Below are 72,089 nucleotides of genomic sequence, written 5' to 3' on the forward strand. Positions count from 1 at the left end.
TGTGTACACACGCATTTCTATCCAAAGTTTCATGTTCGCGTCCAGAAATATATGCGTTTGCTATTGTATTGTAAAAAGGGGAAAAATCGTCGTTTCTCGGGCTAGAAATGCGTTTTTTCGTATATACATTAATAAAACCTGCAAATTGAAACCGATTGTGCTAATTCTTTCTGAATGGCTTTAACATTCGCAATGAAACCGCATTTTTCACCCGTTTCGACTTTCCACTCATAAATATTTCTCTAATAATTTGGTTTTTGAGAGATTTTAACCTATATAATAATGAATAAAATCTACAAATCACATCGGATCTCTCTGGTTTCCTAAAAAAGAATCAAATTCGTGTGTAGACACGTATTTCTATCCAAATATTCATGTTCGCGTCCAGAAATATATGCGTTTGCTAGTGTGTGATAATAAGTGGAAAATTCGACGTTTCTCTGGATAGAAATGCGTTTTTCCTATATACATTAATAAAACCTACAAATGGAAACCGATTGTGCTAATTCTTTCTGAATAGGTTTAACATTCACAATGAAACAGCATTTTATCACTCGTTTCGTTATTTCACCCACACAAAATGTCCCTAAATATTTGGTTTTTGCGAGATTTTAAGCAATACAATCGTAAATAAAACCTACAAATCAAATCGGATTTCTCTAGTTTCTTAAAAAAATGTCAAAGTCGTGTGTACACACGTGTTTCTATTCAAAGATTCTTGCTCGTGTCCAGAAATATATGCGTTCGATAGTGTATTGTAAGAAGTGGAAAAATCGTCGTTTCTCGGGTAGAAATGCGTTTTTTCGTATATACATTAATAAAAACCTACAAATTGAAACCGATTGTGCTAATTCTTTCTTAATGGCTTTAACATTCACAATGAAACCGCATTTAATCACTCGTTTCGATTTTCCACCCATACAAAATTTCTCTAATACTGTAATTTGGTTTTGAGAGATTTTAAGCTATATAATAATGAATAAAAACTACAAATCACATCGGATCTCTCTGGTTTCTTAAAAAAGTGTCAAATTCGTGTGAATACACCCATTTTAATCCAAAGATTCATGTTCGCGTGAAGAAAGATATGCGTTTCCTAATATATTGTAAAATTTGGGAAAATCGTCGTTCCTCGGGGTACAAATGTGATGTTTTTGGTTATATAGATTAATAAAACCTACAAATTTAAACCAGTTGTGCTAATTCTTTCTGAATGGGTTTAGCATTCACAATGAAACAGCATTGTATCACTAGTTTCGATTTTCCACTCAGATAAAATTTCTCTAAACATTTGGTTTTTGCGAGTTTTAAGCAATATAACCATGTATAAAATCTACAAATCCCATCGGATTCCTCTTTTTTCTTAATATTTGTCAAATTCGTGTCTACACACCTACTTCTATCCAAAGATTCTTGTTCGCGTCCAGAAATATATGCGTTTGGTATTGCATGGTAATAAGTGGAAAAATCGTCCTTTCTCTCGATGGATATGCGTTTTTTTGTATATATATTAATAAAACGTACAAATTCCTAGCGATTGTGCTAATTCTTTCTGAATGGCTTTAAAATTAACAATGAAACCGCATTATATCACTCGTTGCGATTTTCCACTCATACAAAATTTCTATAAAAATTTGGATTATGCGAGATTTTAAGCTATATAAACATGAAAAAAAACTACAAATCCCATCGGATCTCTCTGGTTTCTTAAAATGATGTCAAATTCGTGTGTACACACGTATTTCTATTCAAATTTTCATGTTCGCGTCCAGAAATATATGCGTTTTCTAATGTAAGGTAATAAGTGGAAAAATCTACGTTTCTGGAGCTAGAAATGTGTTTTTTCGTATATACATTAATAAAACCTACAAATTGAAACCGATTGTGCTAATTCCTTCTGATTGGGTTTAACATTCATAATGAAACCGCATTTTATCACTCGTTTCGATTTTTCACTCACACAAAATTTCCCTAAAAATTTGGTTTTTGAGAGATTTCAAGCTATATAATCACGAATAAAATTTACAAATCCCATCGGATTTCTCTAGTTTCTTTAAAAAATGTCAAATTCGTGTATACACACGTATTTCTATCCACAGATTCTTGTTCGCGTCCGGAAATGTACGCGTTTGCTAGTGTATGGTTATAAGGGGAAAAATCGTCTTTTATCTGTCTAGAAATTAGCTTTTTCGTATATACATTAATAAAACCTACAAACTCTAAGCGATTGTGCTAATTCTACCTTAATGGCTTAACATTCACAATCAAACCGCCTTTTATCACTCGTTTCGATTTTCCACTCGTAAAAAATATCTCTAAAAATTAGGTTTTTGAGAGGTTTTAAGCAATATAATCATGAATAAAATCTGCAAATCCCATCGGATCTCTCTGGTTTCCTTAAAAAATTGTCAAACTCATATGTACACTGGCAATTTCCGTCCAAAGATTCATGTTCGCGTCCGGAAATATATGCGTTTGCTAGTGTATTGTAAAAAGTGAAAAAATCGTCGTTTCTCGGGCCAGAAATGCGTTCTTTCGTATATACATTCATAAAACCTACAAACTCCAAACCATTTTGCTAATTCTTTCTGAATGACTTTAACATTCACAATGAAACCGCATTTTATCACTCGTTTCGATTTTCCTTTCTTACAAAATTTCTCTAAAAATTTTTTTTGCCAGATTTTAAGCTATATAATCATGAATATAACCTACAAATCCCATCGGATCTCTATGGTTTCTTAAAAAATGTCAAATTCATGTGAACACACGCATTTTTATCCAAGATTTATGTTCGCGTCCAGAAATTTAACCGTTTGCCAGTGTATTGTAAAAAGTGGAAAAATCGTCGTTTCTCGGGCTAGAAATGCGTTTTTTCGTATGTACATTAATAAAACCTACATAGTCCAAGCGATTGTGCTAATTCTTTCTGAATAGCTCTAACATTCACAATAAAACCGCATTTTATCCCTCGTTTCGATTTTCCTCTCTAACAAAATTTCTCTAAATTTTTTTTTTTTGCGAGATTTTATGCTACATAATCATGAATATAACCTACAAATCCCATCGGATCTCTCTGGTTTCTTAAAAAATGTCAAATTCATGTGAACACACGCATTTTTATCCAAGATTTATGTTCGCGTCCAGAAATTTAACCTTTTGCCAGTGTATTGTAAAAAGTGGAAAAATCGTCGTTTCTCGGGCTAGAAATGCGTTTTTTCGTATGGACATTAAAAAAACCTACAAATTGAAACCGATTGTGCTAATTCTTCCTCAATTGGTTTAACATTCACAATGAAACAGCATCTTATCACTCGAATCGATTTCCACTGAGACAAAATTTGAAAAAAAATTTGGTTTTGCGAGATTTTAAGCTATATAATCATGAATAAAATCTAGAAACCCCATCGGATTTTTCTGGTTTCTTTTTAATTTCAAATTCCTGTGTACGCACGTATTTCCATCCAAAGATTCTTGTTCGCGTCCAGAAATATATGCGTTTGCTGGTGTATGGTAATAAGTGGAAAAATCGTCGTTTCTCTGGAATGAAATGCGTTTTTTCCCATTTAGATTAATAAAACCTACAAATTCCAAGCGATTCTGCTAATTCTTTCTGAATGGCTTAACATTCACAATGAAACCGCATTTTATCACCCGTTTCGATTTTCCACTCATAAAAAATTTCTCTCAAAATTTGGTTTTTGCGAGGTTTTATGGTATATAATCACGATTAAAATCTACAAATCCCATCGGATCTATCTGGTTTCTTAAAGAACTGTCAAATTCATGTGTTCAAAAGCATTTCCATCCAAAGATTCATGTTCGCGTCCAGAAATATATGCGTTTGCTAGTGTATTGTAAAAAGTGGAAAAATCATCGTTTCTCGGGCTAGAAATGCGTTTTTACGTATATACATTAATAAAACCTACAAATTCCAAGCGATTGTGCTAATTCTTTCTGAAAGGCTTTAACATTCACAATGAAACCGCATTTTATCACTCGTTTCGATTTTCCACACATATAAAATTTCTCTAAAAATTTGGTTTTTGCGAGATTTTAAGCTATACAATCATGAATAAAATCTACAAATCCCATCGGATTTCTCTAGTTTCTTAAAAAATTGTCAAATTCGCGTGTACAAACGTATTTATATCCAAAGATTCTTGTTCGCGTCAAGAAATATATGCGTTTGCTAATGTATGGTAATAAGTGGAAAAATCGTCGTTTCTCGGGCTAGAAATGCGTTTTTTCGTATACACATTAATAAAACCAACAAATTGAAGCCGATTGTGCTAATTCTTTCTGAACGGGTTTAACATTCACAATGAAAAAGCATTTTATCACTCGTTTCGATTTTCCACTCTTACAAACTTTCTCTAAAATTTTTGTTTTTGGGAGATTTTAAGCAATATAATCATGAATAAAATCTACAAATCACATCGGGTTTCTCTAGTGTGCTTAAAAAAATGTCAAATTCGTGTGTACACACGTATTTCTATTCATATGTTCATGTTCGCTTCCAGAAATATATGCGTTTGCTAATGTAAGGTAATAAGTGGAAAAATCGCTGTTTCTCGGGCTAGAAATGCGTTTTTTCGTATATACATTAATAAAACGTACAAATTGAAACCGATTGTGCTAATTCTTACTGAGTGGGTTTAACATTCACAATGAAACAGCATTTCATCACTCGTTTCGATTTCCCACTCGGATAAAATTTCTCTAAAATTTTGTTCTTTTGCGACATATTAAGCTATATAATCATGCATAAAATCTACAAATACCATCGCATTTCTGTATTTCCTTTAAAAAATGTCAAATTCGTGTGTACGCACATATTTCTATCCAAAGAATCTTGTTCGCGTCCAGAAATATATGCGTATGCTAGGGTATGGTAGTAAGTGGAAAAATCGTCGTTACTCGGGCTAGAAATGCGTTTTTTCGTATATACATAAATAAAACCATCAAATTCCAAGCGATTCTGCTAATTCTTTCTGAATAGCTTAACATTCACAATGAAACAGCATTTTATCACTCGCTTCGATTTTCCGCTCTGATAAAATTTCTCTAAAAATTTGGTTTTGCGAGATTTTAAGCTATATAATCATGAATAAAATCTAAAAATTGCATGGGATCTATCTGGTTTCTTAAAAAATTGTCAAATTCATGTGTTCAAACGCACTTCCATCCAAAGATTCATGTTCGCGTCCAGAAATATATGCGTTTGCTAGTGTATTGTAAAAAGTGGAAAAATCGTCGTCTCTCGGGATAGAAATGCGATTTTTCGTATATACATTAATTAAAAACCTACAAATTGAAACACATTGTCCTAATCCTTTCTGAATGGGTTAAACATTCACAATGAAACAGCATCATTTCACTCGTTTCGATTTTCCAGTCTGATAAGATTTCTCTAAAAATTTGGATTTTGCGAGATTTTAAGCTATATAAAAATGAATAAAATCTACAAAGCCCATCGGATTTCTCTGGTTTCTTAAACAAATGTCAAATTTGTGTGTACACACGTATTTCTATCCAAAGATTCTTTTTCGCGTCCAGAAATATATTCTATGCGTTTGCTAGTGTGTGATAATAAGTGGAAAATTCGACGTTTCTCTGGATAGAAATGCGTTTTTTCGCATATACATTAATAAAACCTACAAATTACAAGCGATTGTGCTAATTCTTTCTGAATGGCTTTACCATTCACAATGGAACAGCATTTTAACAGTCGTTTCGATTTTCCTCTCTTACAAAATTTCTCTAAAAATTTCATTTTTGCGAGATATTAAGCTATATAATCATGAATAAAATTTACAAATCCCATCGGATCTCTCTGGTTTCTTAAAAAAATGTCAAATTCATGTGAACACACACATTTTTATCCAAAAATTCATGTTCGCGTCCAGAAATTTAACCGTTTGCCAGTGTATTGTAAAAAGTGGAAAAATCGTCGTTTCTCGGGCTAGAAATGCGTTTTTTTCGAATAGACGTTAATAAAACCTACAAATTCTAAGCGATTGTGCTAATTCTACCTTAATGGCTTTAACATTCACAATGAAAACGCATTTTATCGCTCTTTTCGATTTTCCACTCATACAAAAATTTTCTCTAAAAATTTGGTTTTTGCGAGATTTTAAGCTATATGATCATGAATAATATCTACGAATGCCATCTGATCTCTCTGGTTCTTAAAAAAATGTCAAATTCGAGTGTACACAAGCATTTCTATCCAAAGATTCATGTTCGCGTCCAGAAATATATGCGTTTGCTAGTGTATTGTAAAGAGTGGAAAAATCGTCGTTTCTCGGGCTATAAATGCTTTTTTTCGTATATACACTAATAAAACCTACAAATTTAAACCGATTGTGCTAATTCTTTGTGAATGGCTTTAATATTCACAAGGGAACTGCATTTTATCACTCGTTTCGATTTCCCCCTCATACAAAATTTCTCAAATAATTTGGTTTTTGAGATATTTTAAGCTATATAATCATGAATAAAATCTACAAATCCCATCTGATCTCTCTGGTTTCTTAAAAAAAATGTCAAATTCGTTTGTACACACGTATTTCTATCCAAATATTCTTGTTCTCGTCCAGAAAAATATGCGTTTGCTAGTGTATGGTAAAAAATGGAAAAATCGTGTTTCTCTGGCTAGAAATCCGTTTTTTCGTATATACAATAATAAAACCCACAATTTCGAAGCGATTGTGCTAATTCTTGCTGAATGGCTTTAACATTCACAATGAAACCGCATTTTATCACTCGTCTCGATTTTTCACCCATACAAAATTTTCTCTATAAATTTGGTTTTTGCGAGTGTTTAAGCTATATAATCATGAATAATATCGACAAATCCCATCTGATCTCTCTTGTTTCTTTAAAAAATATCAAATTCTTGTCTACACAAGCATTTCCATCCTAAGATTCATGTTCGCGTCCAGATATATATGCGTTTGCTAGTGTTTTGTAAAAAGTGGAAAAATCGTTCTTTCTCGGTACTAGAAATGCGTTTTTTCGTATATACATTAATAAAACCTACAAATTCCAAGCGATTGTGCTAATTCTTTCTGAATAGCTTAACATTCACAATGAAACCGCATTTTATCACTGGTTTCGAATTTCCACTCTTAAAAAAATTTTCTCTAAAAATTTTGTTCTTGCGGGGTTTTAAGGTATATAATCATGAATAAAATCTACAAATCCCATCGGATATATCTGGTGGCTTAAAAAATTGTCAAATTCATGTGTACACACGCATTTCCATCCAAAGTTTCATGTTCGCGTCCAGAAATATACGCGTTTGCTAGTGTATTGTAAAAAGTGGACAAATCGTCGTTTCTCGGGCTAGAAATGCGTTTTTACGCATGTACATTAATAAAACCTACAAATTCCAAGCGATTGTGCTAATTCTTTCTGAATGGCTTTAACATTCGCAATGAAACCGCATTTTATCACTCGTTTCGGTTTTCCACTCATATAAAATTTCTCTAAAAATTTGGTTTTTGCGAGATTTTAAGCTATACAATCATGAATAAAATCTACAAATCCCATCGGATTTCTCTAGTTTCTTAAAAAATTGTCAAATTCGCGTGTACACACGTATTTATATTCAAAGATTCTTGTTCGCGTCAAGAAATATATGCGTTTGCTAATGTATGGTAATAAGTGGAAAAATCGTCGTTTCTCGGGCTAGAAATGCGTTTTTTCGTATACACATTAATAAAACCAACAAATTGAAGCCGATTTTGCTAATTCTTTCTGAACGGGTTTAACATTCACAATGAAAAAGCATTTTATCACTCGTTTCGATTTTCCACTCATACAAAATTTCTCTAAAATTTTTGTTTTTGCGAGATTTTAAGCAATATAATCATGAATAAAATCTACAAATCACATCGGGTTTCTCTAGTGTGCTTAAAAAAATGTCAAATTCGTGTGTACACACGCATTTTTATCCAAAGATTCATGTTCGCGTCCAGAAATATATCCGTTTGCTTGTGTATTGTGAAAAGTCGAAAAATCGTCGTTTCTCGGGCTAAAAATACGTTGTCTCGTATATACATTAATAAAAACCTACAAATAGAAACCGATTGTGCTAATTCTTTCTTAATGGGTTAAACATTCACAATGAAACAGCATTTTATCACTCGTTTCGATTTTCCACTCGGATAAAATTTGTCAAAAATTTTGGTTTTTGCGAGATCTTATTACCCCCTTTGGTAAGAGTACGGTTAAAACAATTTAATTTACCATCAGTAGTAAAGAAATACGTAAATTAAATCATATGAATCCTTCAGGTCTTAAATTTAAATCCTTACCTATAATATATAAGCGAAATATCCCAATTAGACTCATAAACTTTCGTACAGCTCCCACATACCATATTGCAAAATTTTTACAACCTATTTAAAGAAAAGTTTTATATTTCACATTATAGGATAAAAAACACAAGTAACTGTATTGAAACATAGGTAACAAGAATTATTTATGAACGAAAACTGCAAAATTGCATCTTTCGATATTACTAATATGTACACCAACATCCCAGCAAATGACACGATACAAATCATAAAATCAAATCTAAGGACACATAATATAAACAGAACGGAAATTGAAGAAATAATAAAATTACTACGTATCTGTACCAGTCAAAATTATTTCTCTTTCAATAATAAATACTACAAACAAAACAAAGGTCTTCCAATGGGTTCACCACTATCTGACATCTTGACTGAGATTTTTGTAAACAATTTAAAAAAGAAATTCATATAGTTTAATCAACAAAAATAGTCAAGTGGGTTCGTTACATTGATGATACTATTATCAGAACACTACCTCACAACAATTATTAGAGAATATAAGCACCCTACATTCTGATATTCAATTCACGAAAGATGAAATAGATAATAAAATAATTTTTTTGAACGTAACAATAGAAAGAAAAGATAATAATTTACAGAATAGTATTTACAGAAAACCTACTCAAACAGACGCACTAACCATTACTCCACAGGTGTGAGCTTTAATGTAATCAGTTTTAATCATAATTAACAATTTATTATCATATCATTGCAGTTCCCACACAAGATGAGATAGCATACAACACCGAAACCTGTCTGTATTTAAAATTTTTAATGATTTTTATGAATGTGATCATACAACTGTTCCATTGATTTTTATTTATTATCATATTGTAAAAATAAACTGTACAAACTATGCTTTCGACAGTATTACTATACCTAATACAATTACTTTCTTCTATTTTGAAAATCCTATTTGACACAGTGAGACAAAATTGTACAACTAATATAGTTTGTTCTCAATACACAGTGTGGCTCTGACCACGGTAGAGTACGGTTGAATGGTGTACGCTCGAGTTGCTGACTTTGTACAGTGCCGAGTCGTTTGGTCGCGTAATAAACAACAGTGCACATCCAGTGTATTTGTTCTTACATATATAGTGTTTTTGCGTTCATATATTTATTTTGTAAGTTTTTTTTGTTGTGTTTCATTTTTCCGAGTGTTATAAAGACAGTGCAACGAACAATTTGAACAGAACATGGCTACTATACGTCGTGTTAACACAATAAAAGTTCAATATGAAGCAAGTGCCCCACGCCCTACGGCGATGGAGTTACACGTGTGGATACAACAAACTCTGAACATAAACACAGACCAAGTAGATATGTTGCAGATGAACATGCAAGAAAAATCGTTGTATATAAAAGTGATATCGCCAACTGTGTATGAGAAAATAGTGCAAAAACATGAAGGTGAAACAAAGTTTAAATACGGCAACGGTGAACAAACGCAAATTAAAATTAGTAAAGCTGATTCTCCTGCTATAGCAGTTAGAGTATTTAACCTTCCTCCCGAGGTGCCGAACTCAATGGTGACGACAGCTTTGACTAGGTATGGTGTTATCCATTCAGTGAGAAACGAACAATGGAGCACAGCATTCCCATTTCCCGTTAATAACGGTATCCGTGCTTTAAAGATGGAAGTGAAACAAAATATTCCAGGCTCAGTGCCGATAGCAGGCTATAACGCACATGTCACATACACTGGTCAACCGATTTTATGTGTTGTGTGCCATGAGCCTGATCACAAAAAAGAAGAGTGCCCACGAAGGAAAACAACTTTACCAGTGAGTGTTCAGTCACGGAAATTGTTATTGAGTGACATTGTTATGGGAAGATCTTCACAAGGACCATCGACATCAAAAGAAGAGCGAACGATGACACGGCCCGTGGAGCGAGACGCACCGGTGGAGGGCGATACAGATACATCTTCCGAGACAGCAGAGGTCACAAATGTAGTGACCGACAGGACAGAGCAGCCTACGTTGGAGACAACAGACCGGACAGAGGATACAACAGCAGAGGAGGTCAACACAGATGGACGAAATGCAGCTCCGGAGTTAATGGAAACAACAGTAATCCTGCCAGAATCGAAGTCACCCTCGCAGTTCGGAGAGGCATCACTCGAGGTAAGCCGTACTTTACAAGTAGAAGAACCAATGGAAACTCCATCGAAAAAACTAAAACCCACAACACAACAGGAAACTACAAGGGATACATGTTTGCGAAGTCGAGACGCGGGGCCCAGTAATGCAGCCACAGATAAAAACTCGCCACATGTAAATCCGAGTAGTAAAACAAAGAATAGTCCAACAAGACCACATCCATATGCTATATATGGACGTACCAAAGAGAGCAACAAGAAACAGGGTGCTGAAGGGAAATCGACTCAGAAGGGGAATATAAACAATACCACCACTGTCGAGGGTATTACTGACTTGGACATGTTAGATATGTAGGATGTATGTACGTCCGCGGACCTGTTTCTTTATGTTTACAGAATTATGTATTTTCCATTCGATGGTAATATTACGCAAATACGGTACCTTAAATGTCAATTATATTCAAGGGAAACATAAACAACTGTCAGTCAAAGAGAGCAACCAGAAAGAGGGTGTAGAAGCAAAATCGATTCAGAAAGGACATATAAACATTACTACCACTGTTGAGGTATACAGACTTGGACATGTTAAATATGTAGGGTGTATGAACGTCTGCGGTCTTGCGTGTTTGTTTATGTTGCCAGCTTGCTCGATTCCCATGCAATGGTAATAGTACGAAAATACGTTACTTTAAATATCGATTGTATGCAAGGGAAACACAAACAACAGCTATTCAAAGACAGCAACAAGAAAGACGGTGCTGAAGCAAAATCGACTCAGAAAGGGCTTTATAAACTTTACCACCACTGTTGAGGTTATTACAGACTTGGACATGTTAAATATGTAGGATGTATGTACGTCCATTGTCTAGTTTGTTTATTCTTACAGCCTTCTGGATTTTCAATTCGATGGTAATATTACGCAAATATGCGTAAAAAATGTCAATTGTATACAAGGGAAACACAAACAACAGTTACTTAACGCTTTCATTAGGCAAAATGATATCGATGTGCTTTTATTGCAAGAAGTGAACAATGATAATTTCGATTTTTTGGGTCCGCAATATGAATATGTTGTAAACACCGGCGAGAATAATCGTGGCACTGCAATTATTTATCGTGCGGGAATGAATATTGAGCAAGTGGAAACACATCCTAGTGGCAGAGTCATTTCCATGAATATTAACAATACACAATTTATAAATGTTTACCTGCCTTCGGGAACGAACTATCGTCAGGAGAGAGAGAATTTTATTAGTAAAGAAATTCCTTTCTACCTTCGCCACCGATACAATCGATTACTTATAGGTGGAGATTGGAATTGTGTATTACACGCAAAAGACCAGACAGGCAAATATAACCCATCGCCAGCATTAGAAAATTTAACAAGAGAACTGCAATGAATGGATACCTGGGAACTCTTTCATGGTAATGATGTAGAATATACTTTCCGTCGACAGAATGTTTCGTCCAGATTAGATCGATTTTATATCACGCGACCGCATTCAACAGACGTATATCGAATACAAGTGGTACCGACACCTTTTTCGGATCACGATTGTGTCTGTCTTTCCATGCAGACAGATACACAACTTCCCCTCTTTGGGAAAAGCTATTGGAAACTGAACGACTCTTTATTGTTTATACCGGAGTATAGAGACCAATTTGTTCAATATTTCGAAACATTAAACAGAAGGGTCAGAAATTCAAAATTCAATGTAATGGAAAAATGGATTAAAAGTAATAAAGCCAGGTTTCAAATCCTTTTATCAGGCCGCAGGGATTCAGCGAGCTCAGGAAACGAGAGCAACTTTGAATTTTTACTACCAGATGTTAGCGGAACTGTATGAGACACAAAAAAACGGAGGGAAATAAATGGAGAGACATCGTGGAAACTAAGTTGAAAATCTGTCAGATCCACAAAAAACTGATGCATGGCGTGATGGTTAGGGCCCGTGTTAAGTTTTAATGGTTGGAAACAATAAGGAGTGTAGCCTACATAATTTACCATTAGCATAACCAAATTGCTTAACTATGGACAAATGGGGAGGGAAACACAGGAACACACCGAGGGTGATCTATCTGAAAATGGCTCTTATTGTTAGACATAAAATTTATGACTTGCGCCTAAAAAGACGACGAAGTCTACGATATACATACCTGAAACACGTACAGCAGCCACGCTTCCTACTTCTGTCCTTACCTTGTTCTCCTTCTTCTGCTGATACGGCTAGCATGAGATCTGGCATGGCCGTTAGCACAGGACCTGGCAAGGCAGCTGGCACACGATCTGGCTCGGAATCTGGCACAGTATCTGTCACGGCAGCTGGCACAGGATCTGGCACAGCAGATGGTACAAAATCTGTCACGGCTGCTGGCTCTGCATCTGGCACGGCTGCTGGCACAGAATCTGTCACGGCAGCTGGCACAGAATCTGTCACGGCAGATGGCACAGATTCTGTCACGGCTGCTGATTCTGCATCTGGCACGGCTGCTGGCACAGTATCTGGCACGGCAGCTGGCACAGGATCTGGCACGGCAGCTGGCACAGAATCTGTCACGGCTGGTGGCTCTGCATCTGGCACGGCTGCTGGCACAGTATCTGTCACGGCAGATGTCACAGAATCTGTCACGGCTGCTGGCTCTGCATCTGGCACGGCTGCTGGCACAGTATCTGGCACGACAGCTGGCACAGGTTCTGGCACGGCAGATGGAACAGAATCTGTCACGGCTGCTGGCTCTGCATCTGGCACAGTATCTGTCACGACAGTTGACACAGGTTCTGGCATGGCAGCTGGCACAAGATCTGGTATGGCAGATGGCAAAGAATCTGTCACGGCTGCTGGCACAGAAGATGGCACGGCTTCTGGCACAGTATCTGGCACGGCAGTTGGCATAGGATCTAGCATGGCTGCCGGCACGGAAGCTGGCACAGGATCTAGTACAGGTGCTGGCACGGCAACTGGCACTGTATCTGGCTCGGCAGGTGGCACAGCACGTGGCACAGGATCTGGCACAGCAGCTGGCACAGGACCTGGCATGGGTGTTGAATCTCGCATTCCATTTTGCGTCTCTGTGATCATAAACTCTGCAAGAAACAAAATAAACTTGATCGTTAAGCATGTGTAATTCCATTCACTGGCTTTCAGTGAATTGCACAACTTATTAATAGGGCGAGGAGTCGTATGCAACTGCATATTTTTGCCCCCCCATTTTATACATGTTTTGAAAGACTGTAATGACGAATACTCAAAATTAATTGTATAGAGGAGAGTAGCGATCGATGAACCGCTGCTTTCAACGGACCGTTGCCATATTCTTGGTCATATTGCCTGCGTATGCGTTAAACGTCACCTCAAGGCTCCCCCTCGTGTATGTCACTCCTGAGTTGTCTTTGGTGGTGGCAGCAAACACGTGGGCTGAACATGAAGCTCAGATATGTTTTTGTCATTTCTACTGTAATTTTAAAGTAACTTTACGTGCAAAGTAGATTGGCTTAATGACATTTAGTTATAAAATTACATATATAGTGGAAGCAGTATTCTGTCTGCTTCCTTTTAGTTGTATATTCATACATTTTGTATAACCTCTTCAGCACTCTTGAAGTGTGATTAGAAAATGGCGAAGTCACTATGGATGGACCAGCTGGAGTTCCCATGAATGGACTGCATTTTAAAATGGATGGAAACCAATTCCCTTCAGGAAGTAATCAAAATCAAGACTCCTGGTTTTGTTTCATGTGTGAAGAAACCTTCGAGGAAAATGTAATTCAGTATATGTCTTGCAGGAAATGGTAAATGAAGCTTGTACAAATATTAGGCAGGGTCAAAAGAAATTTTTCGTGTGACATGTAATGTATGTCTTGAAAAGGAAGACTGTTTTATTTACAGTATATGAATAATCTAAGACTTCAGAAAATAATTTTATATGTACAATCACATCATTATGTTGTAACTTAAAGTTGTGTACTAACATTTTTAACTAATTTATTAGCTAATTTGAAATAGCCTAAAATTTTAAAATATTGAAATGACAAGGACTGTGTTTTTCATATTTTCAACTTCAAAATACGATTACAATTGGATTGAAATTAAGTTCAACATCCATTAATCGAATCTATGTTTCTTCATTATTATGACTTTTTCTTTGTTGACATTATTTTGATATATTTTTTAAATTTTTCTTTTGGTCCATTCATGGGAACATGGTGGTCCATTCATAGGACCCTGTCGCCTTCATTGAACCAATAGCTGAATATTAAATGAGCCAATCTTTAAACAGATATAAGTAGGATGTAGCCCTGAAACTTTATTTTATCATTCCTTATTAGTAATGTAATTGTTCAAGCCTATGAACAGAATTTTAAGGCACTGTCTTCGTTAGATAAAATAAGAAATCGGTAGGTGGTCCATTGATAGCTACTTTCCCCTATATTTTTGCATATTTCAGGTGTTCGTGTATGTAATACATTATTTATCATGCAATGTACCATATTTTCAGGATTTTGTGGCATAAAGCCCCAAATTAGCATATTTTGTAAAAACAATAATATTCTGAATTGTTTGTCAACTTACTTACTTGCTGGGTTTTAAGGAACCCAAAAGTTCATTACTGCCCTCACATAAGCCCGCTATAGGTCCCTATCCTGAGCAAGATCAATCCAGTCTCTGTCATCATATCCCACCTCCCTCAAATCCATTTTAACATTATCTTCCCATCTACGTCTTGGCCTCCCCAAAGGTCTTTTTCCCTCCGGCCTCCCAACTAACACTCTATATGCATTTCTGGATTCGCCCATACGTGCCACATGTCCTGCCCATCTCAAACGTCTGGATTTAATGTTCCTAATTATGTCAGGTGAAGAATACAATGCGTATAGTTCTTCATTGTGTAACTTTCTCCATTCTCCTGTAACTTAATCCCTTTTAGCCCCAATATTTTCCTAAGCACCTTATTCTCAAACACCTTTAACCTAGTTCCTCTCTCAAAGTGAGAATCCAAGTTTCACAACCATAAAGAACAACCGGTAATATAACTGTTTTATAAATTCTAACTTTCAGATTTTTTGACAGCAGACTGGATGATAAAAGCTTCTCAACCGAATAATAACAGGCATTTCCCATATTTATTCTGTGCTTAATTTCCTCCCAAGTATCATTTATATTTGTTACTGTTGCTCCCAGGTATTTGAATTTTTCCACCTCTTCAAAAGATAAATTTCCAATTTTTATATTTCCATTTGTTTGTCAACACGTAAAATATTTCTCTGAACTGCACTCGATGACGGGAAATTCCTTATATATGCAAGGAGTCTAAGGATAAAGAGAAAATTATCCTGCACGCTTTGGTACAGAAGATAATGATATCTTCAGTAGAATGTCAGTACTCTAAGTATCTAATTATTTTATTTTCCTATTTTATTATTTAATTGTATCACATATTCATTCCTTCGACCACCACTTCAGGATGTAAACAATTACTATACCTTCAGGAAGCATGTAACAACTCCACAACGTGATGAGGCTCGGTGATCTATATTCACTTGTGTGGGCGTCGTTCTCTCCTTGTCCATCTAAAATGCAATATAATTCTGAGTTCAAATCGTCATAATAAACTGTTAGAATAAATAAGTTGCATATTAAGTAAGTAGACAATATGTACATCATCAAACTATTAACAATAAGTAAATCATACAAGTGAAGTTTGAAATGAATCAAAAGCTGAACTGTGTACTTTTAACACACATATAGCCTTAAAGAAAAAAAAAAGAAAAAAAAAATAATAATAATAATATTTATTTATTCTGGCGAAGTTAAGGCCATCAGACTTTCTCTTCCACTTAGCCAGAAAAAAAAGAAGCTGATGCAATTTTACAGATTAACATTTATAGAACACTAATAAAAAATTTACATAGTCATACAAGCAAAAGTTGAGTAAAATAATGCGAACATATTAAATAATAAATACAAAATAATATAAGGCTAGAAGTTACATTCAATGAATATGCAAGCGGTAAGTGAACCATTACTACAAATTACAAAAATAACAAATTCAAATGTTGTTGTTGTTTTCTAATGCCAGGCGTTTGACAATGAAGTCATTTGACCTCATGCACTCCAATATTTTTCAAAGATATTATCATGGCCAGCCACTGAAGCACAGATTTTGAGGTGTTCCGAATCCATTTCTTGGTTTGAGTTCCACAATGGGCAGTTAGGGGACTGATATATTCCAATTCTATGCAGGTGCTTGGCCAAACAATCATGGCCTGTTGCCAATCTAAATGCAGCTACAGACGATTTTCGTGGTAAATCGGGAATTAACTGTGGATTTTGATGCAAAGAGTTCCATTTTTTCCCTTGGGATTGTGTTATCAAATTTTGTTTGTTGAAGTCTAAATATGTAGATTTAATAAATTTTTTCACAGAGTAATACGTAGATTTAGTAACAGGTCTGTAAGTAGCAGTGCTGCCCTTCTTTGCTAAAGCATCCGCATTCTCGTTTCCCAGGATTCCACAATGGGATGGTATCCATTGGAATACAATTCTTTTATTGAGTGATATTAATTGAGAGAGCATTTTAGTTATTTCTGCTGTTTGAGATGAAGGTGTGTGTTTAGAGACGATTGATAGAATAGCTGCTTTGGAGTCTGACAATATAACTGCATTCTTAAATTTATTGATGTGGCATAGAAGATTCCTAAGACTTTCACTTATTTCAATGATTTCTCCATCAAAACTTGTTGTTCCATACCCAAGACATCTATAAAGTGAGAAGAGACAGCACGTAATACCTGCACCGGTACCTTGTTCTCTGGAGATCAAGGATCCGTCAGTGTATAAATGAAGCCAGTTTTGTGGAGGGTACCTAATATTAATTGTCTCTAAAGACAATTGTTTTAGTATTTCAGTGTTTACTTCTTCTGTTAAATTTAGATTATATTCTATATTTAATAGAGTTAAAGGGTTTGGTTTAATTTGTAGGTTTTCTTTTAAATTCGGAATATTGATACAAATTCAAATGTAAATCGTTCGACAGTTCCTGAGAGAGCTGGGTAGGGAATTCCAAAAACGAATTGCTGATAAACTGTGAAAGAGGAAGAATAGTGAGCTGTTTTATGGCAAGGCATTGAATTTTATTTAAGAAATGAAATTAATTTATCCTTCTTCTTTTTATTTACAGCTTCTAAATGTAGAGTGCCTGTGTATAAACTGGCGTTCAAAGGCATCTGGCCTACAATTTTCTGATCATGTAAGAGTGAGCGAACTTCCTAACCGTGGGATAGATCAGAATCAAATATATAACAAACTGAGAAACTATGAAATAGTTCTACTAGTTTTCAATAGGTGAATCTATTACAGGGACGGATAAAAAAGTGTTTGGAAAAATATTGAGGTTATTATTCTGTATAGGTAAACTACATAAATCCACAGTACCTGAGCTATTACAGGACATCTGAAACAGAAAATGAGTCCCGCACAGTGGCACCGAGGTCTAAGGCATTCTGCCTAGGACTCACATTATGGATGCGCGCTAGTTCCAGTCCTCATGGGGGAACAAATTTTCTCATGAAATTTTGGACAGTGTATGGGACCAGTGCCCACCTAGCATTGCCATGCACTTGGGGAGCTACGAAAATGAGCGAAATCTGGTTGCGAAAGTGAGCTATAACAGCTGAGGGGATCATTGCGCTAACCACATGCAACCTCCATTCTAGTTGGATGATCGTCCACCTCTGCTTCGGCATCTGAACGTGAGGCCAACAGCTGACTGCTGGTCTGAAGCCTTCAAGGGCTATGGCACCACGGGTTATTATTATTATTATTATTATTGTTATTATTATTATTATTATTATTATTATTATTATTATTATTATTATTAGCAGTAATTGACTTTTGACATAAGGATGTGAAAGTAATTCCAGGAAGAACGTTAGCGATAACATCATCACATTGCAAAGAAACATCTGAAAATGTGAAATTTTCACTATCCTCGCAAGAATAAATACGCGACTTTCTGATTTAAAAAAAAAATGTAAAAGTGAGCTTTGCGGTTGCTTAGACCAGGACGAATAGAAGAAATAGTGTACGCACTCTGTGAGTTTACACTGCTGTTACTGCTAAGCGCGGACTCGGAAGGAATTCGCAATACTTGTTACGCTGATTGTAGTCCTTTTTAAAAGCAAGTTTCTTCCAGTTAACCCGGCTATTCGTAACTTAAGAAATACCTTTATAGTCTGTTATTCATAATTAATAGTCTTCTGTGAGGTATTACTATTTTATTGGGTTATTTTACGACGCTGTATCAACATATAGGTTATTTAGCGTCTGAATGAAATGAAGGTGATAATGCTGGTGAAATGAGTCCAGGGTCCAACACCGAAAGTTACCCAGCATTTGCTCATATTGGGTTGAGGGAAAACCCCGGAAAAAAACCGCAACCAGGTAACTTGCCCCGTCCGGGATTCGAACCCGGGCCACCTGGTTTCGCGGCCAGACGCGCTGACCATTACTCCAGGTGTGAACAGGTATTACTATTATGAACGTTCGTAACAGAAATTACAATGGGAAAATGTTGTGAAAGCAATTATAAGTTCAATATTTAAATAATCTTTTCGTAACAAGTTGCGAATTCAGGGACAGAAAAACCTACGAAATGCTAGTAAATAAAGAGTTGAATGATATTTTATGTGCCTATAAATGAATTAAATTAGTCACCATGATTAGTTGCCTGCTACCTTTGAGAGTTTGCGAGATGACTTGACGGATTTACGAGCTTGTAAAAATCTTCGGATTTACTTTGTCCTGAAGAAGAATCGGCACTTTAAATAGTGGTAGACTAATTTAAGAATAATATCGATGATGTGTTCTCTGCAACAACCTGCTCCCCAAGACTGGATCGAAAGAGCATCAAGATAGATGTCATCCCACATTGCACTTGTTGAGCTAATCTTTTCTTTTATTTTCAATTCTGTTTGAATAGGTACGTCATACACAGCTTGGGAGGGATGAGTTAAAAAACCGACGTTCCTACCTGATCCGTAGTCTTTGATTTGGGTGAGAGCTGCACAATATTTAGACCTATTACATTCCTGTCGAAGGGCACAGAGGGTACACGCAATAAACTTAAAGGAATGATTTACGACATAACCGGCCACATAATACACTAAACATCTGTCAATCAACACCAGCAGGAATGGTATTCACCAACTTGGGCACAGCACTTTCCCAGTATTGACCATGTATTTTTTCATGAATAACACTTTTTTTTATACAAGTTTCTACAGACTTCTTAATTGTCTTGTTGAGTAATTCCACATTTTGCGCTAATGTTTGAATTTGGTTCACAAACGATGTGAGTAGTAGTTCATCATCACTTTTTGTTTCAGAGTTTCCAGCAATGTTAAGAAGGATCTGCTTTGTAGTAAATGCATATGGAGGAAATCTATCATCAAAGGATGGTCATCTGAATTGAGTGAAGACAAAATTCCGAAGTGATGTTCCAAGGGGTCTTGGGCGAGTTCCCTGTTAGGATATATTTGTATCATTTGCTCCAGAGCCATTCGCTCATTTCTAAGGTACTCTGCAAGGTTACTACTAAACATTGTTGTAGCAGACGCAAATGTGTTGGTTGTAATTGTGAGACACTGAAGAAAATCAGTAAGGAATTAGTGATCAGAAAAGTCTTTATAAAGAACCTTAGCAGAAATATGTGAATTTAATGCGGCGGCAATACAGTTTAAATGCCTTGTAAATTCTTCAGTGCCCTCACTGCCTTCGAAACCCGATGACCCTACTTCCCGATAAAATTTGAGGCCTTTGGCGACACTGTTGGTGAAGAGTTGGAACGCGAGTCTGGTGGCATCCTTTCTTTTAAAGGATGAGAGATCTAAATGAGCTGTTGTCAACTTGGGACAAACCCTACACATTCGCACATGCAAATAAGTTTTCCTTAAAAATTCTCCTATAAAAACTAAAATTGATATTTTTCTCCTTGCAAGAGAGTTCGATTTTAGCATGGAAATAATTTCTTATGCATTTCAGTATGTGCACAAAATCTGAGAATGCCCGTATCTTTCTTTTTATCGTCGAACGGATTAGGAATATAGTATTATGCTAGACATTTTTTCCATTGATTTCTAAGACTTCCAGGCCTTTCTATTTGTTTGACTGCCATCGCAAGTGAAACCGACTACTCTTGTCCCAACTGCTTCTAATTGTAGTATAACTTGTATAAGAATTTTAGCGAGAATATCACCTGGAGTAGCGTTTCTGCTAGTGTAAATAGCAATTGGTTGAATCCAATCTTGCATAAATACTAATGCATGATTTGCTAATTGTTTCTCTTGGACATCAGATGTGAGATCTCGGAAATCAAAGAATACGTCCACTTTAAGGGAATAATTATTAAATCGAATTTCTTCTCTGAATTTCACCTCATCGAATATTATCACTCTGCAACGTTTATTTTCATATACTTATTTAATCATTTCGGTAAATTAGGAAAAATGTGAGGTACAACTCTTGGTTGTAATTTTCAACGCACTTGCGGTATTTCTGTCTTATGACTTTTTTTCTATTAAAACAGTCCTATTGGTTATTTACTGAAAGTCGCCTATCTTTCCTCTCTGGCCCACTTTCCAAACTCATCTTTTTCTTCGGGAGATGAAAAGAAATGTCTTGTTACACTATTTCTACTGTATTCCTATCTATAACCCAGAACAAAACAGTACGGAATTTTTGTAATTAATTTTTAAACCACCGACAATATTCTTTTGTCACTGGTTAATTCAAAGCACAACAAATTGAAGACATCTACACAACTCTCAACAACAAAGGATATTATCAACCTGTAGCAACTTTCATCATTAAACGCGCGAGAAATATATTTTCGAGGTGTCCGACTTCAGACAACAGATGGAGCCTAGTGATCAAAGCGCCACTCATTGTCAGGTCTGCCACCGACAAAGGGAAAGCATAGAAGTGTGTACACTATTTCTTCTATTCGTCCTGCTCAGATGATCAAAGAACCCAGAACGATAATGTGAAGTTTACATTAAAAATATGAACTATCAAATGCACAAAACGTTAAACGAATGTTTCACAATTATGTCATAACGCCAACAAACTGGTGAATATCACTCTTAAATTCAGTATAATAAAATCGACAGTGCACAATATTTAACATCTGCACTATAGAACTGTCAAAACAACCTTTTCAGTTTCATATTGTGTCAGCTTCAGTTTATTACAGGGTTGGTAGGGGGCAGTAGGTCCCCCTGTATAAAAAGATAGCATTGTTATAATTCGTATGTGTCGCAGCACCTAGCACAGGGATTATATTGAAGAAGGGGTAGGAAGACTGTGCCTAATACTGATGTAGATTTTGTTACTCAGACAGTGAAAAATTAGAAATAGAAAAAAACATTGTGGCTAAAAAAATATTCAAGTCTAAATACTGTAAGTCATTTTTTTTTTCAAAAAGTTCAGAGTGGGTTCAAACCCTTTTAGCCCCCCCTTTTCACAACATAAAGCTTAAAAATGCAGGTTTCTCAGAGCTTTAAATTTTGAGTTAAAACAACTCAAAATGGGCCTTCGATACTGTATTCCTGTTTTGACTGACTGCACACTGTGATAAGAAATGATTTAATACTATGATATGATTATGTTTACTGTCTTATTAAAAAGCTAAAGAATTTCGTGTTAAAATGTTAAATTAATGGCCGTCTTCCTTTCACTTTTAAATTTAATATTCTCTTTGGCAGTCTCTCCCTTTCCATTTTTTAAGGTGCCCAAACCTTTGCAATCTCTTATTTTCTAATTACCGAGGCATGCTTGCACCAGTAATCATTCAAATCTCTTGAACTTGTGCATACCCTGAAAGCACAGCTACCGTACTTAAGAATGTAAACAGTTACTGTACCTTCCTTAAGCTTCCTCACTTTCAGCCTCACTCTTTCCACGGATGGGGTGTCACTGCCGCTACTCGATGTGTCGCCTTCTATCATCATCGTCATTCTTCTTAGCTCATGTGTTTCATCTTCTGCTAAAAGGCAGTGTATTTCTGGGTTGAAATCTTTGTAACACAGTGATTGCTATCTATGAAAAGGATAAATACTCGTAGGTACTGTCTGGCTGAATGGTTATGTCGCATCCCGGTTTGTCCCACTCCTCTCTATAATGGCTAGTGGCTGTTAGGCTCTTCTCTGCAAATATTTGTTGTACGGAATTGAAAGTCTATGTAGTATTATATAACTGTTTAAAATACTTTGAGGAAAAGGGCTTCCTTAATTAAGTAACTTTCATGTGATTTCCCCCTTTTGACGACAGACATAACCACTTGGATGGACTGTAGTATGACAACATGTACATCACCAAACTGTTAACAATAACTGAATCATAAAAGTAAAAAGGAATCAAAAGATGAAGCACGCAGTGACGGTTACTTCTAATATAGGTATAACTTCAAGGAAAAATTAATTCAACAAACTGAAATAAAGGAAGTTTAGACTTTTATTTAAAAAATGAAATTAATTTATCCATATTCGTTTAGTTACAGAAGGCTCCCAAATGTTGTGTGCTTGTGTGTACCAACAATTATCAGAGTGCTGTAAGTGAGTGTTGTATGTTACAGTTCTCAAATTTTCAACTGAAAAGGATAAGTTATGTGGCTAGAAGCTACTCGTAGGTCTATGCTACAAAATGGCCTAAAAATTCTAAACAGAAGAGAAAAAGAGGTATATTAAATGGGATGATTTTTACAATGAAAAAACTTGAAGATGAAATAGAATATAAAAGAAAGCGGACAATTGCAAAATGGAGAAAAAAGGGAGCGACAAAGAGAGAAATGGAATGATTTTGTTTCAAGATTACAAAAGATGTATCATTACCAAAACTCAAAACTTTAAAAATTTTAAAGAAAATAAACTTGGAGATAAAAGAAAATCTTGTTACAAATCCTATCCCAAACGAATCTCTTCTTAATCACTTTAAAAATACAGGATGAATCAAAAGTCTGGAACGATACAAATATCTTCCATATGTTTGATTTTCCATTACTATAGGTGTTACCAGTATTTGTAAGACCAAATATTCTACCAGTGACACATTCAATTCTAGCCCTCAGCTATCTCAAAAACCGCCATTTTGGATGCAACTTTGAAATTTTAAAAGGAAAGGGGGTCATGTAGGTACTCAAAATCATGTGAAATTTTCTTAAAAAAATCAATGTCGCAATCCGTTTAGAGATATCTCAAATCATTTTCAAGTTATTTAAAGATCACTGTCATAATGACACAAACATTAGTTACTACATCTACAGATATTTTGTAACAATATGGTAAGTGCTAAGGGGGCTTTGGAAAAGGTATTTTTACGCAATTATTGTAAATAACTTTTTCTGTTTTACTGCTTGATTAACCTGTGACAGTTTCAATGCATTGTTGTGATTATTTGAAGCTTTCCTATAACAAATTTCTTGATTTTCATGATGGCATTATCAAAAGAGGGAAAAATTGATATCATTCTTCATTCTGGTGGGTTTAGCCACAGAAATGTTGCAGCAGACTGGACGAACAGTTCCCTGGACATTGGATTGGTCGGCGTGGACCAGTAGAATAGTCAGTCAGGTCTCCAGATGTAACACCCCTTGATTTTTTCTTTTAGGGTTACATAAAGAACTTGGTATATGATGAGAAAATTGAGACTGTGGAACATTTAAAGAACCGTATCATTGAACCTTGTGCTAAAGTGCTACAAAATGTTCTCTCCACTTTCTCAATTTTCTCTTCATATATCAAGTTCTTTATGTAACCCCAAATGAAAAAATCTAGCGGTGTTACATCTGGAGACCTGACTGACCATTCTACTGGTCCACGCCGACCAATCTAATGTCCAGGGAACTGTTCATCCAGTCTGCTGTAACATTTCTTTTGCTTATCTACCAGAATGGAGAATGATATCAATTCTTTCCTCTTTCGATAATTCTATCACGAAAATCAGGAAATTTGTTATAGGAAAGCTTCAAATAATCACAACAATGCATTGAAACTGTCACAGGTTAATCAAACAGTAAAACAGAAAAAGTTGATTACCAGAATTGCATAAAAATACCTTTTCCAAAGCACCCTTAGCACTTACCATATTGTTTCAAAATATCTGTAGATGCAGTAACTAATGTTTGTGTCATTATGACAGTGATCTTTAAATAACTTGAAAATGATTTGAGATATCTCAAAACAGATAGTGACATTGATTTTTTCAGAAACTTTCACATGATTTTGAGTACTTCCATGACCCCCTTTCCATTTAAAATTTCAAAGTTGCATCCAAAATGGCGGCTTTTGATATAACTGAGGGCTAGAATCGAATGTGTCACTGGTAGAGCGTTTTATTTTACAAATACTGGTAACATCTATAGTAATCGAAAATCAAGCATATGGAAGATATTTGTATGGTTTCAGACTTTTGATTCACTCTATATATGATTCCAGAAAAATATGCCTCTTACATTAACGAACTCCAACAACAACACAACGGATGTTATTATTTATGACGAACTCACTAAAGTATATAAACGCTCAAAAAATGGATAAGCTCCAGCTGGAGATGGTTTAAATATAGAGCTTTTCAAATGCGCTGGGGAAGGATTTACTTATAGATTTTTATACTTCTTAAACAATATTTGGGGAGGATCAAAACTCCCAGAAAGTAGGCAAAAGGCTGTTATAATACCCAGCTATAAGAAGGGGAAAAGAACAATGTGGAAGTTACAGAGGCATAGGCCTTCTCAATTCAGGTTATAAAATCTACACAACCATAATCAAAAATAAATTATTACACCTTTATGAAGACAAAATCACTGAGGAACAAAATGGATTCCGAAAAGGAAGATCATGTTGTGATAGCTATTTTACTATGAAGAATTTAATAGAAAAGCACAGAGAGTTTAATATCGAAACACACTTAGCATTTATTGATTTCGTGAAAGCATTCCATAATGCTAACAGAAATAAACTTTTACAGATTTTATGCCATGATAATGTACCAAATTCAATCAGTTTTTCCATTTATAATTTATATCAACAAAATGAAATTGCCATAAGAACTGAACGTGGAATTACTAGCTGGACTTCAATAAACCAAGCTGTGAGACAGGGATGAGATCTTTCCCCTCTCCTATTTATCATATAAATATGAACCATATTTTATACATTTGGAGGCAAAGTCATCATGCCGGAATTCAAATTAATCGAAACACGCTTCTCGATACATTACTGTTTGCTGACGATCAGGTACTCATCGCTAAAACAGATCTACAAAAATCCGTTTATAATCTAGAAATAATTGCTTCAGATTTCAATATGCAAATCTCTACAGAGAAAACAAAAATCATGGAATTTTGGGACAAGAGCTAATTCCAAGTAAAATCAAGATAAATAATAAACTAATTGAACATATCAATTCATTTAACTATTTAGGCTGCAATTTATCTTATATTACTGATGAAGGTATAGCAAGCAAAATATGTAAATTTATAAAAACCACTGGAGTAATCAACACCGTCTTCAAACCCTCCCAAGTTCACAAACATATGAGGCTAAAAGTCTACAAAACACTAGCTCTACCAGTTCTGACTTTTGACAGTGAAACAGGGATATTCACTGCATCTCAGAGTTGGTAAGTGAAACATGAAATTACAAGTGTGGTCCAAATTGGACAGCATTGTTCTGAAGTGTGTAAATTGTTCCATAATAATTATTACAACATAATGAAGTTATTGGTAACATTGAAATCATGTTGGCCACACATATATGTTTACTTAAGTATAATGATTTATAGGAGGAAGTATTCAAGAAGCGCTTTTTATGTTTATTGGAACAAATTTCAAACACATTAAGGGGTTAGGTACAGCTTACAGTAGTAAAATTTTGGAAATATTCAACATTTTTTTCCTCCATTACTGTATCTTGTACAATAATGAAAATCAGTGTGTGTAAAACATTGTCCTTCTGCTATATGAAAAAAATATTTTTATGATTAAAAAAATTATTTACAATTTTTCTTTTCAAAATTCAGTTCACTGAAGCGTTTCCGACATAACTCAAAATTATCCAACATTCTGTGATTAAATTTTTGTGTGTATTTATGCATGTCATATCTACAATATGATGCAAGATCACTTCCCTATCTTTGAAATATTGTCTGATAAAAAATAAATTCATTTAAAAAAATGGTTTTCTAACACAAAATGAAAAAAATATATTATTTATTAAGGAATGTAGTTCAAAGAGCATGATATCGTAAACATGAGTTTCAGCAATAAAATAAAAGAGCGAGAACATGAAAAAGTTTACAAATTTGAGTTATGAAGGAAACGCTTTATCACTGCACAGTGAACTGCCACCATTATGAATTCTGAAAAAAATATACAAGTAACTTTTTAAATCGTAAAATAGTAATATACGTTACAAGAGTGGTATGTTGACGTTTTCATGGTCGAGGAAAAGATTGAAAAAGCGAAACGTAGTTGAGCTTTTTTAATTTCCGAGAACATGAAAACAAACATACCGCTCGTGTATTGTACATTATTTTGTGCGAAGATCGTTTATTACATACCTGAAAGTCGAATTTCTAATTAGTTGCAATGAAATCTCCAACTTCGGAACACCAATATATCTCTCTTCAACATTGTTGCTGTAAAATGTTTTCTGTGTTTACTATACTCTAGCAGGCCGTGATAGAAGTCTGTCTTTTTTTTCCCCCAGTCTATAAATGCGAACTTAAAACAAACGGTAAGGTTATGTAATGATTTATTTTTCATTTTAATATTTTAACAATATTATTTATATAACATATTGCAGTAATAACATCGGCATCTGGAATCTCGTTGATTTTTTCACGGCTTCCTTAATGTTACTTGTATCAGAAATGCAATAAGTTTAGTGGAGTAGTAGACTTTACTTAATTTTTGCAAATATTTAAAAACAATAATTAACATTGAAATTTAGGTGAAATTGCAGTGGTAAGTTTCCAATTTATAATTATTACTATGTTAAACGTCTCTAAAAATAATATGTTAAAAGCCTAAAGCAGTAAAATGAATGTCGCTCTTAAGCGGTAAGAAGAGGGAAATCGTTATGTGTGTTACATAGGGAATACTGAATGTGGTATTTCACACTTACCGCGTATTGGTTCTGTGCGGAAAACAAGCAAATTCGCACGATCTCGCATCATATAGCAGAAAGACAGTGTTTTACACATACCAATTTTCATTATTCTACAAGATACAGTAATGGACGAAAAAAATGTTGAATATTTCCAAAAATTTTACTGCTGTAAGCTGTACCTAACCCTTTACTAAATTCCAATATACTTATGTGATGCACTGTACTGTAGTGCATTTTTGTTGTACGAACAGTCATCTTCCTCCTACAGTGTTATCAGAAACCGTCAATATTATACACTAGTAGAATATTGAAGTCTTCTGACAAATGCAGTAAATCAATAATAATGACCAATTTTTTCATTCTTGAACCCATGTGCTATGCTAGTAATCTTCTCTAATGGGTTATTTTACGATGCTTTATCAACTGCTATTATTGTCTAGTGTCTGAATGAAACGAAGGTGATGTCAGCTAAATGACCGCAGGAACAAGTGCCAAAGAGATCCAGCATTTCTTCTATATGGGTTGTATTTAGCTAATGCTTCCTACGTTCAAAATTTACTACACACTACTGATGTAAACAATTACTGTACCTTCAGAGGAAGTAGATGAGCTACCCTCTGTGATCTTGATTTCTCGTGACTCGATGCTTAGGCTTGGCGATTGCGGCTGAATCCCTGATGGTCCGGGTACAGCTAGAAAGCAATAATATTCTGAATTAAAATCGTCGTTATCACACTGATTACACTTAACAACAAGAATTTTGCTCTGACTTAAAACAATGGTTTGGTGTGCCCTGAATCCGAAAATGCATTTCTTCTATATGGGTTGTATTTAGCTACTGCTTCCTACTTTCAAAAATTACTACATGCTACTGATGTAAACAATTACTGTACCTTCTGAAGAAATCGAGGAGCTAGCCTCTGTGACTTTCATTATTATTTCGGATTTGCTGCTATGGCTCGACGTCCCTGATTTTCTGGATCGAGCTAAAAAACAATATTATTCTGAATTAAAATCGTTGTTATCACACTGATTACACTGAACAACAACTTCAAACAATGTGTCACTTATGGTTTGGTGCGCACTGAATCCGAAAATGAATTCCTTTTTTTTTTTTTCTTTTCGTATCACGTAAGGTTTTTAAGATTTACTATGATTTCACTTTTCGATAAGTGCTCCCCCAGGAAATATATGCCACGAGTTCGGGGTTGTAAACCAAAACAAAAGCTAATGCAATTTATGAGTGCATGACTTATTTCCGATTTGTTATGGTTGTTGGCGTGTTCTTTTGTACTTCTAATAAATAAACAGATATTGATCCGTTCTATTAAGTTAATTTCATAACAGTTCAAAGTGAGGTCTACGCAATGAACACACAAGGGTTTGGTTTTCAATATTTAAAAGAAATGTTTACCGGTTTGAATGAGGGCAAATTGAAAGAGGGCATTTTCATCGGTCCACAAATTCACAAAGTTATGGCTGAGGAAAAACTTTCTGTTACAGAAAAAATGGCATGGTGCACTTTCAAAGATGTTTGCTCAAATTTCTTTGGAAACTCTAGGGGAGACAACTACATAGAACTTGTTGTGGAAACCATGTCAAATACATATGTCGCTCAAAATACACTTTTTACATTTTCATTTGCATTTCTTTCCTCATAATCTTGGAACGGTAAGCGAGAAACATGGGGAAAGATTTCATCAAGAAATATCTGAAATGGAAAGGCAATATAAAGGAAGATCATTATCCAGCATGCTTGCAGACTATTTTTGGTTCCTTGTAAAAGACAGTTTCGGGTTTAATTATAAACAGAAGTCATCCAGAAAATTCTTTTAAATGTAAGTTCAAATTCCGAGATTTTTCTCATTATATGAATGAAATATTTTTAATATTGTTGTGTTTTAAACTATGTAATATCATTTTTGTATCCAGTACACATTTTTCAAGTATTATGAGACATTTTGAATCCTTAGTGTGTTGTAATTTTACCAGTAGCAGTAAAAAATAAAAAAAGAGATTTTTCATTAAAAATTCAAATCATTTTCTCTGGAAAATGGTACGTGATGAGGCAACTTGGATTCTAAATTCAGATTTAGGCCACATATATTAGTAATATTCACCTATTTGTATTTCGGAGCAAGGAAAAAAAGTAAAAATTTGTTGTTCAGTGTTACTAGCTAATTAACAGCATAAATAGTGCTTAAGCTCGTATTAAGTAAGAATGACAACATGTACGTCATCAAACAATCAACAGTAAGAAAAAATATTTTTTTAAGAAATTGTCATTATGTACTTACAACTTGCTTACAAATTGCTTTTAAGGAACCCGCAGGTTCATTGCCGCCCTCACATAAGCCCGCCATCAGTCCCTATCCTGTGCAACATTAATCCACTCTCTATTACAATATCCCACCTCCCTCAAACCCATTTTAATATTATCCTCCCATCTACGTCTCGGCCTCCCCAAAGGTCTATTTCCCTCCAATCTCCCAACTAACACTCTATATCCACTCATGACACTGTCAGAAAAAAGTAATGGGCCTTTGTATAGTCCAGATACAAGAAACTGCGCATGCTCAGAGATATTGAGCATAGATACACAAGCTATCGCTAAGGGAGTTATTGAATTTCGTTCAATTTCGAGTGCTGTCGTAAACTATTCTAAAACGCACTTGAGAAAATAGTAAGAAAATGGGTTTCTTGTATAATTGATATAAACAGCCCAGTTCAAAACGAAACAACTGACAATTTAAAGTTTTGAGAAAACAGCATTTTTAAAGCAATAGGCTATGTTGTTGTGAGAAATCAAGGGATCGTTCAAATTACTCCAGAATTCTGTTAATAATGTTCCATATAGCTGTGCTATAAGTTTCAAATAATTAAAATGTATCAATTGAATTTTTCACAGCAATATGAAGCTTTAAAATTCAGGTTTCTCATAACTATACATTTGGAGTTATTTCCCTTTTGATCTGGGTTGTCTATGTACATTTATACCTTGGTGAGGATTCTGACATGCTGCACAGAAGTGAAGTCTTCCGTCTCTGTCAGTAACTCAGACATATGTGAGTCATGCAGAGAAGAGCAGATTCGAGCCTGATAACAGTATTTTTATTTCCTAAATAACTAGAAAATGTAGTTTTACAGAGTCATGGGACCAATGTTTCAGTTTGTTCAACAGAAATCGGAATAATTATTGTCTAAATCCTATCACTTATTATTAGGCTTGACCTGGCCCAAAAAAGATAAAAAAAAAACGAACCATTACTTGGGAGATACTTTGTCTTCTTCAAACAAAATAAAAAAAAAAGTTATGAAAAAAAAATGTTCCCGAAATCATAATTTTAATATTATTCTGACCAACGTAAGTTAATTTGCGTCTTCTCGTACTTGCTATTAATGTTTCCACTTTTCGTCTCTTAAATTCCTCAAACTGTTTCCTGGAATGTTCCTCTGCTAGACCAGGTGTCACTTTTCTGAGCAAGATACTGGTGAGTCCCAAGGTATGAATGCATATAACACATTTTCCGGAAAAGTTACAGTAAAATTCGACCACTAATTCTTCTTAGCTAAAATTTCCCTAACACTGGGATTACTTTCAGTCCATTTTTAAAACACTCTGTACAAATTCCTTACAATTACATAATGGCGTCACCAATCCACTTCCTCATGGCCTAGAACTTTCTCTTTCCTTTCAGAAAAATCACGTTGTCCTCGTCAGATATGTAATAGCTTCATCTGCTTGAACTGCGGTCTTTTACCGAAACAAAAAGAAATACATGTATGTGTATATATATATATATGTATATATATTCGTTCATTCACTCATTCAGTCATTCTTTGCAAACCCAGCTTTCTCCAATCTTTTCTATATCTGCCTTCCTCTTTGTCTTCTCATATGATCCATATATCTAAATGTCGTCCATCATCTGATAACTTCTTCTGCCCCAAACTCTTCTCCTGTTCACCATTCCTACTACTGCATCCTTCAGTAGGCAATTTTCTTCTCAGCCAGTGATCTAACCAATTCCTTTTTCCTTTCCTGATCAGTTTCAGTATCATTCTTTCTTCGCCCACTCTTTCCAACACAACTTCATTTCTTATTCTGTCTGTCCACTTCACACGTTCCATTTTTCTCCATATCCACATTTTAAATGCTTTTACTCGCTTCTCTTCACTTCTTCGTAACGTCCATGTTTCTGTCCCACACAATGCCACACTCCATACAAAGCACTTCACTTGTCTCTTCCTTAGTTCTTTCTTCAGAGATCCATAGAAGATGCTCCTTATTCTATTCAAAGCTTCCTTGGCCATTACTATCCTCCTTTTGACTTCCATGGTCTTGGTCTTATTTGCATTTATCTTCATCCCGTACTGCTCACAGCTGTCATTTAGCTCCAGTAGCATATTTCTTAGCATAATCTCCTCTTCTGCTGACAACATCATATCATCAGCACATCTTATGCACTTTATTCATCTTCCATCTACTATCACTCCTTCCATATTCTGAAAACAGTTCTTCACTAAATCCTTCAAATAGATGTTGAACAGGGTAGGTGATAAAGGGCATTCTCGACGTACTCCTCTCCCAATTTCACTTCCTTCTGACATTTTATATACTGTATATGTATATACCCGACAGAGTCAAAAAGATGCAACTGAATTTTCTATCGCTAACCCTTGTAACTTTACTTCAAGGTTGAGCCTAATAATAACCCATACGAACTGAGCAGTAGGGAGGCTAAGGCTAAACTACAAGGGCCGTAATGCCAATGATGATGATGATGACGAACTGAGCAGTAATAAAATTCTATTATTCCACGTTGTTCAAGAAAAAGAAATACTCCAATAAGGCTCGAACTCTCTCCCATCCTCATGACAGGCTGATTTTCCCTTCTTTCCATGTACTTCATTTTCATTTGAATTTACTTAGAAAATGTGGGGGAGCATACCGGTATTTTGGTTTAATGAATTGCAAATTTGAAATCAAAATCTTAAAGTTTTGCCCTGATTGTACTACTATTAGCCGTAACACTGTATATACAGACGTGGACAAATTATTAGCAAAATTTAAGGTTTTTATTATATATTTTTACAAAATATGTTTCTTCAATTTAGACTACAGTTGACATTTTTGTGTATTTCCAAATTATTAGCAAAATTGAAGATTTGTATTGTATATTTTTTCAAAATTTAACTCCTCAATTTGGACTACAGTTGATATTTTTGCATATTTACAAATTATTAGCAAAACTGAAGGTTTTTGTTGTATATTTTTACAAAATTCGATTCTTCAATTTGTACTACAGTTGACATTTTGGATATTCCGAAATTATTAGCAAAACTGAAGATTTTTGTTTTATATTTTTACAAAATTTGACTCTTCAATGCAGTTGACAATTTTGCTAATTTACAAATTATTAGCAAAATTGAAGACTTTTATTATATATTTTTACAAAACTTGACTCTTCAATTTAAACTACAGTTGACATTTTTGCATATTTCTGTCTACTGTAATGATGGAAATATCCAAAATTGTCAAATGTAGTCTAAATTGAAAAGTCTAATTTTGTAAACAGAATTATCATAAAAATTGTCCATTTTGTTAATAATTTGTCCACGTCTGTAGTTGACTTACTATAGTCACTGTGAATAGAGCGTAACTCTTCACCATTATTCGAAATATTATCTGTATCACTTGCATCTAAGCTGGTTTTCTGCATCAGTAGAGCGGTACTGATGTCAATCTCGCTCGTTGTGTCCACCGAACTTGTCAAGCAGTTCAAACTCAATATAACAACATAACTAAATTGCTTTCCTAAAGGAAACTTGTGGAATACAAGGAGAACAAGGTGAATTGCAAATAGAAAAAGAGCAATACATGGAGAAAACGGGCTATACAAAGAGAACAAGGGAAATTCAAGAGACATTGGACATTCAAAGAGGAAAAGTGAAATGGAAGAAGGGAAATATAGGAGAACAACGGAATACGAAGGGAATAGGGGAATATAAGGAGAACAAAAGGAATGCAAGGAGAACAAGAGAAGTGCAATGAAAGAAAGGGGAAAACAAGAAGAACAAGGAAAACAGTAGAACAACAACAGAAATGCTGCAATGCGCACAAGGTAAATATAAGGAGAACAAATGGGAGGGAATCAAGATAACAAGGGTAATAACGAGGCGAAAATGAAGAGGAAAGTTAAAGACATGGAGGAAAAGAATACGAGGAGGAAAAGTTCAGGCAGTGAGAACATGAGATGCAAGGAGAATAAGATTAATAGAACGAGAACAAGGGGCATAAAAGGAGAACAAGGGGAACAAGAGGAATACAGAGAGAATAATTAGAATACAAGGACTACAAGAGGAATACAATATTAACAATTAAATTAAAACGACAGCACAGTGAATGCAAGCAGAAGTAGCTGAAGACGAGGAAATCAAGGCAAATACGTGGAGAAATAAGGTGAATATAATTGTTATTGTAAGTAGAATAGAGGAAATGCAAGGAGAACAAGTGGATTGAAACGAAAACGATGTAAGCTGAGGAAAAAAGAGGAAGACGTGAGAAAGGAGAAGACGAGAAGAATATTAGTAGGAAAGGAAATACGAGGAGAATAAGAAAAATTCAAGGAGAACAAGGAAGCAGAAAACAACAATAACAAAGTGCATACAAGCGTTACTTAGGGGATACAATGGCAACGAGAGAAATATAAGGAGAATAAAAGGCATTAAAGGACAGCATAGTGAATGTGAAGAGAATAAGAGGAATACTATGGGAACCAGGGCAATCCAATGAGATCAAGATTAAGACACAAGGACAACGGAAGGACAAGGAGAACAAGAAGAATACAGGAAGCATAAGGGAGAGCCCTTCCATTCGCTAAATTGGGGATCGATCGTTACATTTTTTTGGTGCCTTCTCTTACGCCCAGCCAGATTCTAATTCTAATTGAATACAATTGGTTACATAATTACTACATTAATATCTAGACCGTAAAACAACATGAAAGTGAATAAAAGGTAAAGGTAACATGCCATGAAGGCACTTGGGGGGCATGGAGGTAGAGCCCCATGCTTTCCATTACCTCGGCACTAGAATGAGGTGGTGTGGTCGGCACCACGCTCTGGCCGCCTTTTACCCCCGGGAAAGACCCGGTACTCAATTTTATAGGAGGCTGAGTGAACCTCGGGGCCGTTCTGAAAGTTTGGCAACGAGAAAAAATCCTGTCACCACCTGGGATCGAACCCCGGACCTTCCACTTTCACATGAAAGTGAATAATAAAAGTAAATGTAAATAATAAAAGTTAGATAAGTAATGTTAGTTAATAAACATTGCTATGAAATAGTAATGATAATAATAATAGTAATAATAATAATAATAATAATAATATAATAATAATGAGATAACTTAAATGTTTATTTATTATATATATATATATATATATATATATATAATAAATAAACATTTAAGTTATCTCATTATTATTATATTATTATTATTATTATTATTACTATTATATATATATATATATATATATATATATATAAAACCATTAAACATTGAAAAACTTGTCACAGTTATATTTGTTAACGAGAATTGTTTGAAAAATATTTCCTTAGTTTATTCTTAAATTGGTTTGATGTCTGACAGTCACTGACATTACTCGGTAGGGAATTCCAAAGTCGAGGAACAGACACAGTGAAAGAAGATGAATATGAGAATGTTAGGTCGGAAGGAATGGAAAATACTGCGGAGTATGGTGATCGTGTGTCTAGATTATGGTGGGTGGATAAATTTTGAAAACGAGACGCAAGTTAGACGGGAGTGGAGAAAAGCAATATGTGAAAGAGGAGGAGAAGACAGTGGATTTTCCTACAATCTTCTAGTCGGAGCCAAGACAACATTTCGAGGGATGGTGTTACGTGATCAGACCAGCAAATATTGCAGACGAAACGGACGCACATATTATGAACACGTTGCAGTCAGTAAACAGAATATCACAGTAATCAAAGTGGGGCATCACGAGTGTTTGCACTAATATCTTTTTCAGGGAAAAGGAAACAAAGTTCTTCAATTGACTAAACGAGTGGATCAGTGAGAAGTTTATTTACAAGTTTCTGCACACTGAATGTTCCAATTTAAACTCTTGTCCATTTAAACACCTGGGTTCTTTACTGATTCATTGAATGGAATTTCGGTGCCGTATATTTTAATCTGAGACTAATTTGGTAAGGTAATACTTTTTAACAAACGTGAATGACTCACAATAATTATTGACTGTGATTTTTCTGGATTTAGTTTAAGTCGGAATTTCCGTGTCGAGATAATCATTAATTTTAGTTATTAATTCATTTATTTTGTCAGTGTAGAATTTTATGTAATACTTGAAGGTCATCTGCATAGAGATGGTATCGGCAGTTCCTTAAAGATTCCTGACATGTTATTTATATAGATTGAAAGTAATAGAGGGTCGTGAACTGATCCCTGTGGGCTCCTGCCAGTCAAGAGGAAGAACGATTTCCAGGTATCACACTTTGCAGTTTACATTGGACTACAGTTATAGTATGTCATTTTTAACTCTATTTTCGCCTCTAATTTAATAAGTAGAGATGAAACAATTACTTCGTAAACAAGTATAACAGTATTATAGTGTCTACTTAGGTGAACAGTTTTGTAGTTAGTGAGTGAAGTTACGTTTCTGACGTGCCTTGCAGTATTATTAAGATGGAATAAGTAAGCACTAGCACATATTATTCAAATTTAATGACATGGTTGTCCTGCTAGCTTGTTTAGGAGGGAATTGTTCCAGCTCTATTCATCACTACATGCTTAAAAAAAACATGCTACATACATCACTATTACTTACCCCTCCAACAACAGCAAAAGAACTGGCAACAAAATTTCTTCCATCTCGCCATCGTTTTTCGTCCTTTTCTTGTTTTCTTCGGTGGTGGTGATGACGTATCTTCTACAGCAACAAAAAATATAACATTTTCTATAAAATGACTAGTGAGCAACAAAAGACCAAAAAATGCAAATAAACGCAAAATAAAAGTAGGCTACATTTATTGGTTCGTGTTGAAGTGAAACGAGTATATACTGTATCCCGCATTGTCTGTGATTCTAAGAAAAATATGATGTCATCAACTTCCGAGCCCTATTATCAATCATCAACTCACCACTATTTTCCCACCTCACTTCTGATATTCCCATCACATCCACTCTGTTTCATCTCATTGCTTCCTTCATGTTTTCTAACTTACCTGGTAACTCGTGATCCCGCGTTGCTCTCTTCAATCTTCTTTTCTTCTCTTCAGTTTCTTCTACCATTATGTGCTCGTCCCAGGTATCCCCCACCCGGACATCCGATTGGGGGGAGAGTTTACGTCCGGAATTTTTTACCCGGGCCGAACTCAACATGGTATACACAGGAAAATTAGTTTGGGATATATAAATGCGGTAGCCTCCCATTGCTATCCGCATACCACTCTCTCTTTCGCATCTCAAAAGATCCCAGGGGGCCCCAGCGTGGAGGTGAGGAGAGTGGATTTGGCTAACTAGGCCCTCCGGACTTCATCGAAATTCACCACAGGGGTTAAATATCAATTCCATCAGGGTTTTTGACCCGATCAGAATCGGGAAATCCCAATTAGCCTTTGCCCCCCTTATTGAGTCTAAAGATCATCAATGTTACAAGACCAACTAAGATACTTATCGAACATGACACCAGGAAAGTTAGTCTTCAAGATTTAAGATTTATTTTTTTTAGTAGGTCATTTTACGAAGCTTTTATCTAGGTTATTTAGGATATGAACGAGATAGTGATAATGCCAGTGAAATGAGTCCGGGGTCCAGCACCGAAAGTTACCCAGCATTTGCTCATATTGGGTTCTTTCACGTCACACAAACCTGTTGATGAAAATAGACCTCCGACAGGTAGGAAACGAAAGTGTAATAAGAGAAGACAGTTTTTTCAGGTAACTATTTCACAGTGAGTCACAACTAATCAGTCTGGTGGCTGCCATATTGATATTCATGTCATGTAAATGAACATCAATTTAACTCATAAAATTTAAGGTGATGACAGACTATTGGCCCATATTGCTTAGTGTATTATCATTATAGGAAACTGACATCTATACTAGGGTTACCATGAGAAAAAATTCTATAGGAGGACATGGAATCTAAAATAAGAGAACATTGCTGAAGAAAGGAGAACTTTTCAAAAATTGGTATGAACAATATTAAAGATAAAAACAATGGCTCACTTTAGTCAGTTTTCTCACTAGTTGCTGGATCAGTATTACATCTGTACCCTACGTATCGATGGAGCCCATTTTGTGCACAAGAGCCTGAAGAGACAAACTTATATTTTGTACCAAATAACTATGGAACTGTTCACAGGACATCTCCTTGAAATTATATTTCACCATGATGATACCTCTGACTGTCTCCGTTAGCATGTGATTTCGTTCTTTTGTCCATTGAGCAGGTATTAGGGAAAATACTCTCTCAACACTTCCATTGTGACTTGGGATAAATAAATAGAATTGACATATTTTTAAGAGTTTTGAGAAAGTTTCAGTGCTCGCAGAACTATTGGAATTGAAGAATTTGCACTATTGTTTATCTAAACTTAAATCTTTGTCCAAATTAACTTGATTGGCATATCTTTGTATACTGCAGAATAAAATTGATAAATTAGCTTAGAATCATGAATAGTGACATTTTTAAAGTGCAAGAATTCAATGCAATGTCAAATAGCTCATCATATTTTATGTTTTTTTTTATGTGCTCCAGCTTCAACTATTCAAAACAGTTAAATTCTTTCATAGATTTTCACCATTTGTGCATTATTCTATGCATAATATCCCACATTATTTAATATTCATATTAATTCTAGTTGAAATGGGAAATGCCAGACATTTCAAATATTTTTTAAAACACCTGCCGGACAGGATAAAATGATTAAAAAAGAGGACATGTCCTCCTTTTGCCGGACGAATGGTAACCCTACATCCATACATACATATATACATATACATATATGTATATGCATATGAAGACAATATAACAAGAACTGACAGGTTATACTTATTCAGAGAAGAAATGAGTCCTATTTTACATTTCTTTGTTTCAGGATGACGAATGCAGGATCGCAATTCAGCACATGGCTCAAAAGAGATCTGAAGAACTGCTGGTGCAGCAGGAGAAAGAACACTTGGAAAGAATAGCAAACATGAAAAAAGAAATGGAAATGAAGGAATTGGAACATAAAGAAAGAATGAGAAATATAATGGCAGAAATGGACATGAGGAGGAAAGAATATCAAGAGAGAATGAGAATTAGTCAATTGAAATATGAAGTAATAAATTTAAAAATGAAATTATTACAATGTAATATTCTCAATTAGGGTCAACTGTTCCATCTTCTTTTGCAGGGCCGCCTACGGAATTTATGGGCCCCTATACAATACTGAACTGGACCCCCGTTGAAAAAAGTAACAATTACAAGTTACCAGTTATTCTAACCATAATAATTATTTGCAACATAAATAAAAGATACCCCATACACAGATACGAATTTAAAAATATACACTTTTATTACGTTGAAGAGTTTTAGCAAAACTTCACATTGTATATATTATATTCATAAAACATTATTCTTGAATACCTGTAATTTCTAACTTGCAGTCCAACATCAACAGACAACTCTCCTTGACTTCATTGATGCAAAATCATCAATTATATCATCAAAATTTAAAGACCTAGCAAGATTGCTCTCCAGACTAAGGAGGCCAAGGTTACTCAGTCATTCTTTGACACACTGTTTATCTGAATACATATTTTATTTTCTCCATTTTGCTGAAGGATCTTTCAGCATCAGCAACTGTCACAGGAATTGTAGAGAATATTCTAATGGCTATACAAATATTTGGAAATAAATTGTCCAGTTTTAATTCCCTCAGACTATTTAGGAGATTCAAAGGTTTCATAGGTTGGCCCTAAATTAGAGGCGTGAATTGATTTTAAATATTTCGGCTCATCATGATCTCTTTCAGGGGCGGCTTTCGAAGAGGGGCTGCAGAGCTGCAGCACCCCCAGACATTTGCGGCTCTTGTCCCGTTTTATGTTGTGTAATACATTTATTACACGGTCTCTATTTAGCGGCTCGAATGTTTTAAAAAATTTTGCTATCAATGACATGCACGCAATCGTTAGTGAAGTCACTTCCTCCCCTGGTGCTGCCAGAGCGAAACCAGAGACAAGGACTATAGGGTGAAGCCACTTCCTCCCCTGGAGCTGCCAGTCTCGTCTCGGATGCTTTGCGCATTAGTTTTACCCCTCCTCCCTGCTGCCCCTTGCCATGAATCCAGAGTTTCCAGGTGCTGCAAAATTTGCAGCAGTTTGTCAGTAGCACGCAGTTTTAAATACATTTTCTTTAATGTTGTGAGTATAACAAGTGCAACAATGTTTAATTCTGTACAATATTTACAGTCTATTCAGTTCAGTACCTTAACAATTCAGGAGAAATGTGAAATTAAGTGCCCATCAGTTGAATATCATAATGGAAAAAGCCGCTAAACAAAATACAAAGGCTCGCATATTTTTTGCTAATTTATCCAGTATACCTTTCTTCTCTCGTTATCCACACAGTCTGTATTAGATTAATGTGTTTCAAAGACAATTCCATCAGCTGGGGCAACAAGATGGATTTAAAATAAGAACAGTAAATGTTGTTCATGAGAAGAAAATGTTTTCAAACCATAATGGAATCTGAAACATCTCACATCACAGTAAATGAGACAAGCGCCCTGGTGCGTACTCTTGAATATCCTGAATTCAATTTCTGGCTCAGTTATTTTTTTCATTTATTGATGTATCATGTATTATATATTATACAACCAACTACAACATCGCCAGTTAGATATTTCAAATCTGCATATAAAAAATTAAATTATGGTTTATTTAACGACACTTGCAACAGCAGCGTCGCCGGTGTGTCGGAATTTTGTACGCAGAATTCTTTTAAATGCCACTAAATCTACTAACATGAGCCTGTCTCATTTAAACACAACTTACAACATAAGGCGCATGGAACTAATCTTCAAATAAAGTAAGTTGCTTGGTTATTTTTGTATGCAGCCCCCCCTTAATTCAATACCCACGAGCCGTCACTGTCAGTGGCGGCTCTACAATAAGAACTGCAGAGCTGCAGAACCGCCATTTAAATGGACCTGTAAAATTAAAAATGTAAAACGTGCTTTTATGTAATCTAGTTCATTGTCTCATTTATTTTTCCAATTCATTCTTCTTCGATTCGAGATTTTACTGTCTGTAGGAGCCTTGAACTGCTGGAGAATTTTAACTGTAGTGTACTTTTCGGATCTGTGATCGGCAGTTCCTGGAGCTCAAAGCAGGGTAGTCGGCAGCAGGAAACAGGTTTTGTTCACTGCCCCATAAGACTGCATTGGAGCTGCAACCGAAGCAGATCTGTTCGAATATACAAAAAAAAAAAAAAAAAAAGTCAACACCCTCATCTCTTTGTGACCTGCGTTAGAACACAGGCTTCTAGATTACTGTATGTCATTACAGTTCCAGTGTGCTGTAGTACTGTGGGTGGTGTGATGTGATTAGTCAGTGTGTCTGAGGAAATATTTTATATTAAAAATGAATGAAATGAAAAATCTAATCGACCAACCCTTTTCGAAATTAAAAGAGAAATTCCACGTTAACTTAAGAAATTAGGACATCCTACACCAAATTTAAATATTGAAATTTCTGGAAAAAGTCGAGGAAATCATGTAGCCTACTAGTCATTTTAATACCGAAATGTGTAATGGAAACGATTGGTTTTTTGCCGCGCTCATGAAAACGCTTTCTCCCCCACCCGTGTCTTCTGTTTAGAGGAGAAAATACATGGACAAAGACCGGAGTGAAGGATTTAATTAATTTGACTTAAAAACTGTAAGAGCATGAAAATTCGAAAACTCATTTCAAGTCAAACAGATTTGTCACTGCTAGCGATATTAAAATATCCTAACACAGCTTGATTCTGCGTATTTGATTAACATTCAGAAACAAGAAGAAAATGTTTCTAAGCAGAGATATGGTCTATCTAAAATAATTAACTGTGTGAAATTCTGTGCCGCATTTGAATTAGCGATGTGAGGACTTGCTGAATCCGAAGATTCAACAAACAGCGGTATATTTCGGGGTTTGACTGATTTTACTCCACATTTAGATTAAACTTTCAAAGATCATTTAGCCTATAGGGGTCGTCACAATTCAAAGGAACTACGAAAACAATTCAAAATTAATTGCTGGATAACAATAAAATTATTGGAAATTTCTCTTCATTGCCACCAAAACATGACGCTGAAAGTTTGATGCAAACTATCTTAATGGAATATAGGTTTAACGGAAATTCAGTCATAATTGAACAACATGAATTAATTGTGCTGGTTTATGGCGGGGCTAACGTAATGAGTGGGAAACACAGAGCATTTGTATTGTGTCCCACAGCTCATTTCTTGCCAAAGAATTAAATTGAATAATGCAACAAACATGTTCACAAACTGGTCAAGTTACGATACTTTATTGCAAATCTGTAGGAACTTCCAGCTCTCTGTTTTATAATTCCGTCTGCCGGTACGGGTAAAGGCTAGAAAAGTTGACGTAAAGAAATTCGGTAGGTGTTAAAAGCATTCGAACGATAGAAAGTTCCTGATGGTTGTTCATTCAGGTATCAATGTGTGGGGCACATCTCCAAAATGTAACTGGTTGTGCCATGTGGGAGAGGTGTAGCGCACGGGATGGGTAGGATGCGCGAATTGTTGGAGTACAATTTCGGGTGCACAGTCAACTTCGAGAAGAAGCTGTAATTACACGCGTTATCCGATTTAAATGCAATAAACAGCATGCGTTTGCTAAATACACTATTTTTCATGCAGAACTACCAACCTTTATAACCGCGGACCGCTACTGATATATATATATATATATATATATATATATATATATATATATATATATATATATATATATATAGCTTCCCTTATGAAAAGGTTGCCAGATTTGACAAAGCATATTACATATAATTTGGAAACACATCTAAAAGGTAAAATGATATACATTTGAAACGGTTAGGGAATCGAATATACAAAATGTCAGAAAAAGTTATACCTAAGTAGCGTTTGTGTTCATTTACAGTTAAGAAAAGGGGTGGGGAAATCATTAGATACGTTAGAATGATTTTAATGTCATATGCCGCGAGAAATATAATAATAAGGATGTATTGGCATTGATATCTAAGACAATCAACAGCCATCGGTTAAGATAACTTGAAATTTCCATTATCACTCCCATACAAGTGATTTCTCAATATCTGAACCTATCCTTTGGCTATTTCCTTCACAAAACAAAATTTTGAATAGTACATATTACATGGAACCGACCACAAGGGAATTTAAATATTGTCGTTTTTGTACTTTATGCTTAAACCAACGCCGTTTGGATACCTTCGCCTAGCGTCTCGTTGTTAACTGCCTGCTCTATGCTATAGTTTAACATGGAACCCGCCGTACACATGTATTGACATAATTCTCCGCTATTGGCGCCACCCAACGCACACGTATCAGTACAATGGTGTGGTGTATAGCAGTGTGCATGTATACATGTCGGTGTTTGAGCAGAGATTTACATAGTCGCAAAAGTAGTAATAATTGAAAATGATTAATTGTTGTGTGCCTTTTTGTAAATCCAAACAGGGAAAATCTAATAATAATATAGGGAAAATCTAGTTCGGTAGGAATAAGATTTCATGAAATTCCTTCGGCCGAAGAACTTCGAGAAAGATGGCTAGCTATTATAAGAAGACAAGGTGATACCAAAGGAAGTAAGTGGATTCCATCCGATAATGCACGTATATCGTAGGCGTTCAGTAAAGTGTGTCGTCAGTCAAAAAAGGTTGGGGACCACTGCTCTATATTAACACAAAACTGAAGTCACTGTCGATTATTAATTGAACTTAATTCAGTATACCGATACGAAATCAGTTCAGATCACCGTCATTGCCATGGCCGACTCCCTAGAAATTAACTTATTAAACAATAATCAGACAACGTTTTATATTTCTTTAATCTGTGACGTTCTGTTATTATAGTTCTGCATTACGTGTATTAGAATCATGACAATCTAATATTTTATTATATATTCAGTTTCATTACGCTTAAACAGCATAGGCTATAGATATAAGTATACAACATTCTAATATTTTGTATTCCTTAAAAAAAAGGAGAAGATTGACAAGATTCAGTACTTTTAATAATAAAATCGTTCTAATAACTTGTTTCTAAGCAATAAAGGCTCTAGTAATATTAATAGCATTTCCCCATAAAAGGTGAAATAAATATGAACATAGGCCTAACATTTTAAAGTGCTGTCGACAAAAATTCCAAGAAACGTGGTACTATTCACAGCTGTAACATAATAATTATCAAAATTAAAAGAGAGTTCAATACTTGTTCGTAATTCACTGCTTTTTTTTTTTTTTGCGGTTGTCCATTAATTCATTTTTCACCTTCAGTGCACAGAGTTATTGCTGTATCGTCAGCATATTATCATTGCTCATAATTATAATGTCCCGTAACAAATATTTATTTTCATTAACGATGCCTTCGAGTAACATAATTATGATCAGAATCGCCTCAATGTAATGCTTTACCGAAGGCAAGGCTGGATCTTGGTCCCAGCGTGACGTCATCTGTGCAAGTGAGAGGAGACGATACCTGCGCACCGCCTCACCAGTATTCTTCCACCATGTTTGGGAGGAAGACTATTTTTGTTGTGAAAACGTGAAGTGTTTATTATGTTGTAAGGCTCTGTCAGGAATACTACTGAGCAACATAAAACGACATTAATACGCTCTGCCATCCAGAACATGCCGAAGTGGCAGGGAAGCTGTTTTCTGTAATATGCATTCCTATAGCAAAGTTGTTATTATTAATATTATTGTTATTATTAGTCTATTATTATTATTATTATTATTATTATTATTATTATTATTATTATTACTTACTTACTTACAAATGGCTTTTAAGGAACCCGAAGGCTCATTGCCGCCCTCACATAAGCCCGCCATCGGTCCCTATCCTGTGCAAGATTAATCCAATCTCTATCATCATATCCCACCTCCCTCAAATCCATTTTAATATTATTCTCCCATCTACGTCTCGGCCTCCCCAAAGGTCTTTTTCCCTCCGGTCTCCCAACTAACACTCTATATGCATTTCTGGATTCGCCCATACGTGCTGCCCATCGCAAACACCTGGATTTAATGTTCCTAATTATGTCAGGTGAAGAATACAATGCGTGCAGTTGTGTAGTGTAACTTTCTCCATTCTCCTGTAACTTCATCCCTCTTGGCCCCAAATATTTTCCTAAGCACCTTATTCTCAAACACCCATAACCTATGTTCCTCTCTCAGAGTGAGAGTCCAAGTTTCACATTATTATTATTATTATTATTATTATTATTATTATTATTATTATTATTACTGTTATTGTTATTTTGGTGATTTTATTCTAACAGATATGATGAAATAATTTTTCAGGGGTGCAACGTGCACTACAGCTTCAAGAATTGAAAGCACTTCATGAAAGGCCAAGCATTGAAAAGAGTCGAACAATTCAGAGTCTATGTTTAGAAGCAAGTTACGTAGTATGTAGGGTGAACTATGGTGCCTGAACAAAATATAGTTAATTATATCTCTGTACTGGAACAGCTCAAATGTGAATTCACAGAACATAGATTTAGTGATTTTAGATGTATGGAGAGTGATATTAATCTTTTTGTTAATCCTTTCATAGTAAATTTAGTACAGTCCGTGAGTGAAGTTCCAGGACGAGTTAATTGATGTACGAAGTCACGTAGAATTCAGAATTAAATGCAGAGAATATGACTTGACAAGCATAGAAATTTATTAAAAAATGAACCAAACGAAATATCTCAAGATGAGCCTATTCGCTGCCACTATGCAAGCTACCTTTGCCTCGACATATGTGTGCGAACAATTATTTTCGAGAATGAAGGTTGCTAAATCCAAAAATCCAAACATAGGTCCCGATTAACAGATGAACATCTTTTGCACATTGCAGTAAATTCGTTGGAAATAGATTTCCGATTACTTGCAGAAAAGAATCCACATGTTGCATAGGCCGCAATGTATGGTGGTATATGAAAATAACGTTACCTATGATATAATAGTATCATAACTATATAAAATATAATCTATACTAATAATAAATCTGTAGCCGAAATTTTTCTGGTAATTTTCGATTTTCCAAAAATAATTGGTCCTAACATATATAATTAACCACCCTGAAACCGAAAATCGCTTTTTTGAAATTTTTGTTTGTATGTCTGTCTGTCTGTCTGTATGTTTGTTACCATTTCACGCGATAATGGCTGAACGGATGTCGATGAAAATTGGAATATAAATTAAGTTCGTTGTAACTTAGATTATAGGCTATATGGCATTCAAAATACGGTATTTAAAAGGGGGGTTATAAGGGGGCCTGAATTAAATAAATTGAAATATCTCGCTTATTATTGATTCTTATGAAAAATGTTACATAACAAAAATTTCTTTAAAAATCATTTCCGATAAGGTTTATTCTTTGAGAAATTTTGATAGGACTGATATTTAATGAGATAAATGAGTTTTAAAATTAAAATAACTGCCACCTAAGGCCGTGTAATGAATTAAAAAACAAATGACTTCGTCTATAAGGGGCCTTGGACAGCAACAATCGAAAGCTATGAAAGCCTACAGATAATGTTTCTGCGTTTCTATGAAGTAATATCGGAAGCTAAATTAACCGATTTGTATAATTAATTATTAATTCACCATTGGAAAGTGTAGTTTCTCTAGATGGACATAATGCTATAATGTTATCACAGTAACTTCTGAGTGAATCGATTACAGGTAAGATTAAAATAGATTCTTATGCACAGAAAACTTGATAGGTTATTCCGTATATTCGTTTCCTGTATTTCCTAAACTAATTTTTATGACCAAATGAGTGGTCTCTGGATCAAAATGATCGCATTTTAATTTTTTAAATTAAATTTAAATTAAGTAACATAATAAACGATTTATCCTTCTATCAAACACGAATGTTCCCTGGATCAAATGTCCTATTTTAATTATATAATTACTTTATATTTACTTCTAACGGGTGCAGCGGAGCGCACGGGTACGGCTAGTATAATAAATAATGTAATAACTGAATATTACAATGTATACTCTTTCCTTTTTCAATTTCAGTTTATTATACGTATTTGTAAGAGGGTGTGAGCGATGGCATGGGCGGTGCTGCTATGTAGTTGCGGAGCCCAGTCCGTAGACTATGTGTGTTATGCAGTGCAGCATCATCCGTGTAATCGGTACTTTTACAATTTTGAGCATACCTGGTATATTTGGTTTTTAAAAAATTATATTTATTTGCATCTGCCTCCATTTTCTCTAGAACAAGTGAAAGTAGACAGTTCAAATTTCGACGTCTTTTTTATTTTACTACATTATGTCAGTCAAGTGGTAATTAACGTTGGCCTATTGATAGAAAATATAGATTAGAAATCTCTGTAGGACTCAAAAATTTTTCAAACAATAATACAATGGAAATAAGTTAATTCGACATTCGATGATTGGAATAAATGTCTATTTCCCTAGTAATTACTTTTAAAACTAATGTTGATAATTAATATTGCATTCCAAATTATTTTTTAAGCTTACATTTTTGGAAAATTCAGTAATTTCAACGAAAATAGTGACGATTCTGGAATCTTAGAGAGTGTTCATGAAATGACATTACTTTTTCTGTTTGCTATAAAACGTTGTCCTTTAGTACAGTAATTAATTTCATTTTATAACAAAACAAAATATTGTAATTTTTATGTTTTATGTTGTACTAGTTGAAAGCATCTTTTTGCTTCTGTCTTTTATTAAATTTATAACACTTTTCAGAAATCTCGGAAGCTCAACTGTAGACAAACAAAATTAATTGTCTTTATTAAGCTTTTCTCGTCAATAAAGATGAATCTTTACATAGCATCACTTACATGGAGCATGTCTTCTGGAATGTTCTCAATAACCTCTATGATGCGCTCCCTAAGATCACGAAGGTCTCTGACTGGTGTGGCGTACACTCTATCTTTGACGTAGCCCCAGAGAAAGAAATCGAGCGGTGTTAAATCCGGACGATCTAGCATCGTATTGGCGAATTCCACTCGTTTGGGTTTGTCATCCGACTCCAGATGTTGCATTAACTGCACTTTGTATGCGTACAGTTTGAGACGTTTGTGAACAATTCGTTGCAATGTTGATTTTGGTACTTGAAGTTCCCGCGAAGCTCTTCTTAATGACTTCCGCGGGCTTCGCTCATACGCGGCTTGAACATTTGCACCCATTTCGACAGATGTTCTACGACCACCACCATGCTTCTTCAACACCAATCCTGTGCCACTTCTTAATGCTTCTAGCAGTTGGAGCATCATAGTTAAACACTCGCCGATACTCCCTTGAACTATAACAATTGATTTAAACTTCACATACCACAACACAGTTTGCGCTTTCATCTGCGGTGTCGCCATTTTGACAATCGATCAATCTACGAAAAGAAACCGTATCTGCGCAACATCTACCGACAGGATTCGAAACTTGTTGAGTTTTCCTTTCATATAAACGTTACCGTAAGGTTCTATCTTCAATCGTTCACCAGTCACATACAATTGAAATTAGGTACATTCGAGCGGTCCACCCTGTATAATCAGCAAGAAATTTCCCCCACTATCATAATAGCTTTATAATAATAAATTAATATTATCCATACCCAAATCCACCGTTGTGGCTGAAGAGTTAGCGAGTCTAACTCCGAACCCAGCGATCCCGGGTTCGATACCCGGTCAGGACGAGTTGCCTGAATGAGGTTTTTTCGGGATTTTTCCCTCACTCCTATGAATATCAGGTAACTTTGTCAGGCGATTGGAACTCCACTCATCTTCGCCATTTCCTTTCCTCCCCCATCATCCTTTCCTCTTCTTCCCGTTTCTGGTTTTTCAGATCACTCTACCGGCTCTACCGGCCGCCGTGGAATGTAGTTCAGCGATGTTGGATGGCTTCTGCAATGGCACCCGAGGCGTATCTACTTGGGGGAGGAGTTTCGTCTCGGACCAATAGGGGGAAGGGGCCCTTGGGGAAATTTGCGGAAGCAGAAATGGTATATAAATTCTGTCGGCTGTAGGGACCGGTCGTTAAGAGAGTCATGTGGTTAGGGCGGTGCGCGTAGAGGATCTGTGGCATGCAACTCATTCCATATCGAGGGTTAGCGCAATAGATCTCTTTAGGTCGCAGTGCTGGGCCATCCGTGCCCCCTCAGTTAAATTCCATTTCATTCCATCCTTACCCAAACGGACCAAACTGTATATATGATCTAATGTAAAATATTATATACAGGGCGGGGAGAAAGTAAATGGGAACCGTCCACACCTGTGGAGTAACGGTCAGCGCGTCTGGCCGCGAAACCAGGTGGCCCGGGTTCGAATCCCGGTCGGGGAAAGTTAACTGGTTGAGGTTTTTCCGGGGTTTTCCCTCAACCCAATACGAGCAAATGCTGAGTAACTTTCGGTGCTGGACCCCGGACTCATTTCACCGGCATTATCACCTTCATTTCATTCAGACGCTAAATAACCTAGATGTTGATACAGCGTCGTAAAATAACCCAATAAAATAAAATAAAATTATTTCTATTAAAGGTTTTTGGTATCGCTCTTTTTTTAAGTTTATATTACTTACTTACTTACAAATGGCTTTTAAGGAACCCGAAGGTTCATTGCCGCCCTCACATAAGCCCGCCATCGGTCCCTATCCTGTGCAAGATTAATCCAGTCTCTATCATCACACCCCACCTCCCTCAAATTCATTTTAATATTATCCTCCCATCTACGTCTCGGTCTCCCTAAAGGTCTGTTTCCCTCCGGTCTCCCAACTAACACTCTATATGCATTTCTGGATTCGCCCATACGTGCTACATGCCCTGCCCATCTCAAACGTCTGGATTTTAAGTTCCTAATTATGTTAGGAGAAGAATACAATGCGTACAGTTCTGTGTTGTGTAACTTTCTCCATTCTCCTGTAACTTCATCCCGCTTAGCCCCAAATATTTCCTAAGCACCTTATTCTCAAACACCCTTAACCTATGTTCCTCTCTCAGAGTGAGAGTCCAAGTTTCACAACCATACAGAACAACCGGTAATATAACTGTTTAAAATAAATTCTAACTTTCAGATTTTTGGACAGCAGACTGGATGATAAGAGCTTCTCAACCGAATAATAACACGCATTTCCCATATTTATTCTGCGTTTAATTCCCTCCCGAGTGTCATTTATATTTGTTACTGTTGCTCAAAGATATTTGAATTTTTCCACCTCTTCGAAGGATAAATCTCCAATTTTTATATTTCCATTTCGTATATTATTTTGGTCACGAGACATAATCATATACTTTGTCTCTTCGGGATTTACTTCCAAACCGATCGCTTTACTTGCTTCCAGTAAAATTCCCGTGTTTTGCCTAATCGTTCGTGGATTTTCTCCTAACATATTCACGTCATCCGCATAGACAAGAAGCTGATGTAACCCGTTCAATTCCAAACCCTGAACTTTCCTAATGGCATATTCTAGAGCGAAGTTAAAAAGTAAAGGTGATAGTGCATCTCCCTGCTTTAGCCCACAGTGAATTGGAAAAGCATCAGATAGAAACTGACCTATACGGACTCTGCTGTATGTTTCACTGAGACACATTTTAATTAATCGAACTAGTTTCTTGGGAATACCAAATTCAATAAGAATATCATATAATACTTCCCTCTTAACAGAGTCATATGCCTTTTTGAAATCTATGAATAACTGATGTACTGTACCCTTATACTCCCATTTTTTCTCCATTATCTGTCGAATACAAAAAATCTGATCAATAGTCGATCTATTAAGCCGAAAACCGCACTGATGATCCCCAATAATTTCATCTATACGGAGTTAATCTTCTCAAAAGAATATTGGACAAAATTTTGTACGACGTCAACAAAAGTGATATTCCTCGAAAGTTACCACAGTTGGTTTTGTCCCCCTTTTTAAAAATAGGTACAATTATGAACTCCTTCCTTTGTTCTGGTACAATTTCCTTTTCCCAAATAGCAAGTACAAGTTTATTAATTTCGCTATATAATGCACTTCCACCCTCTTGCATTAATTCTGCTGGAATTTGATCGATACCTGGAGACTTGTACTTTTTCAGATTTTCTATCGCAATTTCGACTTCAGAAAGTGTGGGTTCGGGTATAAATGGCTCAGCAGTTTGTATTTCAATTTCGTTCCGATCATTTCTATTTGGCCTACGTACATTTAGTAGTTGCGCAAAATAGTTCTTCCATCTGTTTTGGATTGATGGAGATGATCAAGTTTATACTGTATTTAATAAAATAAAATTCAATTAAATAATAATAATAAAATTACAATTAAACTTGTTGGTTGTTAAAGTAAGTATTCTTACGTTACGCTAATATTAATATATTAATTACAATAATGGTTAAATAATATATTTCGTAATGTTTTTTTAATAATTAAAAATAACCTAAACATCTTAGAAATTCACAAGCAATTATTTAAAATTAGAACTTTTCAAAACTTAAATCTGGTCTGAAATTCTTTTCTCAAGTCCTTCAGTATTTCATTATATTTGTTACACTGGTCTTGATTCAAATCAGGTAACAATTTTATATTAATAAAGTGGTAACAGTTACCCATTGAAACTTGCGTCTCTCACAATTTCGCTTTCCCTATGAAAGCTTTTATTTCTTCATACATTTGCGGTAATAAGAACATTATTTTCTCGGAGATGGACACAACATCGTAGCGGTTGCAGATGTCTATTCAAACGTCGCGGTCAATGACGTCATCCGGAGATACACGAACTGCTCTTGCATCTTGTTCCACTCTTACATTGAAAAAGAGAAAGAGGAGGAAGTGCTCTGAGAAGGCCCTATTGAGACGTCTGTGTGTTCCAGATCTTCATCATGATTATTACACCACATACAAGTAGGATTATCAGAAATGTGAAATCGGTGTAGGTACAATTGAGTGACAATGTGACCTGTTCTGGCTCTTGTTAAAATTGTTTGAACATGTCTGGGCCAGTTTTTGTACATTTCCAGGTCATTTGGTTTCTTTTGTACAGACTGTAAAATTTTTCCTTTGTCAGAAGAGAGCCAATTGTTGATCCAGAAGATGTCTTTCTTGGAAATAACTGAACCTCGTTTATTGCAGGCTTCTTTTATTTTCACTTAACTGTGCTTGGCATTGGAAAGAGTCGTAATGTATGCTCCCAAAAAGGCTCGATTTTCTTGGGAATTTCTACTGTGAGTCACCGTGCATTCTGACTATGAGATCACTCACTACTGGTCTGTCACCTCGAGCCACAGTTCAACTGTCGTATGACTCCTGACGCACATGATGTCATTCAAATTCGTTATCAAAACTCGGAAATAACCCTGTATATCTCGAATGTGATAAGATGGATTGAAAGTAATAAAACTCCAAGAAACAAATTACAGTACATAACTTTTTGTTTCTGCATACTTTATATTAATTTTATCTTCCTGCACAGTTATTTATAATAATGCACAAGCATTTCGCAATTTTCACAAATGAATGGGCATTTGTTAAAAGGGCAGATGTCACATTTTTTGTGTTTTTTGCTTTTTCACAGATAATGAAACTAGAAGGGTAAATACATCATTCTATGTTAAAAGGGCAGCAATATCTTAGTTACAAATAAGTTAAAAATGCTGTCATGGTCTTGAGATTTTGTTAAAAGGTCAGATGTCCTGGACATCTGCCTTTTTAACAACAATTAGTTGTATTGTTAAGTTGGGAGGAAATATCACCAGTTAGATCAAAGGCCAATCAAAACCCACTCATGCTGTGTGGAATTTGCATTGTTGTAAATTTCAAAATTTCAAACCTTGAAAAGCATCATTAAGGATCATGAGTTCTACAGAAGAAGATGAATTTTCTCTTGGAGGAAAAATAAAAGCCAATCCTCAAAGTTATAAAAGAAATGTTGTAAAATAAGCAAGACTGAAAGGAGAAGCTTACACAAATTACTCTGGAAAGAAAATAGATGCCAAAACAGTCGGTGAAAATTGCAGGTAATTTAATATTTCAATATTAGTAACTTAGCGTAATCCTTATATTTAGGTGCTTTGAATGTAGACATATTATTTTTTATTGGTATTGTTATTGTCATTGTTGTTGTTATTATTATTATTATTATTATTATTATTATTATTATTATTATTATTATTATTATTATTATTAGCTTTAATAATTCCATTGCACATATTATAGACTATGTAGGGGAGAGTCGGGTAGTATCGGACGGTGCGTTTTTTTCATCTACCACCATATGATAGTACCTGAATGACATGGTTACGTTTCTCTATGCGACATTACTGAAACATAACCATGTCAATCAGGTACTATCATCGTGTGGTAGATGAAAGAAACTCACTGTCCGATATTACCCGATGGCCGATACTACCCGACTCTCCCCTACACGCTAATGATTAACTTTGATTTATCATTGGCACCATTTCTATATCCATCAAAGTAAAAAATAATCATAATATAATATTATCATTGTAGATGCAGAATTCAGTGCACACAGAATATTGGACATGATAATTACGTGGAAATCTTCAAACAAGTCTACACTCTTAAAGCAAAGAATGAACAAGACATATTTCTGCAGGGTTTAATAGATGTGCAAGACATAGCACGTAATTGTCTACGACAAGGTGAAAGAAAATTAGATAGAAACTCTTTTATGCTGCACTTAAAGAAGAATTCTTGGATGAACTAAAAGGGCTTAACAATAATGTCACAGTCTACTATATACAGTCGCGAAGCTCAATATGTAGTAAAAATGCAAACATGGGTAGTTGCCCACCACTAGGATCGCTACTATCGCCTCATCATCGCAGATCTCTCCTATTAGACGACAAAATATGTTACACTTTCGTTGTCGTGTTCTTTTGGAAAAATTAACACCTTCTTTCCATTATTGAAATATTAAATGCATAAAGTTGATTTATTATTTTAATGAAGTATATTAAATTCCACCATAAACTCGAAGATACCTGCAAGAAATAAGTAATATAATTTTTGTTTGTGCAAAACGAACTGAAATTTACTACAATAGCTTCACTCTTTCAAGATTATAGCGATAATTAACTATGAAACCAATAAATATTAATTTGCATTTCCCTTTACAACAAAAATAATGGAAATATGAATTAATGGAGTAACTTACGCGTACCGGTACTTGTAGTGTACTTTTACTGTAACAGACTTTTTCTACGTCTCTAGTAAAGCAACAAATAAAAATAACAACAAAATTAACAGCTATAATTAAAAACATATCCTTTGAAAAAAATAGGCCTAAGCAATAATAATCCCACCAGAATTGAAAATAAAACGTGATCAATAAATTTCATTAAAACAAACTTAATTTTTCTACGTCTTTAGTAAAATAACACATAAAAATAATAACAAAATTAATAGCTACAATTAAAAATATATCCTCTGAAAAAAAAAAAAGTAGACCTAACCTTTATTTCTCTGGAAATTTAGCAGCTTGTGACAGAACTTTAACCGGTATCTAATGTCCTTTCGGTTAGAATGAAACATTTCATTGTGAATTTAAGGATATAATGTATTCTAACAGTCACAAAGAACTTCAAAGTTAAGAGTTTTGTTTCTGCACAGCATTCTTGTGGAAACCCAGGAACCTTTCTGAATCTTTCGGAAATCGGACAAAGGATAACTCTGGCCTCTTTCTCTTACTGTTGCTACAATTTATAGCACTACAAACGTCTCCTCCTTGTCCCATATTATTATATTTTAGCCATTAACATTTTCATTACAACCAATAACGAACATTTCACAAGCACAATGTGAAATACGCAACGAGCTAGCACTCGATAGAAATACGACACAGTCCAAAGTCGACCATGGACAGTCTATTGTTTCTAGTTGCTAACCGCTTGGAGCGCTTTATCACGAGATTTGCAAAAAAACACCTCAAGCTTCGCGACTGTATATAGTAGACTGTGCTAATGTTCTATCACTGTCTTTTGATTATATGATGAATGTTTCACTTCCAAAAGTTCCAGTTCAAGATCTTTTTTATCTGAGGCAATTGACAGTAAATTTGTTCTGCATACATGATATAAAGAAAAACAAAGCTGTATTCTATTTATATCATGAGGTCCACACCTGTGGAGTAACGGTCAGACGCGGGTTCGATTCCCGGTCGGGGCAAGTTACCTGGTTGAGGTTTTTTCCGGGATTTTCCCTCAACCCAATATGAGCAAATGCTGGGTAACTTTCGATGCTGGACCCCGGACTCATTTCACCATCATTATCACCTTCATCTCATTCAGACGCTAAATAACCTGAGATGTTGAAACAACGTCGTAAAATAACCTACTTTATATCTTGAGGGACAAGCCAAGAAAGGTCCAGACGAAGTGTGTTCATATTTGTTAGATTATTTACAATACTATGTGCCTGCTCATATTGAAGAAGTCCGGTTGTTGAGTGACAATTGTGCCGGACAGAATAAAAATCACCCTCTTTCCAGACTACTCCTAGCATTAACTGACACAAAACGATTCAAAAAAATTCAACACTTCTTTCCCATAAGGGAGCATAGTTATCTCCCTTGTGATCGCGATTTTACTATAGTGAAGAGGAGGTTAAGAAAGATAGATAGGATTTATACTGTACACCAGTTAACAGAACTAATAATAGAAAGTAGCACCACACAAAAATTTTGCTGTGAAAGAAGTAGACAGTTCTACTATTTTAAACTTTAAAGGCTGGTGGACCAAGTTTTATAAGAGGACAGCTATTTCCCTGGAAAGTTCATCGAATCGGATGAGAAGGTCAATTTTGGCATAACGTCACTGCATCATTTCATTTATGATTCAGATACTCCTGGCTATATTGTGGCAATGGCATTCATTAACGGTCTGGTCAAACTTACATTTAATGTTGGCCTACAACAACCTGTTGAACTACCTAAGAATGTAAGTTATCATACAGGTAAAGTGCCCTTAAAAAAAGGAAAACGTAGGAGACCTTCACAAAATTATTCAGTATGTGGAAGATGGTCACCGGGAATTTTATATAGTCATTTTGCAGGGTCCTGTTATGAGTGAGGAAACCAGCAGCTAGAGTTCTTGCTGAAGATTATGATATTGAGGAACTATCTTTAAACAAATTTTAACAAAGAGTTATTGTTGTAAAATATAATAAAACCATAAATGAGTCTTTAAAATTAACATCACTTGTAAGTTTTTCAACATTGTTAAAAGGGCAGAAGCCCTTGAGTTTCAAAGTGTATTGAAGTGTCAATTTGTTAAATTTAAGAGATTTCAAGTCCAAGGCCAATTTCAAGAAGATAAATACTATGTTCCGAGTCGTGCAGTAATTAATAAATCAGCAAAATGTGGATAAAAATCAGTTTTTTGTTAATACTGAAAAGTTTACTGTGTTGTAAGATATAAGAAAACCAATAAATGAATCTTTAATATTAACATCACTTATAAATTTTTTCAACATTTGTTAAAAGGGCAGAAGTCCGTGACTTTCAAAGTGTAATTGAAGTGTCAATTTGTTAAATTTAAGAGATTTCAAGTCCATGGCCTGAGTTGTGCAGTAATTGCGAAATGAGCAAAATATGCATAAACATCAGTTTTTTGTTAATACTGAAAAGTTTACTGTGTTGTAAGATATAAGAAAACCAATAAATGAGTCTTTAATATTAACATCACTTATAAGTTTTTTCAACATTTGTTAAAAGGGCAGAAGTCCGTGACTTTCAAAGTGTAATTGAAGTGCCAATTTGTTAAATTTAAGAGATTTCAAGTCCATGGTCTGAGTTGTGCAGTAATTGCGAAATGAGCAAAATATGCATAAACATCAGTTTTTTGTTAATACTGAAAAGTTTACTGTGTTGTAAGATATAAGAAAACCAATAAACGAGTCTTTAATATTAACATCACTTGTAAGTTTTTTCAACATTTGTTAAAAGGGCAGAAGTCCGTGACTTTCAAAGTGTAATTGAATTGCCAATTTGTTAAATTTAAGAGATTTCAAGTCCATGGCCTGAGTTGTGCAGTAACTGCGAAATGAGCAAAATATGCATAAAAATCAGTTTTTTGTTAATACTGAAAAGTTTACTGTGTTGTAAGATATAAGAAAACCAATAAACGAGTCTTTAATATTAACATCACTTATAAGTTTTTTCAACATTTGTTAAAAGGGCAGAAGTCCGTGACTTTCAAAGTGTAATTGAAGTGCCAATTTGTTAAATTTAAGAGATTTCAAGTCCATGGCCAGAGTTGTGCAGTAACTGCGAAATGAGCAAAATATGCATAAACATCAGTTTTTTGTTAATACTGAAAAGTTTACTGTGTTGTAAGATATAAGAAAACCAATAAACGAGTCTTTAATATTAACATCACTTATAAGTTTTTTCAACATTTGTTAAAAGGGCAGAAGTCCGTGACTTTCAAAGTGTAATTGAAGTGCCAATTTGTTAAATTTAAGAGATTTCAAGTCCATGGCCTGAGTTGTGCAGTAATTGCGAAATGAGCAAAATATGCATAAACATCAGTTTTTTGTTAATACTGAAAAGTTTACTGTGTTGTAAGATATAAGAAAACCAATAAATGAGTCTTTAATATTAACATCACTTATAAGTTTTTTCAACATTTGTTAAAAGGGCAGAAGTCCGTGACTTTCAAAGTGTAATTGAAGTGCCAATTTGTTAAATTTAAGAGATTTCAAGTCCATGGCCTGAGTTGTGCAGTAATTGCGAAATGAGCAAAATATGCATAAACATCAGTTTTTTGTTAATACTGAAAAGTTTACTGTGTTGTAAGATATAAGAAAACCAATAAATGAGTTTTTAATATTAACATCACTTATAAGTTTTTTCAACATTTGTTAAAAGGGCAGAAGTCCGTGACTTTCAAAGTGTAATTGAAGTGCCAATTTGTTAAATTTAAGAGATTTCAAGTCCATGGCCTGAGTTGTGCAGTAACTGCGAAATGAGCAAAATATGCATAAAAATCAGTTTTTTGTTAATACTGAAAAGTTTACTCTAATGGGCATGTGCCCTTTTAACAAATGGCCATTCAAATATGTTTTTCATTAGTGCATTTTTGCGACAATTATGCCTATTTATTTTCTAGCTTAAACCCTGCTTTAGTCCAGTCTCTCTGTGAGTCGCTAGTTGGCGTTCGGGGAGTGCTTTAGGATGGTAATGAAATGAAGATCGGCCGTAATGATGATGGTGATGCCTAGAGGAAACGGGAGAACCGCAAGAAAACCCCAACTGTCACTTGTACGCCACAAATACCACTAAAAGTTTTTAAATTAAAAATCCCATACCTAGCCGGGACTCGAACACGTCCGCCTGCGTGACAGACCACTGCAGGACTAATCGTACAAAATTTCTATTTGCAAGTCGGTGACTTAGACCGCTGTTGCATGACGATGTAACAACAAATCGGACAGACATCCATCTTCCCGCCCGCAGACAGACTCGCCTGCTCTGCCTAATCAACCCTCCGCAATCTGCATATTCATGTAATGGAATCATCCCGTCAATTCAACCGCGGGGAGGTCCATCCCTGCGGAATATTCAAGCGCAGGTACGAATACAGGAAAACAAAGGGTTATTCAATACGAAAAAATTTCAAATTACTGAATATTGTATTGATTAAGGCTGGTTGAGTGGAAGAGAAGGCCTTATGGCCTTAACTCTGCCAGCGAAAATAAAACATTATTATTATTGTTATTATTATTATTATTATTATTATTATTATTATTATTATTATTATTATTATTATTAATATGTGAGTGTGAGGATGCCACGTCCATAGTACAGTCCAATTCACAATTTCGAAAACTTGATCTCATCCTGATACACATTATCTTTTTTTTTATTTGAAAGGCTGAATGTAAAAGGGATAATTCAGTATTCCAGTTACTTCAGTTCCTGGGAAAACAAAAAACACTTTAGTGATGAAAATATAAGTTTTATTGCAAAATATAACTGTTAAGCAATTGTAGACCTACTCAATATGTATTCAGTCCCAAAATATCAGACAAAAATGCTCACTATTTAATTAATTATTAAGAATTAAGATTCTGAAATATCCTCTTTCCACTAAATGATATTATAACAGGTAAAATTGCTAATAGTAACATTTCCATAACAAAAGAACGAATTATGGTATTCAACGACTCTTAGGACAAAAACCCACATTTTTCCTTTCATGTCTTTCAAATTTTGGTGACATGATTCTTGGGTGTAAACTAAGCAATTTACGTAATTCAAACTTGAAAATGGAATTTGGGGGTCTAAAATTGTTTTTGGAAAAAATTAATGGAATTTTGAACCGATCTAACTCCATTAGAAATTGATCGAGTGTAAACCTCCTTTCGCGAAAAATGATCCCCTACCTATGGAGCATGTTACATACCAAAATTATTTATTTAGCTTGAACCATTCAAAATATAAGCCATATTATATAAGCACTTAGAAGAAACATACATACATGTTATATTTGTATATTTATGGAATAAAAGTAATAATTTTGGTTTACAACATAGCACATGTTTAAGCTTTAATTTTGTACCTCAATGAAGTTTTTCCCCGAAATGCAAGTCTACTTTTTGTCCATCGGAAGGATAATAAATGTCGGAAAATATGAAATAGAAAATACAGACAGTGAAGATGGCGTAAGGTATAAAAAGTAGCTATAGTGCGCTTATATTATAAATCCCCAAATAATTACGAAATTATTGAGATAATGGATACAAGTTATATATGTTTTAAAACTAAAAGAAATGAGCTTCCAGATGAGGCAAAAACATTATTTGCCAAATTTTGAAGAAATCTGATATACCGGTTACCTTAAAAATTGGAAATATATCAAATGCACTACAAATATTGAAAAATTCACAAAAAGGCTTTAAACTCGACATGAGAATATCACAGAGATTCACACAAGCTCAGCTGCTTACTGACAAATGACCAGTATTGTCAACTCGATTCTTAAAACCCCGTCACGAAATAAAGTGCAGAAGTTGCTAAATTTCTATACTATCACCGTAAAATGAGGTTATTTTGTTGCTGTGACTGCTAAAAATACTCGCTAAATCCCTATATCAGCAATACAAATTTTCATACATTTTACCCACTAAACTAACACTAAAAAAAACGTCAGATCTAGAGGGAAAACACCTGAATGGACACCACTGTATGTGACAACCACATTCTGTAGTATAAGAAGGTAACATTCCCGAAATATTATCCTTCATACACTAAACCAAATTTTCAAGTCTACGTAAAGATTAATTTTTGGTCCTACAGAATATATCTGTTATGGTAACAATGATTATTAGTGGAGAAAAATTCGTTCCGGCGCCGGGGATCGAACCCGGGTCCTTTGTTCTACATACCAAGTGCTCTAACCACTGACCTACGCCGAAGTTCAATCCACAGCACCGGATCGAATTCCCCTCGTCTAGTGTCTTTCCCTTTGTGGCCTGACTCCAAGTTCGAGATATATGTTGACATATATTAAGTCAACTGTCATTATACAAGGAGCGCACTCAATTGAGTGACCTGGTGCCAGGATTCCACAGCAATACGTACTGTTGGGCGAAGAATCTACGTAAAGATTAATTTTTGGTCTTACAGAATATCAGTTATGGTAAAATGATTATTAGAGAAGAAAAATTCGCTCCGGCGCAGGGGATCGAATCCGGGCCCTTGGTTCTACATACCAATTGCTCTAATCATTGAGCTACGCCGAAATTCAATCCACAGCACCGGATCGAATCCCCCTCCTCTAATGTTTTTTTCTTTGTGACTTGACTCCAAGTTCGACATAGCCTATATTTTGACATAATATTAAGTCAACTGTCATTATACAAGGAGTATTGGTGGCCGAGATTCCACAGGAATATGCACTGTTGGGCCAAGAATCTACGTAAAGATTAATTTTTGGTCCTACAGAATATATCTGTTATGGTAAAATTATTATTGGAGGAGAAAAATTCACTCCGACGCAAGGGATCGAACCCGGGTCCTTAGTTTTACGTACCAAGTGCTCTAACCACTGAGCTACGCTGAAGTCAGGCCACGAAGGGAAAAACACTAGAGGATGGAGATTGGACCCGGTGCTGTGGATTGAACTTCGACGTAGTCCCGCGGCCGGAGCGAATTTTTCTCCTCTAATATCAAATTTTCAAGGCCAATTATTGCAACGAAGTGAGATGGGAATATTTTTCTTTTCAGACTCAGTAGCTAGCTTTTACAAAACCCTACAAAAGAGCTATCTCAGTTTATTTTCCATAATTTTTTAACATTATCCTTTTTCCACTCATCCGTTCATTTATGTTTTTCGTTTCCGTTTAACCTCCTCATGTTGCAGACCTTACAAAATTCCTGTAGGAAATGGGACCACATTCACTAGACACCGACACATACGTGTGCCTCTCCTAGCCTGAGGTCAGCAGAACGTAGGAGCCTCCACAGAGACACACACAGAACAGAATATTAATGAAGGACATCCATCCTGCTCGACACTGTATTCGAACCCATAAACCTTCACCGGCCTTTAGTCCGCGTAGCCACCCAGCCGGCCTTATCTTATTGTAATTCTAATTAATTACTTATTGTTTTTTGAGATGGCTATTCGGAGATCAAGTGACAGGAATTAAGATTTTAACTTACTTCATTTTAAAATTCAGAGACTATTTAAAGTTTGTCAGATGATAATTCTAACAGTCAGTCTTTTTTTAAGATTTTTTTTTTTTTAATTACAGACTATAGACTCTAGTCAGAGACCATAAGATAACAGTAATGGAGAACTTTATGCATACGATTTCATTTTAAATAGATTCTGATAATAATAATAATAATAATAATAATAATAATAATAATAATAATAATAATAATAATAATACAGTGAAACCTGTCTAAAGCGGCCATCTGAAGTTACCTTGTAAAATGGCCGTTTTATCAGGTGGCCGCTTGATTAAGGTTGCGGTTTTTTATGAATCAGCATGAAAATACTGAATTTAATTGACTTTTTAGTACTGTGCGCGTACAACAATCATGCATATTAATGTCAGCCTCTTCCATTCTTGCAACTAGCCTTTTCAAAACTCGTTTGCGGTACCTCAGTTTAAATGACTGGATAATACCTTGATCAAGGGGCTGGAGGTGTGATGTGGTATTTGGGGGAAGAAACACCAATTTCACGGATCACATTGCGATTTTGTCGTTTAATCTAGGAACTGAAATCGTATAGCTAATTCTTAAACAATGGTGATGTCATCCAAGCTTTATTGTTGGGAGTCCACTTCACTCCCAGTAAGCCCATGTCAACATTTTTCAAACATCTCGGTTTCAATGATTTCCCTATCATTAAGAGTATTTCTTTTTCTCCTGCAGAATTACAACAAAAGAGCAGGGTTATTCTGTCTTTTGCCAACTTCCCACTCCCTTTACACTCTTTTTCTTAAAACTTAAAGTTTTGTTAGGGAGGGCACTGAAAAAGAAACCTGTTTCGTCAACGTTGTAAATGCCTCTGAGTTCATATTCCGCAAGAATTGAAGGCAGTCTATTTTTTTCATTCTTCAATAACATTGGTTGCAATGTCACCTCCTTCACCAGACACAGAACGAAATGCAATGTTATGCCGTTTTCTAAAGCACTCTAACCACCCATTACTAGCAACAAAATTTCTTACATTGAGTTCTTTAGCAATTTCAAGAGCTTTCTCTTGAATCATAGGCCCACTTACTGCAATTTCTTCGCCCTCGCACACTTGAACCATTCGTAAACGAAATCATTCACATTACTAAACACAGATTCTCTCTTATTTTTTGGCCACCATGAATATTTTCCTCCCATTCTTTTAATAATTCATCTTAATTATACCGTTTATTTGTGTCCTTCCACATTTGAATATTTCTGCAGTTTTTCTCGCAGATGTTCCCTTCTCACTTTCTTCAATCATTTTCCGTCTCACCTCTAACCATCACTCTAGATTTATTGTTAGACATGATTTTTCTCTCAAACTAACTTCACAGTTCCTCTGAATCAACTGAATGAAAAGAAGAAAAATTCGTAAAAGCTGATCCAAATAGAAAAAAGATGGAAAGAGGAAAAAACAATAAAAAAAAATTCGAATGGTTAACTAGTGACCTAAAACATACTGTGACATTTTCGATAGAAAACGTCCGTGTTTCAATCCTTTAAAAACGAGTAAGAATTTATAGCTGTGCAGGATCGGAGTGGAAAGTGGCAAAAGAGTCATAAAACAGTAACCAACTAACCCCAAGATATGGAGGGTGTACTGTTGTACACTTAGCTATTGTAATCGTGATATTGCTCTCTGTCCTCTAACCATCGAAAAAATAGGTCAGACAGTATCCGTGAAAAAAATTTTTGTTGGACAGTGATTGTTATAGTCAGGTTCCAATCCAAACAGACTCCGGCCGCTGGCCGAAGCATGAGGTGGCCACTAAATAAAGAGAGAATTTGTATTGATCTTATGGCAAATCCAATTGGTTCCAGAGAAAATTGGCCTTTTGGCCAGGTGGCCGTTTAAATGAAGTGACCGCAAAGGCAGGTTTCACTGTAATAATAATAATAATAATAATAATAATAATAATAATAATAATAATAATCATCATCATCATCATCATAATAATAATAATTGAGGGGTTTAGTGAGAGAGGGAGCTATGTCACAAATCATGAAAAATTGAGTTTTGGCCATTTCCAGAATTCTCTTGCCATCTTGCATCTATCCTCCGAACTAGAACCACGTGGCATAGCTCCCGCTCTTTCTGCAGCAGTTGTTCTAATGCGCCCTCATCAGCATTTTAAATGAGAGGAAGAGCAATGCCACTTACTGATGTCTGCTATGTGAGTTGCAGATGTACCAACATAGAAATATTACAGATTAGATTATCAGTTATAAGAGAAAGTTGATTTTTATTCACATTCTTGCACTGGACAAAAGGAAAAACAATACAGCGTTTAATGTGTATTATTCTCTCACTGTCAAAGGACTCCATAAAACATTATTTCCTTGTTCCTGGACATACCTAATTACCCAGTGACCAAGACTTTTGCACAATAGAAAAGAAAATCCGAAAAACGGATCATATTTACACACCTGAGCAGTGATATGAAGTTGTGAAAAATGTCAAAGTCAAAACCCCGTTTAAGGTCATTCCAATGACGACAGAAGATTGTAGAGATTTTCACCAGAACATTAAAATAGTAAAGAGTAGTGTTGCAGTGTTAGCTTTAATATTAGGGAAATAAGTGCTGTGAAATTTGATAAACAACCAGAGATACTCTTCTTCAAACACACCTATTCTGACATGGAAGAGTGGCATGGATTGGGACTCTTCAAGAAGGTGCCAGATCGTCACTTCAAAACTAGGAGAGACTCCATGGTTGATCATCCTTATAAATAAAATATGAACTATATAACTAAAATTTAATCTTTACGTAGATTCTTCGCCCAACAGTGCATATTACTGTGGAATCTCGGCCACCAAGTGTTCCTTGTAAAATGATAGTTGACTTAATATGTATCAGCATATAGGCTATGTCGAACTTGGATTCAAGTCACAAAGAAAAAACATTAGAGGAGGGAGATTCGATCCGGTGCTGTGGATTGAACTTCTGCGTAGTTCAATGATTAGAGCACTTGGTACGTAGAATCTCGGCACCAAGTCACTCAATTGAGTGCGCTCCTTGTATAATGACAGTTGACTTAGTATATGTCAACATATATATCGAACTAAACTTCTTGAGAAAATACCATTACTCTATCCACATCAGTTTTGAAGTTAAAAGCTCTCACGGCAATAAAGCCATATGTTCCTCCAATTTTTCATGGTGTTTACCAAAAACTAAAATTCACAGAAACATTGGACAGTGAAGATATTCCAGAAGAGATATGAAGTTGTTTGTCTGTATTTATTATGTAAGCCTTTTAGCGTGATTTACACTCAAGCAACAGTATTTAAACCAGGATGAAACTATTTGATATGCGAGTATACAATTTGTGGCTTTCCTTAATTTTTGTATTAATTACACCATACAAGGTCATGATCAATGCTATTCACATTGACATTTTTTTTTATATTTTTCCTTCTGCATAATTTGCCTAGTAATAAGTTAAGAAGGGTTGCTAAAAGGTAGTGATGTGCATTCAATCTACAACCTCTCCTACCCAAATCCCATCCTCACCTTCCCGTGGTGCAACCCGTTTTGAACGAACGAGGCTCTGGGGACCGAGTATCAGCGGTATAACTGAAATGTCATATGCAGAGGAAATGCTGTATAGGTGGGAACCCCACCAATTGCACCTCTTTGGGCTAGCAACCCATTGAGCGTCATTTTTACATTGCTTTCAAGTCTCAACAGAAGCCTCGGATGACAAGAAAGAACTTCAAATAGAACCCATTATGCAGTTCATCAGCAAATATCAACTTCAGTGGAAGGGTCATCTCGAACGAATGAATCGATGCAGAATTCCAAAAGCACTGCTTCATTACCATCCATATGGCAAAAGATCTCTAGGCCGTCCAAAGAAGAGATGGACTGAAAATTCTAGTTTGAGACCGTAACAGGCCACTTGGCCCAATACTTGTTAGGAAGATGATGATGATGATGATGATGATGATAAATTAAGAAAAAGAAAGTTACCCCTTTCTTGTACAAATAATGCCTCAATACAATGCTTTAGAAAACCCAATTTATTTCCATTCCTTGTCAAAGTGGCATAGCTCCCTCTCTCACTAGACCCCTCAATTTATTTATTTATACTGACAGAGTTAAGGCCATAGGGCCTTCTCTTACACTCTACCAGGTGACAAAGTATACAAGGAGTGAAAATTTAACAAAAAGTTAAAGAACAGAATACTAACATGATCATTAATAAGGAGTGAAAGGCACTGTACGAGGCTTTAACAAAATATGTCTTTACATATGGTATTATAGGATGGAGTAGTGATTATAGTAACTCCCTCATACCAATAACACTGCTACGGAAAAGGATAATAAAAATATGTCCTAATAAACCTCTAGATCAGGGATGCAGAACTGGCGAGAGAGGGGTGGAAAGCGTGGGGAAAGCGTTGGTTCCCTGTCCACAGTCCACCGGCGTTGAATGGCGCACGCAATCACATAAGACAGACACTGAATACAAATCCCCTCCCCTACAAAGTCAATGATGCGGGGATGAAAGGAAGAGGTGAGTGAAGTATCCGATGAGTGACGCAACGCCACAATTGTCGCCCAGTGTTCCAAGTTTGCTTTAGATTATCCCTCAGAACTGATGTATTCAGAATTTAAAATATTTCATATTCATCAAATTGAAAACAATGTCTTATTGAATTTTGTACATAAAAACCGAAGTATATTTAATTTGTATTCACATAAACATAAAACCAAAAGATTAGACAACATATGCTTGACAGAACCTAAATATACCACAACTGTATCTTATAATCACAGTGGCAATTTCGGTCAAAAGCTAAATTCCCAAACATACTCGTACAATTTGCTAATGCTCCTTATTTTAAAAAATCAATTAAAAATTACTGTTTAGAGAGAAAATTTAAAGTTCAACTTATTGTAATATCTGTATTTGTTTTCTTTTTTACTTTTTATTCTGTTATTTAATAAAATGTCTTAAAATTATGTGGAATGCCCCTTGAGCAAGAATTTGTAACGTATTCTTTCTGGGGATGCTAGAGTGATTATTATATAAAAAAACAATATGTACGAATATCTTTGTTCTAGCAATAAAGTATTACTGTTGCTTGATAGAGATTGAAAATCACCATAAAATTTCTATACACAAAGTCCCACATTACTGACACTATTCATGACCTTCAAAAAACCTAACACAGCTGTATTAATAAGTCAAATGAAGATGAAGTACATTACGTGAACCACGGCACTCTGCACAACACTACGAAATGAACTGCAACATGTCCTACGGTGTATGTTTTTACTGCGATGGACGCACATATTTTTTAAATTTTTACATCGTAATACGTAATTTTGTCTTCATACATAATTTCACTTCTTGAAACGTTGTTACAAACATCATTTTCTACATAGTCGTTTATGAGTTCTTAATGCACTACATTTCTAAACGTTCTACCACATTTTCTTGGTCGACCAGCTATACTCATAGTAATGAACTAATAAAGAAGAACTAAATTCACAACGTAACAACACTATCACTTTTTAAGTAATGACAGATAAAAAAACACACATACCATATTGAAGCACGAAAAAATACGTGACAGTTGAAAGATGAACAAACCATTGTTACGGTATCGAGATCTCGAAAAGCATGACATTGTGACGTCAACATCTCGCATGTACAGGCTTCGATAACTACATTTGTGAACGTTGTAAGGAAACACGATATTTGAAATTTCATTATTTGAAGCGTAGCCTTTTCTATACACAAAGTCCCACATTACTGACACTATTCATGACCTTCAAGAAACCTCAAAAAGCTGTATTAATAACTCAAATGAAGATAAAGTACCGTACATTACGTGAACCACGGCCCTCTGCACAACACTACGAAATGAACTGCAAGATGTCCTACGGTATACGCTTTACAGCGACGGTCGTACATATTTTTTAAATGTAAAGCTTTTTATGAACTTCGCTACAAACCATTTAGATTTTCCCGCAATATTAATATTATTAGCATTCGATAGAGACATCACACAACCTCACAGGATGTATAGTTTTCATAAAATTTTCTGCCACAATTCAAATTAAATATATAGATTATTATTATTATTATTATTATTACTGTTATTATTAATATTATTATTATTACTGTTATTATTATTATTATTATTATTATTATTATTATTTAGTTCGATTAATTAAAATATATCTCAGTGAGACGTACAGCAGAGTCCGTATAGATCAGTTTCTGTCAGATGCGTTTCCAATTCACTGTGGACTCAAGCAAGGAGATGCACTATCACCTTTACTTTTTAACTTTGCTCTAGTCTAAGAGTATCCCATTAGGAAAGTCCAGGATAACAGGGAGGGTTTGGAATTGAATGGGTTACAACAGCTGCTTGTCTATGCGGATGACGTGAATATGTTAGGAGAAAATCCACAAACGATTAGGGAAAACACGGGAATTTTACTTGAAGCAAGTAAAGAGATAGGTTTGGAAGTAAATCCCGAAAAGACAAAGTATATGATTATGTCTCGTGACGAGAATATTGTACGAAATGGAAATATAAAAATTGGAAATTTATCTTTTGAAAAGGTGGGAAAATTCAATACCTGGGAGCAACAGTAACAAATATAAATGATACTCGGGCGGAAATTAAACACATAATAAATATGGGAAATGCCTGTTGGTTGAGAAGCTTTTGTCATTCAGTCTGCCGTCAAAAAATCTGAAAGTTAGAATTTATAAAACAGTTATATTACCGGTTGTTCTGTACGGTTGTGAAACTTGGACTCTCACTTTGAGAGAGGAACATAGGTTAAGGGTGTTTGAGAATAAGGTGCTTAGGAAAATATTTGGGGGCTAAGAGGGATGAAGTTACAGGAGAATGGAGAAAGTTACACAACACATCTGCACGCATTGTATTCTTCACCTGACATAATTAGGAACATTAAATCCAGACGTTTGAGATGGGCAGGGCATGTAGCACGTATGGGCGAATCCAGAAATGCATATAGAGTGTTAGTTGGGAGACCGGAGTGGAAAAGACCTTTGGGGAGGCCGAGACGTAGATGTGAAGATAATATTAAAATGGATTTGAGGGAGGTGGGATATGATGATGGAGACTGGATTAATCTTGCTCAGGATAGGGACCAATGGCGGGTTTATGTGAGGGCGGCAATGAACCTCCGGGTTCCTTAAAAGCCAGTAAGTAAGTATTATTATTATTATTATTATTATTATTATTATTGTTATATTACTATTATTATTATTATTATTATTATTATTATTATTATTATTATTATTGTTGTTGTAAAAAGAAATTAACATAATTCTGTATTTTGTTCCTGGTCGATGCACTCTGAATTTATAACTTGTGTTGGTCAAGGCTGTGCTCCAAGCAGATATCTCAGACAAGTTTTCTTGCCAGCTACAACAATAGGCAGCAGACGACGATGACTTATTCAGCCGCTTAATTTTCAGTGACGAAGCGACATTCCATACGAGTGGGAAATTTAAGAAGCACAACTGTCGTGTTTGGGGTACACAGAAACCTCACAGAATCATTGAACATGAGCGTGATTCACCAAAGGTGAATGTTTTCTGCGCGTTGTCACAACGAAAACTGTACGGACTTTTCTTCTTCATTGAGGCTACTGTGACTGGACATTCATATCTGGACATGTTGGAGCAATGGTTGGTACCTCAACTTAGACAAGATCTCGATGACGATTTCATCTTTCAGCAAGATGGGACTCCGCCACATTTCCACAATTCAGTTCGTGCTTACCTGAATACGGAGATGTCTAATCGTTGGATAGGACGTGCTGGAGTAAGGGACAGATGTTTCATGATTTGGCCACCAAGGTCACCCGATATGACTGCATGTGACTTTTTTCTATGGGGGTACCTAAATGACCGGGTGTTTATACCGCCTTTGCCACGTGATTTAGAGGAACTGAAAACCAAAATTCGAGAATCTGCCGCCACGGTCACAGAGGATATGTTGAAAAGGATATGGGAAGAGTTTGATTATCGTTTGGACATCTGCCGAGTCACTCGTGGTTCACACATTGAATGTCTGTAAGGTGTAAACAGAACTTTGAGAGTTTGACTTTAAACTGACGTGTGTTCGAAAGTGCTATCATTAGTAGTTTTTGTGTAATAAAATATTGAAAATGTTACCGGACTTTTGATATGCCCTGTATTTTTAATACATAAAATACAATTTCTCATCAGCAACGTCTTGACCTCCTCAACTTCCAAACCCACCATCCGCCACTGCTATTGATTCCCTTCTATCAGCGAACAGCGAAGTCTTTGAGCAAATATTATCCCTGTTGCACGATTACATAATAACATTCATCTGAATGTAAGAACTGAGATTAGGCATTGCGAGATACAAGGATCGATTGAGAAAATAAATTCGATTTCTTACGCGTACACACACCAGCGCCATCTCCATCATCCGTAGTTCCTCCTCAACGAACTTCAGCACATTCTGAAGCAGGGGCACTCTAGTCAACCCGGCAAACACCTTTTAAAGAAGATACCCGAGTCTGCGTTGGTAAAAGGAAACTCTCTTCAGCTGCAGAAAATCCCCCAACCCTGTCTCTTCGAAACACCCCAAGCCATTCTGATGGACCAAGAAATTCGAAATTCAAATAATCTACTACTGTTGCTATCTGCTGTTACCAGAACAACACCTGCGCAATAACATCATTTCAAAATGGTGTGAAAAGCTAAGCACTGTTGTCATAGGCGGAGAAAGAACCGTTTCCTTGGGGGGGGGGGGGCAAAGCAAAACTATAGAATCCCCATCTAACGGGGTTATGGGGGACATCATTTACCTCCTCCCCCATTATAGCTTGCCCGTGGTACAGTATATCAGAATATGATTATTTAATAAAGGTATTTTTAGGGGGTATGTTTCTTACAGTGTTACATTCATATTCGCGATCTTGTGCACCGAGTTGTATAGAGTTTGAACTGTAGGTTTACTACAAATTATAATAAGGCATAACTAAAAACAATCCCCCTCTTCTCCTCTCTCGTATGGACACACATAAATAAGACTACATAGTAACAGTGCTAACAGAAACTTTTTCATATGAAGCTTACCTTCCTGAAGATAATCATATGAAATGTAAATTGTTATTATTTTGTTTAATCTCATCTCTAAGTTTACACATTACACCTAGATCACTTTTCTTTTTTCTGCATTGTTGTGCAGTATGTTATTCATACATCTCCAAGTGGCCACCTGAACACCTACAGATTTTTAACACATGAGTACAGGCTGTTACAAAAGAAATATTGCAATGCTTCCATTCCTCAAATGAGGTATAGAAATTCTTATACATTCAGAATTTTAAAATAAATATTATAGTCCAGACACATGATCTGAAGACATTAATTCATCCATGTAAGCACCTATAAATATTTATGTAAATATTTATTTATTTAAATATTTATTTATTTAAATATTAATTTATTCATTTAAATATTAATTTATTCATTTAAATATTAATTTATTCATTTAAATATTAATTTATTTATTTATACTCGCTTTAACATATCTGGTCATATCGCGAGATAATCTTTTGGCTGAAATCCGAAAGCCTGTGTATTATTGTTGAGACTGATTCTATTGTGAACTAAATTTGTTATGAATATTGTTTTGGTGATGAATGAAGCGGTGATACTCATTCTATAGCGTTCATATAATATATGTATTATAATGATTTTGTATTATTGGAGGCTGGTCTCCTCATGTTGATCTGGAAACCTGACACCTCTTTTGGTGTGATACTTGAAAGTATAATGCATAACTTAGGTTATGTGTCACGTCATGTGATTGGTTGGTTGGTGATACTCAGAGATGTTGTGGCCCGAATTTCCTGGCATTTACCTTACAGTTGAGGGAAACCCCTGAAAACCCTCAACCAGGAAATTCAACCCGACCGGGAATCGAACCCGGGCCCTCTGCGTAAGAAACCAGCATGCTGACTCCTAAACCACAGAAGTCGTCTCTTTTTTCTTATTTCTGCCCATTCGTTTCATTTTATTTTTTTTATTTGTTTGTTTGTTTAATTTCTGTCTTAGTTTTCTCTTGACATTTCTTCCTGCTCTCGAGCCATCATTGGCTCTTCTTTACTAACCAAGAGCACGCAGACGCATCTGACAGACGCGACATTTTCTGCACTCTTCGCCGCTAATGACTGACTCTCCGTCCCTTTCCACTTCCTCTTCCATTTATCCTCAGTTCTGTGTCCATCGACGTCCGCAGCGAAAACAAAATCGGAAACGCAGTTCCTTCGTAGTGACGTACCTAGTGACGTAATAACAAACACGCTTCACGGCACAAAAGACAACAAAAACTACCTTCACTTGTTGCTGCAAAGCTAACCCCTCGTGAGCTATAACCCACCCTGCACTGAAGTCGTTATACTCTCTCTCCCCGTCTGTGACTAACATGTTAATTGTTATTTTG

General features: G+C 35.4%; 1 protein-coding gene across 1 annotated transcript; it reads right to left on the reverse strand.

Annotated features, from left to right (window-relative positions):
* Nucleotides 1–11,197: 11,197 nt before the first annotated feature.
* On the reverse strand, nt 11,198–22,483 carry LOC138704256 (calphotin-like). Its single transcript, XM_069832130.1, has 4 exons — nt 22,390–22,483; nt 15,953–16,039; nt 12,628–13,555; nt 11,198–11,228 (listed from the first exon to the last, which is right to left on the reverse strand). Exons 1-4 carry the CDS (start codon nt 22,481–22,483, stop codon nt 11,198–11,200), a joined length of 1,140 nt encoding a protein of 379 aa, XP_069688231.1.
* Nucleotides 22,484–72,089: the final 49,606 nt, after the last annotated feature.

The sequence above is a fragment of the Periplaneta americana genome, chromosome 8 (assembly GCF_040183065.1).
Source record: "Periplaneta americana isolate PAMFEO1 chromosome 8, P.americana_PAMFEO1_priV1, whole genome shotgun sequence".
Classification (NCBI taxonomy): domain Eukaryota; kingdom Metazoa; phylum Arthropoda; class Insecta; order Blattodea; family Blattidae; genus Periplaneta; species Periplaneta americana.

What these genes read in the sequence shown, in the direction of transcription:
- LOC138704256 (XM_069832130.1), bottom strand. Translation starts at nt 22,483, where the DNA reads ATGACGATGATGATAGAAGGCGACACATCGAGTAGCGGCAGTGACACC. An exon ending in AGTGAGGAAGCTTAAGGAAG is followed by an intron (nt 16,040 to 22,389) that starts GTACAGTAACTG and finishes ATTGCATTTTAG; the next exon opens with ATGGACAAGGAGAGAACGAC. An exon ending in TTGTTACATGCTTCCTGAAG is followed by an intron (nt 13,556 to 15,952) that starts GTATAGTAATTG and finishes TGTTTCTTGCAG; the next exon opens with AGTTTATGATCACAGAGACG.